This window comes from Miscanthus floridulus, chromosome 6, assembly GCF_019320115.1.
Source record: "Miscanthus floridulus cultivar M001 chromosome 6, ASM1932011v1, whole genome shotgun sequence".
In the NCBI taxonomy this organism is placed as follows: Eukaryota; Viridiplantae; Streptophyta; class Magnoliopsida; order Poales; family Poaceae; genus Miscanthus; species Miscanthus floridulus.
The window spans coordinates 22,927,023-22,999,111 of NC_089585.1; the positions used below are offsets into that span (position 1 = coordinate 22,927,023).

General features: G+C 48.3%; 1 protein-coding gene, 1 long non-coding RNA gene and 1 pseudogene across 3 annotated transcripts; 1 reads left to right on the forward strand and 2 right to left on the reverse strand.

Annotated features, from left to right (window-relative positions):
• The first annotated feature begins 25,052 nt into the window (after positions 1-25,052).
• Positions 25,053-39,595, forward strand: LOC136457839 (beta-1,2-xylosyltransferase XYXT1-like; annotated as a pseudogene).
• LOC136457840 (uncharacterized) lies at positions 35,818-37,063 on the reverse strand. The gene is made up of 3 exons (XR_010759825.1): positions 36,565-37,063; positions 36,264-36,485; positions 35,818-36,181 (listed from the first exon to the last, which is right to left on the reverse strand). It is a non-coding gene; the product is annotated as an uncharacterized lncRNA (long non-coding RNA).
• Positions 39,596-42,798: 3,203 nt separating the features above from the next.
• On the reverse strand, positions 42,799-53,356 carry LOC136461862 (mannose-6-phosphate isomerase 1). Of its 2 annotated transcripts, XM_066461192.1 has the most exons (7): positions 52,903-53,356; positions 52,587-52,754; positions 50,692-50,904; positions 45,312-45,376; positions 45,048-45,120; positions 43,781-44,047; positions 42,799-43,410 (listed from the first exon to the last, which is right to left on the reverse strand). In XM_066461192.1, exons 1-7 carry the CDS (start codon positions 53,221-53,223, stop codon positions 43,090-43,092), a joined length of 1,428 nt encoding a protein of 475 aa, XP_066317289.1. In that variant the 5' UTR covers positions 53,224-53,356; the 3' UTR covers positions 42,799-43,089. The 2 variants fall into 2 exon arrangements, with proteins under 2 accessions (XP_066317289.1, XP_066317288.1); XM_066461191.1 differs by lacking the exons at positions 45,048-45,120; positions 45,312-45,376 and having other exon boundaries at positions 52,903-53,342.
• Positions 53,357-72,089: the final 18,733 nt, after the last annotated feature.

The window sequence follows — 72,089 nt, forward strand, 5'->3', positions numbered from 1 at the left end:
TCTAGTGGGTGCCGAGGACGTTCACTGGGCCTCAGTGGCTTGGTGCCTCCCTACGGTGGGATCCCATTTGGATACTTCCCTGCCGGTCTTGGACACGACTTAGGACGCCCCGAGCGACTGTTCGCTTGGGCCTGGGCCATTCGTAGGCTCGCCCCGAAGTTGTCCCTGACTCTGTTGCCCTGGGGCGGCTATCAAAACCTCTTGGAGGCCTAGCCTTCGAACCCCTAGACCATAACGGGCTCAGCGCCCTTTATCGTGTTTTGTAATGAAACCTCTAGCATGGGCTTGGACCGTTTGTCTTGGTCTTGGGTGCAAGAGGAGCCCCCGAGCCTCCGCCTGGAGCAAGAGGGTGGTCGGGGGTCCCTTGACTTTTTTATCTGACCCTCACATATCCTTTTCGTTCGGACGGAGGGTTTGTTTGCTGAGCCTATTTTGGTCTCGGCAAGGTTGCAGGAAGAGCCCCTAGCCTCTGCGTGAAGCGGGAGGGCCGTCGGGAGTTCCCCTGACTTTTTATACGCCCCTCGCGCGTGAGGGTTTGTTTGCCAAGGCCCCTTTTGGGCGCGAACCCGAGTTGTGGGGTCTCGGTGTATTTGCAGGAAGAGCCCCCTAGCCTCTGCATAGGGTGAGAGGGCCGTCAGGAGCTCTCTTGTCTTTTTGTACAACCCTCACGCTTCCTTTTCGCTCAGAAGGAGGGTTTGTTTTGCCGAGCCCCTTTGAGTGCGAGCTAGGGTCGCTGGGTCATGGTAAGGTTGCAGGAAGAGTCCCCTAGCCTCTGCATAGAACGAGAAGGCCGTTGGGGGTTCCCCTGACTTTTTGTGCGACCCTCACGCTTCCTTTTCGCTTAGAAGGAGGGGTGGAATGTGCCTCGCTACCCTCGGTGGGCACGAGCGGTGGCACTTCCGGTGAGCTGTTATCGGGTAGTCCGAGTGGAGGCCCGTACCCCATTCGCTAGGGGATGGCTAGCGGTCCAGAGACACACTCCAAGAGTACCAGAGGATTTCTCTAGTGGGTGCTGAGGCCGTTCGCTGGGCCTCGGTGGCTTGGTGCCTCCCTACAGTGGGATCCCATTCAGAGGCTTTCCTCCGGTCTCGGACACGACTTTGGGCGTCCCAAGCGTTTCGCTTGCTTGGGCCTCGGCCCCATATAGGCTCACCCACGGTCGTCCCTGACTCTATTATCCTAGGGCAGCAGTCGAAACCCTTTGGGGCCTAGCCTTCGAACCCCTAGATCGTAATAGGCTCAGAGCTTGGTTCCTTCATACGAAAGGAATAGGCCGCGGGGAATATCTTCCCTATTGGCTCGGCAACGGGTGGCGCGCCTTTTGAGGCGATTTCATGGGGAGGCGAAATGACGCCTACTGCTGTAGTGGCTGAGCGTGACATGGTGGATGGGATGCAACTGTCCTCGCATTTAATGCGGGAGGCATGGGCGCATGGGCCAGTGAAATCGGCTAATGGTTAATCGCGCCGGATCGGGGGGAAAACCTCCCCGATTTTGTCGCCCGTTCGTTTCACCTCCTCCCTGCATAAATACCCGAAGAGTCTCGCCCCTCCTTGTCTTACCTTGCATGCATTAGTACCGCCTCCGTCGAGCCATCGCTAGAGCAGCGGGTGCCGGGAAGAAGAGGAGAGAGGAGCGAGCCTAGGGAGAAAGCGAGAAAAAAGCGAGAGCGTGGGAGAGAGAGAAAAAACTCACCGTCGCACTCGATTCCTCCATCGCACCCATGGCCGGCGACATCGTCGTTGTCGAGGTGGACCCCTAGGATCCGTCGGATGTCACCGAGGAGATGCTTCAGTCGCTTGTCGACGGTGGACTCCTCCGCCCGGTGACAAACCCCAGTAGGCTAGAGTGGATTGCTCTGTACGGCGAGCCGGAGCCGAGGCCTCACGACGGCTACGTCATGAGTTTCGTCTCCTTTCACGAGCGCGGCCTCGGTGTCCCGGCGGACCGGTTCATGCGGGCGCTCCCGCACTACTATGGCATGGAGCTCCACAACTTCAATCCCAACTCCATCGCTCAGGTGGCTATCTTTGTTGCCATCTGTGAGGGGTATTTGGGGATTGCTCCCCATTAGGAGTTGTGGCTCCACCTATTCCGGGCAGGGCATACTACCAAGCCGACGGGCACGTCGGGTAAGAGGAAGGCGACGAGGGCCGGCGGCTGCACTCTCCAAGTGCGTCAGGACCGCCTACACCTCTACATCCCGGCCCAACTCGCGTCCTCCAATCGCCGGTGGTACACGAGTTGGTTCTACCTCCACAACGACGACGGAGGACTTCCCCCCTACACTGGGCGGATTGTGGGGAGTTTCCTAGAGAGATGGAAGTACGGTGTCCCGAAGGACGACCAGCCCAAGCTGCATCCGCTTCTGGAGGGGCTAGCGAGGCTGTGGGGCCACGGTCTCATCGTGGCTGTGGTCGTGGCCGCCTTCCACTGCCAAAGGGTGCTGCCGCTGATGGCTCGGCGCCGGCGGCTGTTCGAGATGAAGCCGGGTGAGCCCATTGAGGGCACCCGGATGTCCTCCTCTGCCCTTTCCGATGAGGAAATTCTTCATCGGGTGGGGGAGACGGTAGAGGCGAAGCTGTGGGGCGGCAACTTGACCCCTATCGCGATGCGGCCGTCGCGGGGGTTCCTTTCGCTGGTAAGTCGTGTGCCATTGTAGCCTCTGAGCCTCCTCAATCTCCCCTTACCCCTTGTATCCTTATGCGCGTCCATCGTTCCTACAGGGGATGAGGGACGTGCGCTCCTCTCCTCCTCTCGTTCCCAAGGACGCGAGGCGGCGGGCGATCAACCGCGCGCACACCGATGCGTAGAAAAAACAGAAAGACGCCAAGGCGGCGAAACGCATGAAGCAACTCCTCATGTGTGAGGAGCTGGATAAGCACCGCCGTCAACAAAGGAAGGAGGGTCTCCCGCTGGAGGAATCCCCGTCGACGTCGCTATCGATGGAGGCCTCAGACGGGGATGACGAGGGCGAGGCAGGGCGAGGTCCCCTGGACCACCTTCCTGACATAGTGGAGGTGGTGCTCGGGGCGCTGGCCAGCAGCTCGACACACCTGGGAGGAGGAGGAGAAGCGGACCTAGGGCCAGTGGTTGCCCGCTCCGGGGCCGAGGCCGACACGCCCGAGGCACGGGCGTTGGGCAAACGCGCTGTCAGCCCGGTGGGCTCGGTGGCCGTGGTGGAGCGAGTGGCGGTGGAGACGACGCCACCGCCCCCGTAGAGGACCGAAGGGGCGCCGGGGTCCATTGAGGACCGACCGGTGTCGATGGATACGGAGGCGACGCCTCTGCCGCCGCCTCCGCCGTTGCGGACGAGGTTCGCTGTGGCGAAACGGTTGCTGCCCCGTTCAAGGTTAGTGTATTTTTGGCGGGGTCATAGTGCATTCCGTTCGCCTCTTTGGTCTTGCGCTGACCCTGTAGGTTATTTTTCCTTAGTCGGAAGTGGCCTACGGACGAGCTCCCCTTGGCGCCCCTTAAGGCGCTTAAGGTGAGCCCCGGCTCCACCGCCCACTGGGTGGCGGAGGCACAAGCCGCTATCCAACGCGGCGTGGTGTCAGCGAGGGTCGACCCAAAGGGGCCGACCGCCCAAGGAGGGGTTGCCGAGGCAGCCCCTACACAGACGAGGGAGGGAGCACTTCCGCCTCGTGGGGGCGATGCTCATGAGTCGGATGGGGCCGGCGTGCCCTTGGTTGCCATGGCCCCCGAGGTCTCCGAGGCTGAGGCGACGGAGGCCACGGCACCCACGACCGCCGAGACCGCAGTGGCCGTGGTCGGTGCCTCTGCGTCTGCCAAGGCCATGATGGCGGAGGCCGAAGCCCCCGAGACCGCCGAGGCCATAATTGCAGAGGCCGAAGCCCCCGAGATCACCAAGGTCGTCGTGATGGCGACGAGGCCGTCTATCTAGGAGGCGGAGATGCAGGCGGCGGAGGCCTCGGTGGCACCCTTGGTATAGGGCCCGACGTTGTTGTGAGAGAGCACCCGGGAGGCGGAGGTCTATCCAATCTCCTTCGATGATACTTCCCGGGCGTGGGAGGTGGTCGACGTCGAGGAGACCGATGCCATGGAGCAGCCAGCGCCGCTCTTGGACAAAGGAAACTCGACCCTCGTGCGGGTGCGACCTGAGCCTCGTGGGTGGGATCACCCATGGGTACTGTGGCGGAGCTGGGATGACCCTGAGGGGGAGCCTCTGTTCACCCTCGAGGACGCAGCCGAGGGCAGGCGCTGGGGCACCTTCGAGCTATACCACTAGCTAGTGGAGCGGTCGCTACAGATGGCGTTGTCCGTGGTGGCCGATGAACTGCCCAGGGTCACCCAGGAGCTCGAAACCCGGTCCCTTGGGAAGTCGGTCTTTCTCCGATGGGAGAGGGGCATCTGGGACCAGCTTCAGCGGCAGAAGGGCCTTTTTGCCAACGCCAACGAGCTCCTATCGGCGCGGAGCGCGGAGGTAGAGGACCTCCGCCTTCGTTGTGCCGACACGAAGGTCGAGGCAGCCACGGCCAGACGTAGCTCGCCCCTCTGGCGGCGCGGGTGAAGGAGTTGGAGGAGGAGCTCACCTGCGCGGTCAGAGATCGGGATGCCTTCAGGGGCCGAGCCGTTGAAGCTATGGCCTCGGCTGCGGATCTCGCGGGGTAGCTGGGGGTGGAACAGAGGGCACACCAGCTGACAAAAGGTGCCTTGGATGAGGCCCTTGCTGCAGCTGAGGCCTCGCGAACCGAGGATGTGGTTTGGAGGTGGACGGTCGAGGGTGAGTTTTAGTCCCCTCATTTTGTTTTCTTTTTCTTATGTTCACTCCCTAATTCCCTTGCGTGATGCAGAGCTGGGGAGTGAAGCTTCCAGGGCGGCCGAGGCTTCTCGGGTTGAGGCCCAGCGATTGAAGGAGAAGGTCGAGGCCTCCCGAGCTGAGGCCCTGCACTGGAAGGAGAAAGCCGAGACCTATCAGGTCGAGACCCGACGCTAGGAGCAGAAGGCCAAGGGTGACTTCCATGGGCTTTCATCCCTAACTTAGGTTGTTTTTTCCCTCGCTCGGCCTCATTCCATTTTCCTCGGTGCAGAGTCGGAGGCGAAGATCACTCGGGCCGCCGAGGCTTCCAATGCGGTGCAGACGGTGCTTGAGACCGAGATCGGGGAGCACGAGGCGCTGAAACATGCTGCCCTTTCTGCCTGCGAGGCCTTAGAGGTTGAGGGGGTTCAGTCAGGTAGCTCCTTGGGGAGCCGTCTGATCGCGCTGAGCAACCAGGTGCGCGAGCGGCACCGAGGAGCGCTGCACACGGGTGTCAAGCGCGCGCTGACCGTCATCTCTTCTCACTACATCGACGTCGACCTCCCAACCATCAGCGATGGGTATATCCTGCCTGATGATGAGGAGGAGGCGGATGCGGTGGTCACGAAGCTGATGGAGGCGGCGGAAGGCCCTAGCACAGGTGCTGGCAACGCTCTTCGAAGAGGAGGTGGTTCCTCCCTTACCATCTGCCGGTGCTGAAGACCCTGAGCCTTGATCTGTGCCCCGGAGGCTATGTAAAAGTAGAGTAGGGGTTATTTTTTGCATCGTAACGCTTGTGGCCGTCAAGGCCTTTATTTCTGAAGTATTTGTGTTTCTTAGTTGTTTTTCTTATGTTTCCGAGCCTCTGCCCTCTGTTGCCCCTGATCGGATTTCGTTTGCAAAACACCCCCTTGGGGCCTAAGCCATCCCTTGAGCGAGAGGTAGTGAGGGAGTGCCGTAGCCCGGAGGCGTAGGCCGTCTCGCGACTCTACTGGCCTCTTGCTTAGGAAACAGACCTTGGTCCGAGGAGTTTTTATAACTGATTTGTCAGAGCCTGCTAGAGTCTTGGCGTAGGAATTTTTGCGAAAAAACAACTGAAGAATGGTGCGTGTGTTTCTTAGTTGTTTTTCTTATGTTTCTGAGCCTCTGCCCTCTGTTGCCCCTGATCGGATTTCGTTTGCAAAACACCCCCTTGGGGCCTAAGCCGTCCCTGGAGCGAGAGGTAGTGAGGGAGTGCCATAGCCCGGAGGCATAGGCCATCTCACGACTCTACCGGCCTCTTGCTTAGGAAACAGACCTTGGTCTGAGGAGTTTTTACAACTGATTCATCAGAGCCTGCTAGAGTCTTGGCGTAGGAATTTTTGCGAAAAACAACTGAAGAATGGTGCATGGGACCTAGGGGGGAGTCCCCCATCTAGCCCTCGAGGGAGGCTCGGTTCTGCCGAGGCAGAGCCGAGTCTCCCTTGTCGTGTTACTGTACTACCGAGACCTACGATGGGCTCGGGGGGTTTCTCAAAAAATTAGACCAACTAAAGAACGCTTTTTAATTGTATTTCGAGAAACGACATATACAATGCTTGGAAATTTAGGGATAAAAGCGACGTAGCTATTCTATGTTCCAAGCGTTGGTGAAGACTTTGCCCTTCTCGTTGGCCAGCTTGTAGGTCCCGGGCTTCAGTACTTGGGTGATGATGTACGGTCCTTCCCATGGCGGGGTCAGCTTGTGGTGACCCTTGTTGCTCTGTGCTAGCCTCAATACCAGGTCACCTATCTTCAAGTCTCGACCTCGGACGCGTCAGGCCTGATAGCACCGTAGGCTCTGCTGGTATTTGGCCGAGTGTAGTAGCGCGACGTCTCGGGCTTCCTCCAGTTGATCAAGGGCGTCCTCTCGGGTGGTGCGGTTACTTTGTTCGTTATATGCTTGTAGCCTCGGGGAACCATATTCCAAGTCAGTGGGGAGGATGGCCTCGGCCCCATAGACCAAGAAGAAAGGCGTGAACCCCGTGGCTCGGCTTGGAGTGTTCCTTAGGCTCCAAATCACCGATGGGAGTTCGGTGAGCCATTTCTTGCCAAACTTTTTCAACCGGTTGTGAATCCTTGGCTTGAGGCCTTGTAGGATCATGCCGTTGGCACGCTCTACTTGGCTATTGGTCCTTGGGTGTCCTACAGTCGACCAGGCCACACGGATGTGGTGGTTGTCACAAAACGTTAGGAACTTTTTGCCGGTGAACTATGTCCCATTGTCGGTGATGATGGTGTTGGGGACCCCAAACCTGTGGATAATGTCAGTGAAGAACAGCACCGCCTGCTCGGATTTGATTCGATTGATCGAGCAAGCCTCGATCCATTTGGAGAACTTGTCGATTGATACCAGTAGATGGGTGTAGCCCCCGGGGGCCTTTTGCAGAGGCTCGACCATGTCGAGTCCCCACACGGCGAACGGCCATGTGATGGGGATGGTTTGCAGGGCCAGGGCCGAGAGATGTGTCTGCCGAGCATAGTACTAGCATCCTTCGCAGGAGCGTACTAGCTTGGTAGCGTCAGCGACCACCGTCGGCCAGTAGAACCCTTGGCGGAAAGCGTTCCCCACGAGCGTCCGAGGCGCTACATGGTGCCCGCAGACGCCTGCGTGCAAGTCCCAAAGCAGGGCTTGGCCCGCCTCGGTAGTGATGCATCATTAGAGGACACCTGAGGGACTTTGCCTGTACAATTCATCATTGTAGAGGGCGTAGGTCTTGGCTCGGCGCGCAAGCCGTCGTGCTTCGATTCTGTCGTTAGGAAGCTCCCCCCGATCAAGCCACTCGAGGAACAGGATTCACCAATCCATGTCCTGATCAGTCTGCGGAGGCTCGATGTTGACTTCCATGACCTCAGGCTCGGTCGAGGGGGTCTCTGCAGCAGGGGGGCGTCGAGCTTTGCCGTGGGTCCCACAGGTAGGCCCACCTCTGTCATCGAGGTGTAGTCAATGGAAGGCTTATGGAGGTCTCTGGTGAAGGCGTTTGGGGGAACCGGGGCCCATGCCGAGGCCATCTTTGCCAGCTTGTCGGCGGCCTCGTTGTACTTCCGTGCGACGTGATTTAGTTCGAGACCATCGAACTTGTCTTCTAGGCGTCGTACCAACTTGCAGTAAGCCTCCATTTTGGGGTCGAGGCAATTTGATTCCTTCATCACTTGATCTATGACGAGCCGCGAGTCACCTCAGACGTCGAGGCATCATGCCCCAAGTTCGATGGCGACTTGTAGGCCGTTGATGAGGGCCTCGTATTCGGCCACATTATTGGAGGCGGCGAAGTGGAGTCGCACCATGTAGCGCATGTGTACTCCGAGGGGCGAGATAAAGAGCAGACCTGCGCCTGCCCCGGTCTTCATCAGGGATCCATCGAAGTACAGGGTCTAGCACTCCGTCTGAATTTGAGCAGGTGGCAGTTGGGTGTCTGTCCACTCAGCCACGAAATCGGCCAAGACCTAAGACTTGATCGCTTTTCGAGGTGCAAAAGCCAAAGTTTCCCCCATAAGCTCGACAGCCCACTTGGCTACCCTGCCCGAGGCTTCCTGATTATGAACTATCTCTCCCAGGGGAAAAGATGATACCACAGTCACTAGGTGAGACTCGAAGTAGTGACGCAGTTTGCGCCGAGCTAGGACCACAGCGTAGATCAGCTTCTAGATGTGGGGGTAACGTGCTTTGGTCTCGGAGAGCACCTCGCTAATGAAATAAATAGGTCATTGGGTGGGCAGAGCATGTCCCTCTTCCTGCCTCTCTACCACTATGGCAGCGCTGACCACTTGGGTCATTGCGGCAATGTAGAGTAAGAGGGCCTCATCCCTGGCTGGGGGTACCAGGACAGGAGGATTTGTGAGCAGCGTCTTGAGTCTGTCGAGGGCTTCTTCGGCCTCGGGGGTCCAAGAAAAATGCTCAGGTTTTCTCAAGAGTCGGTACAGAGGTAGGCCTTTTTCGTCGAGGCGTGAGATGAAGCGCCTTAGGGCCGTAAGGCATCCCATGACCCTCTATACTCCCTTGAGGTCTCTGATTGGTCCCATGCTGGTTATGGCCGAGACCTTCTCTGGGTTGGCTTCAATGCCGCGTTTCGAGACTATGAATCCCAAAAGCATGCCTCGGGGGACCCTGAACGCACACTTCTCAGGATTGAGCTTGATGCCCTTCTCTCTAAGGCATTTGAAGGTTATCCTCAAGTCGTCGACGAGACCCTTGGCCTTTCTGGTCTTGACCATGATGTCGTCTACGTAGGCCTTGACGGTCCGCCCAATGCTGTCACCAAAGACCTAGGTCATGCACCGCTGGTACGTGGCACCTGCATTTCTAAGGCCGAAGGGCATTGTCACGTAGCAGTACATGCCGAATGGTGTGATGAAAGAAGTCACGAGCTGGTCAGACTCTTTCATCTTGATTTGATGGTAACTAGAATACGCATCAAGGAAAGACAGGGTCTCGCACCTTGCAGTGGAATCAACGATTTGATCGATTCGGGGTAATGGGAAGGGGACCTTTGGATAGGCTTTGTTCAAACCGGTGTAGTCTACACACATCCTCCATTTCCCATTTTTCTTCTTGACTAACACGGGGTTAGCCAACCACTCTGGGTGGGACACTTCCTTGATGAACCCGGCCGCCAAGAGTTTCTGTACCTCCTCTTCGATGGCCCTGCGCTTTTCCTTGTCGAAGCGGCGCAAGCGTTGCCTTGCTGGTCTAGACCCGGCCCGGATGTCCAGGGCATGCTCGGCGACCTCCCTCGGTATGCCCGACATGTCCGAGGGACTCCATGTGAATATGTCGGCATTCGCATGGAGGAAGTCGATGAGCACGGCTTCCTATTTGATGTCGAGGGTGGCACTGATCCTCAGCGCTCGGTCATCGGGGCAGGCGGGGTCGACTGGGACAAGTTTGATGGTTTTCGCGGGCTTGAACGCCCCCGCATGATGCTTGGAGTCAGGCACCTCGCCACTGAGTTGGTCGAGGTGGGCGATGAGGGTCTCGGCCTCCGCAAGAGCCTCGGTGTACTCGATGCAATCAACGTCGCAGTCATATGCATGTTCGTACGTGGACTCAATCGTGATGACACCGCTAGGGCCTGGCATCTTGAGCTTGAGGTAGGTATAGTTGGGTACTGCTATGAACTTGGCATAGCACGGCCGCCCTAGGATGGCGTGGTAGGCTCCCCCGAACCCGACTACCTCGAAGGTAAGGACTTCCTTGTGGTAGTTGGAGGGAGTGCCGAAACAGACAAGAAGGTCGATGCGCCCGATGGGTCATGTGCGCTTCCCTAGCACGATGCCATGGAAGGGGGCGATGTCGCCTTGGAGCCTCGAGCGGTCGATCTCTAAGAGCTCTAGGGTATTGACGTAGAGGATGTTGAGGCCGCTGCCTCCGTCCATCAACACCTTGGAGAGTCAGGTGTTGCCGATGATCGGGTTGACAACTAGTGGGTACTGCCCGAGATTCAGAACATGGTCAGGGTGGTCATCTCGATCGAAGGTGATCACCTCTTGAGACCAGTCAAGGTACTGGGGGTGGCCACCTTGACCGAGAAGACTTCTCGGCGTTCCCTCTTGCGCTGCCGTGCCGTAAGGCACGCTAAGGGTCCACCAAAGATCATGAAGGCATTGCGTACCTTGGGGAACCCGTCGTCCTTGTCTTCATCCCGGTCGCCGGCACCCTTCTGCTTGGCGTCATCGTCGGGGAGCCCGAGCCTAGCGTAGTAACGTCGCAGCATGGAGCAATCCTCGAGGGCGTGCTTGACCGGGCCTTGGTGATAAGGGCATGGTTTCTTAAGCATGTTGTCGAAAGGCCTAGGGCCTTTGGGGCCTCAGGGATTCTTGCGTTCTACGGCCCCGACCAGATCAGCCTCCAGGACCTTCTGCTTCCCTAGGCGCCCCTTTTTCTTTCTCTTAGGGAGGTGGGAGGCCGAGGCCTCGGGGGCCTTGTCCCTCTGCTTTCCCTTGGAGTCGCTGTCAGGGAAGATGGCACCGACAGCCTCCTCGCCCAAGGTGAAGTTGGTGGTGATGTCGAGGAACACAGCAGCGGTGCGCGGCATGTTTCGACCTAACTCCCGAACCAGGTCTCAGCAGGTGGTGCCGGAGAGGAAAGCCTGGATGATCTCTGAGTCGCCGATGCTGGGTAGCTCGGTGCACTGTTTGGAGAAGCATCGGATGAAGTCTCGAAGAGACTCATCCAGCTTCTGACGACAGCTTTTAAGGTCCCAGGAATTCCTAGGGCGCAAGTATGTGCCTTGGAAGTTCCCGACGAAGATCCTAACCAAGTCGCGCCAGTCGTGGATTTGTGAGGGAGGAAGGTGCTCGAGCCAGGCTCGCGCTGAGTCTGACAAGAGCAAGGGGAGGTTGCGGATGATGAGCAGGTCATCATCCGCGCCGCCTAGCTGGCAGGCCAGGTGGTAATCAGCAAGCTAGAGTTCAGGGCTGGTCTCGCCGCTATATTTCACGAGATTGGCTGGTTGCCGAAACCAGGCCGGGAAAAGGGCAGCATGGATGGCCCTGCTGAAGACCCGAGGGCCTAGCGGTTTAGGAGAAGGACTATGGTCCTCCTTGCTGTTGTAGCGACCGCCTCGGTGTGGGTGGTAGCCCCGAGTAGGCCCCTCGTTGTCATGCCGTCGTCGCCTGCGGACCACCTCCTGGTCTCCCTGCACCTCGCATCGATTGTCGAGGCGGTCTAGAAGCATGGGGACCCTATGGGCTATCGGCGCTCGAGCAGGTTCGGGACGAGCCGAGGCTTCCCTGTCCTACCGAGGCGGTGCCCCGGGTAGGTTCGAGACACCCCCGTGCCATTAGGAGGCGGAACTCTCGGCCTACTGAACCGCGGCGGTCTCTAGGAGATCTTGGAGCTCGCCGCGGACCCACCGCCCCTCCATGGTAGAAGGCTCGAGCATTGCGTGGACCAGCATTGCCGCAGCCGCGATGTTCTGGCTAGCGCAATTGAAGACTGGGGGTTGCTCACTCCCTTCGTCGTCATGGATGCGGTGGTGCACATCGCGGGCCCTCCGTCGGGCTCCCCCGCCTTCGCTGCGACCTTGCTGTTCCTGTTCGAGAGTATCTCGAAGCTGTTGCAGAAGAAGTTGGTCTTGTTCGACCTTGGCCTGGAGCTCACAGAGTTGTTCCAGATCTGGGCGTTGAGGTCGCGCAATGGCGGGGACCTCGTTTTGTGCGGCCAGTAGGACAATGCATGGAGGTGTGTCAGCGCCTGTCCCTGGGCGAAGCGGGGAATGACTACCTACCCCATCGTCCTCCTCGCCCGCTCTCGGCATCCCGAGCCCAACGTGAAAACACTCGCGAGTGGGGTCGTAGGTACCCTCGTCGTCGGAGTCAGAGTAGCCGAAGCAGTAGTCGCTCGCAGTCAAGAAGCGGCGCATGGTTTTAGGGTCACGGAGTCTGGAGAAATCCGCCCCAGCCCATGCCTCATCCTCCTTCGAGGAATCGACGTAGGCGTGGGTCGACTCGGTGATGCCGAAGTCGAGGGCGAAGACCTGGCGACGTTCCAAGGGATCCTCGTGAGCGGCAGTGTAAGCGTGGGTGTGAGAGGCGGCGACATTTCTCAACCCAAAGGGGTATGGGGACGGTGCCGTCGCCCGACTTTGCTCTGCCGGGATCGGCTCCTCAGGGAGTGGTGGAGCAGATCTTGATGATTGGGCATCACCGCGTGCCACCAGCGATTTTCCTTTGTCCAAGCTTAGGCTAGACAGGTCCCCAGCCAGGGACCCTGTGCCAATAGCTGGTCGTAGGATATCGGCGGGGAGCGGCGTGCCGCCCTGGATTCGCGTAGCGTCAGGGTGGTCTTGCTCGTGTCGTGCCTAGCGAGCGTGGCGAGAGCGGCCGCCCGAGCGCCGCCTACGCCTAGGCTGCCGGTGCATGGCTTTATCGTCGGTTGGTAGGGCTCGAGGAGTGAGGAGTACCATGTCGAACTCATGCCCCAGAGACATGAACTCTAGGCTCCCAAACCAAACCATCGTGCCGAGACGCAATGGTCGTACGGGATCTACCATCCAGAACTTGTTGGGATGACGAAACTGACATGAAGAGGCCCCTACCTGGCACGCCAACTATCGGTGTTTCAGACCGGGGGGTCCTCAACCAACTAGTGAATTTGAGCTACGTGCTCCTGGTTCCAGATGGTGATGTAAAGAGACACAAGGTTTATACTAGTTCGGGCAATCGATGCCCTACGTCCAGTCTAAGAGATCGATCTTGTATTCCTTGCACTGAGGTGCTTGTAGTAGGGGGTTACAAGCTAGGTGAGAGAGGGAGCTGGTCCCAGGTCTCAGCAGGGTGTCGTGTGGGCTACTTGGGGCGTTGCTCTTAGGCGGCTGGGATGTGCGCGTGTGTGTGTGTTACAAGGTGTTCCCCTCTGTCCCCCCTCTAAGTGGCCCAAGTCCTCCCCTTTTATAGCTGAAGGGAGGACAAGGATAGTACATGTGCTAACTACATGGCGTCGTACCAACAGGGGCGGCATGTCCAAGCCCTGTGCCTATTCCTGTGGCGGCGTGGTCGTCGGAGTGGTCTGTCCTTGGAGCACTAGGGCGGCGTGGTAGTTCCATCCGATCCTATGCATTGTGGGAGCCCCAGGATTACCTCAGTGTGGGTGCGGCGGAGGACATGCAAATCACTATGGACGAACTGTGCGTGAGGCTGAGGCTTGATCGGCGCCGAGGCCGCACCACAATGGGGGGGTCTCGGTAGGCACGAACCCCGAGATAGCTAAGACCTTGGTGTATAGTGCCGAGGCCTCGAGCGGGCGGCTGATCCGGTGCGTCGGCTTGGAGGCGGTGATGACCCGAGCCAAGTTGTCTGTGCGATGTTGTTTTCAAGGCAGGGATCGCGGGACACAGTGTAGTGTGGGCGCTGATCATGGGCACAGCATCAGAACACAGTGGCCGGTAATCCCCGCCGTGCCCTGTCCCAGCCGATATGGCGTTGATGCGACCTCAGGTCCCATTGGCCATTCTGTGGTGTCGAGCCCTCGTCTGGCAGAGATTGTGGGAGTGGTTGAAGCATTAATGAGACACGACGTGCTGTCGGGAAGGTCGGCCGAGGCGGGGGGTGACGGGCCGCGGACGAACCGGCCATGAGCGACATGGAGAATGAGGCCTCGCGTGAGACGGAGATCGGACTCCTTGCCGAGGCCTTCCGTGAGAGGCCTCGCACGACACGGAGAATGCACCCCCTACCGAGGCCTTCCATGGGGAGCCTCACGCGAGGCGAAGATTGCGTTCCCTGCCGAGGCCTCCTGTGGAGAGCCTCGCGCGAGGCGGAGATCGTGTCAGTACACCGAGACCTCCTACGCGAGGCTCGAGGTGAAGTGGAGGGCCTGGTGGGCTCGGACGTGGCGGGTGAGGGGCCCACGGCTTACCTTCTTGCTTTGTTTCTTGATGGGACTTAAGTGACCTCTTTGATGTTTGCTCGGGGTACCCCGTTCTAAGGTACCCGACACTACGTGTTGCCTGTCATTGCACCTCAGGGTATGCGAACCTTGGGGGTTGCTCCTACCTACTCCAGGTTTGGTGTTGGGAACGATGGCCCGTTGAGAGGCCTCATGTTACTGGTTTCCCTATAAATACTTCGGTTCACTGTATTCTTTGAGGCAGTTACATATGATGAACTTATTAATGGCTAATTCATTATCGTGTTCAATGCAGCATTGGAACGGGTAGGATACACTCCCTACAACTCTGTATATCTGGACGCAAGTAGAGTTAGTTAGAGAAGATGCGAGGCACAAGTACAGGGAGTACACGGATTGTCTCGACGTCTTGACACAGCACCAGGTTACGCTCTCTTTACTATCATACATGTGTCATGTTCGATGTACACTATATCACAACCTAACTCAATTATGAAATGTTCAGGTGCATTGGTGTCCTTGGAATGCTCCAGAGCTCTAGGACTATCTGAGTCCTGTCACTAGAGATGACTCAGACAAGTATCGCTGCAACGTCTCTCTTATTTTCTTCCACATGGTCGAGATTCACTTGCCCATTAGGGTTTGCATGCAGTTTGGAAGAATGACAGGCTACCCACCACTGCTTTACTCCACCAACCAAGAATTGCACAGGTGCATTATCTATTAATAACAAAGCTACAATTCAGATGTGTGTACGGTACAACTAATAATCATTTTGTTGCAGGTATGACCGCAGAAAGAGGTATAAGACCAAGGATTGGAGCGTGACACATAACGCGTACATCTAGTTGTGGTAGACTAGGGACCGACAGCCGGTCGATGCGGGACCCCCACATGACCAGCACACCTTCAACGATTACCTGTGGTGGCTTCACAGGTCTACGAGGACACATATCAAGCCCCCGTACACTGAGGAGGTGATTGACGAGGACTCAGAGGAAGATGTGATCGAAGATGTGTACGATGTTACCACTAGAGAGGACATACAGCTATAGAGAGCCTCGCTACAAAGATACGTGGTAAGATACTTGAATGGTACAATTTGTTATCTATTTGGTATTAAGTATGTATACTAAAACTATTCAACCGCGTTTCTGTACCCAGACGACATAATTGTCGAGGTTGTCCAACGAAGCAGCGTTTCGGCTTCACGAGTCTAGAGGACAGGGGCCAGGCGTTCTCGAGGGTTTTGTGGAGGTAAACATAAATGTGTCCGTTCCGAAAATGTTTCTTTAGTGTATATGCATTTGGGAAATGCACTAATTTTAATGTCTATTTATGCAGAAGGTGAAGCGGAGCTATAGGAAGCTAGCTCAAAAGTTGAGCTGCATGGACACTCCTTGGGTGGAACCCCATTACCCGGCGTAGTTGGGTGGCATGTATTCTGGCTCTTTGAGGACACCAGCCAGCTCTTCTCAGCCGGTGACAGGTGCCGCTTGCGCTGTGCATACATGTAACAGAACCGACCAATTATACGAAATTAAGTAAGAAAATCATCCGCCAGAGCAGACGATTTAGCAAACTTAAGCCCATATAACCCGGTAGTCTGTGAAATCATGAAGGATTTCCAACCAACTTCCATTCCAGCCAAGATCGTAATAAGTTTAGCGGTCATCATCACATATTACATAAAAGTTTGCATCTCAGATACATCAGAGTTTAAACATAGTTATTACAAAACGAGTTCAAATAAAAGTAGCGGAAGCCATTTGTTCAAACCACACACACTCACACGGAGTTCAAATACAGTGCCAGCTAATGATCATCTCCAACAAAAGCATCAGACGAGACGTAAGGAATGACCATGCCCATGGTCCTAAGCATCACCCATCGCAGGATAAAGGTAGTTGATACAGTAGCCATAATACATCTGCCCATCTGCAACAAGTGGGAATAAAACCCTGAGTACAAGAAGGTACTCAGCTAGACTTACCCGACATAACCGAAAATAAGTGACACCAAGGATTATGAAGGGCTTTATAGTAGGGTAGCTGACTCATTTACAAAGAAAGCATTTTTAGCATTTCAAAAACCTTTCTAAAGACATTATTGCCAAGTTAATTAATTATAACCTGTCGACTAGATTTGCACCTATACTAGAGCAAACATGTGATTAAGCCAATAATGATAACCAATGATCATTAACCACTTCCATATTGTCATATGCATTATAACTGTCCAAGTGTTCCATTAACATTACTACGATGAAGTAACTCAAGTCAAGTGCTCACTATCTAGGAGCGATGGCGATTCGAATCGATTCCAAACCAGCTGGCGATTTATTCCTTACACAAACCTCACTCACCCGCTAAAGTGAGATATTGATCACCGAGTCAACCATCCAGGAATCTCGAGTTTGCCAAGAACCACATGTACCCGGGGGCCGACCGACTGCACTTTGGTATTATCATCTTGCCCCCGTGTCCTACCACACCTGCTCCGGCACAGTGCGCTGCGGGCAATCTACTCGGCCCGAATAATCTCCTAGCTTCGTGGTCAGAAGGTACTTTATCCGGCCAGCTAAATGTAAGGCATGCGTTCAACATGACTCGAGGTCCAACAACGGTCGGTCCTTAATCGACACAAATGGAAAGCACTACAGTCCAAAACTCTGTAAGTCTCCGTCCGATCTCAACTTCATTTAACACTTAGTTATACCATGACTTCATAGTCATCCAAGCAGATCCAGGTAACCACCTATAGCTCGCAGGTGATATGAAATCACCCGACTTCTACCGGTCTAAGCCAGCTAAGCATTGACTCGACTGCGGATACCAGGGTAACAAGGATATAGTATAACAAAGGTAGATAAGGTATAATGCAGCAACGGTTGCAAACAACTCCTGAACGTAATGCATCAATTAAAGTAAAGCATTTAATTAATAATTGCAAACCGGGAGAAAATGCTCCGGGGCTTGCCTCTCTCGAAGGAGCTCAGGCGGTGATCGGGGCACTCTAAAAGTTCCTCAACGTCGTCCTCGTCGGCTTCGGGCACTTCCTGCGGCTGCACTTCGAGCTGCTCCTCGGGCTCCTCGGGTATGACGACTGGGTTCTCGGTTTGTGATCCTGTATGATGCAATGTGCGTAAGTGCTTATGCAATCGGTGCATCGGATGAGATGAATACAATGGATATGCTTGAATGCAAGGTAATTAACATCATCCAAGAACATATACTACAAGCACATGTCATCTACTGCATTCTCTTCTACTACTAATATGCTAAGTCAACACATCTTATTAAATGCTTCAAAGATACACCAAAGCTTTACTAATTCCTTAATCACGCATAAAGCGACACTTGATTAAACCCTAATTAATAATAGGTTTGAATAGTAACATCTATTTTTATTGCTTAGAAAAATCTTAGAAAATTACCATAGCACAGTACTACCCTAAGTAGTCTAACATCAGATTTTCATGGTATTTGAATGAGTGGATTAGCCTACACAAAAATAACAAGCTATGGCATAATTATGAACATGAAAATACCTTGTACTGTGAAAAGTGTCAAACAACAGAGTTAGTATTTTTCCTATGTTCTACACAGCAATTAATCACTGTACAAAAATTATCACATGCATGTTTTATACAAATTTTGCTCTCTAGCAAAAATAACAAAAATCAGCCATTAAAGGTACTTGAACTACACCTCAAAATTTTTCTACAGCACATGCATGACACATATTTTTTCTAGGAAGTACATTACATAAGAAGATTAACAAACTTGAAAATCATATTTTTTATGAAGCTTATAGGTTTTTCTACACATTTTTCAAGTTATCAGCAATATCAATGATTAAATAAAGTTCTACAGAAAAGTATCTCAAAAATGACATGCAATAATTTTCCCAAGTAGATCTGGTGATAAGGAACCTAGCAAAATTTATTTCAACAGATTTAGAGCAAATTTGAGTATCCAAACATTTTCCAAATCATTTCTCTTTTCAAATAATAAAGAAAACTAAAAACGAAAACCTCCTATTGCTACCGGGCCGGCCCGTGGCAACCAGCAGCCCACGGCCACACTCGGCCTGCTCAGACCGAGCGAAGGGGAGTGCGGTGGCCTGGCAGGGGCTTCGGCCCACGGCCACTTGGCCCAGCTCGGCCGAAGCGAAGGGGACACGCCCCGCCGGCGCACCGGGCGACACGGCGGCGCGGCATGCTCGCGTGCGGGCACCTCCCGGCCACCGCAAGGCATGGGGGCGCGCACAAGATGCGCAAGGGCAAGGCGGGCACGGTGCGCACGGAAGGAGGGAGATAGGAAGGTAGAGCCGGCTGTCCGCGCGGGCACGAGCTCCGGCGAGCTCAGCCACGGCGGTGCGGAGACGAAAAACCGACCACAACCGCCTCTCACCTCGATGACTGCAGCCGAACGCTGGCGCAAAAGATAGAGCTTGATGAGGCGGAGCTGTGGACTAGAAGTAGGCGGTGGAGGTGCGGTGGAGCTCGCGCGAGGCGACGGCGGAGGGGGTGCTCTGCCGCGGCGAGAGGAGGGGCGAGCACGAGAGAGCGGGAGAGCGAGCGGGAGTGAGTGGAGAGGAGCGCAGCACGGTCGGCAGAAGAAGGCACGCGCGTGGAGCGGAGTCAGGCCGGCTGCGACGCGCGGCGGGCGTCGCCGGCGCATGGCCGCCACGCGGCGGGCGTGCTCTGGCGTGATTGGAACGGCGCGCGGGAACGGGCGCGGCGCGGCGCGGAGGCAGGCCAGACGCGCGCGGGGCTGGGCTGGGCCGAGGCGAGGTGGGCTGGCGCGGCGCGAGAGGTTCGCTACTGTAGGCCGGGCCGGCTTCGGCCATGGGCCGAGAAACGAGGCGGCGACCCATGAAAAGAGAAAAGCCTTTTTCAAATTATGTTTTCAAGAGATTTTCAAATACCAGTTTTCAAATATCATTTTGAGCAAGAAGATGACATCTTTTGAAAATGTCCCAAAAATGAAAGTTGATTAGAATTTAATTCTCTACAACTTTGATTTTATGAGCAAAGTCCAATTCTTGATAGATTTTGAATCATAAAATTAAAGTCAATTTTAACTCAAAACCCTAATTTTGGAGAATTATTTTTAAAGCAAAATTTGGCAATAATTTGAATACAAACTTTGCTCCAAAAATTATACAAAATAATTCTAGATGATTTACAATCATAACCAAACAAGTTCTACTAACCTAGCAAGCATGATTAGGGCAAAAACAACCCTAAACAAGTGTATGCAACATTTATGTTTCACAAGCATGTTTCGTATGTTTCGAAGCAGGGTTTCAATTATTATTTACATGATTAGGTATGTATGATTAGGATGCTTGATGATGCATAATATGCATGATTTGCAGTGCCTAAATGCTGGCATAACACCGGGGTGTTACAGTACACCACCACATTATAGCGCTGGGAAGGACCCTGCAAACGAGGACGACGAGGACGACGATGACCCCTCGGGCTTCTGCATACAGCACCACCAGTCAGACCCTTGGCAGCAGGACGAGATCGGTATATCTCAGCTATGTGGTGCCCCGCTTGGTACCCAAGGAGCCTCACAGGTAGTAAGAAATGTAGTTTCTTTAAATACGTAGGCTCCATGAACTAACGATCATAAAGATTATAAGTAATCGTGCATATCATATACTTGCATGGTACGAGCCGTACGCACCGGCAACGTGACCACACCGACGTTGGCTACACTCCCAATGTGTTGTCTACAAATCCGAAGGGACAGAGACATCCGAGGGATCCTTACACTCGTAGGACTTAGTTGGTTATGTCGAACTTATGTCAAACGAATATTGTCGTCCGAAACTTGCACGCTTAGTTGGTTATGCCGAACCAATGAAAATATTATGTGACAACTTGTCAACTTGCGCATGGACTCCATTTATTTGCTTCATATTCGTTTCAATGCGTCGCGGCACTTGTAGTTGTTCAGCTCCCATTCAATTGCAATTGAAGCTGGTCGCCTTCTTTCTGCGTCCAGATCCTGCCGCGTCGTGGGCCTTGGCGAGTCAGTGTCGCGCCATGCATGGTGGCGCGGCAGAACTTGCCACATCATCGATTGTCTAGGTCCTACCGCGTCGTGGGCCTTGGCGCGTCAGTGTCGCGCCATGCATGGTGGCGCGGCAGAATCTGCCACGTCATCGGTCAGCGCCTCAGTCGTCGCCACATCATCCCCTTGTTGCGTCACCATGCATGACACGGCACAGGTGTTTCGCCGCACCAGGGAAATAGACGTGGACAAAAGTGTTAGTTTTGAAAAAAAAAACAGTGTCATATTTAAAATTAATTTAAAAAAGTGTTAAAAATAAAAAAAATCACTGCAACGGGATTACGCAACGGTGACACAACCGGGCAGTGGCCAGTGGTGGTGCAGTAGTGCAGTGCAGGACGAGATGTGGTCACTGGGGCTAAGATTTGACGACACGAGCTGTGACAAAGAGACCTTTTGGTTCTCACTCATGTGGGTCCAGGACGGCAAGCCACGCCGATGGAAGAAGCGCTATTGCTGATAGCCCCGTGCCAAAATGCGCACTGTTGGACGCCATGATATGGAAAGGTAGCGTTTTCGTTAACCAGACAGAAGATTGGGCCGTCACAGCGAAGATAGGGAAAGAATGGAAGAATAACAAACAAAGACAGACCTCTCCGATGTACAATCCTAATGCTGCCAAGGATGTCGTCGCTTCTTGGAAACAAAAGCCCACTGGGCCGCCGCGCGCACCACCTCAGAACACTAAGTGGCCTTTCCGTCGAAAGTAGTGCGCTAGCGAGCAAGGGAAATAGCATCGGAAAAAGTCCACGATCGTGACAATCCGTTTTTTCTTCCTAAACTCTAAAACCGGGAAAAACAACTCCCTCAACCTTTAAAACCGTTCATCTTACCTCTCTAGCCCTGTTATAAGCAGTTTTGAAGGCGGTTTTATCTTTTTCTTTTTTATTTATTTCGACTGAATCTTTGGAAAATCAAAGTAAATCACAGAAAAAATCATAAAATAGAAAATCTAATTTTTTTGGACTCCACATGAGTAGATCTACATAGTGAACATATAATATGGTATGCTTTAGTACAAAGTTTTTGCTGTGGCTTTAGATTTATGTTTTTCTGTAATTAAATTGAATAATTCATAGCTGCAGTTTCTATGGTCCAATTATGGTGAGCTAATTATTGTAAGCTTAAACTATAGTAAAATTTTCATACTCATTGGATCATGTATAACTTAATTATAGATTTTATTTAGGTTTATGATTGTTAAATATAAATAAATCCATAACTAAGCTATACATGATCCAATGAGTATGAAATTTTTACTACAGTTCAATCATACAATAATTAGCCCACTATAAAAATTTCATCACAATTGGACCATAGAAACTATAGCTATGAATTATTCCAATTAATTTTAGAAAAGTATAGATCTAAAGCCACAACAAAAACTTTGTAGTAAAGCATACCATATTATATATTCACTGTGTAGATCTACTCATGTGGAGTCCAACAAAATTAGATTTTTTATTTTATAATTTTTCTATGATTTACTATAATTTTTCAAAGATTCAGCCAAAATAAAAAAAAAAGACAAAACTGCCTTCAAAATTGCTTATAACAGGGCCAGGGAGGTAAGATGAACGGTTTTAAAGGTTGAGGGGGGTGTTTTGCTCAGTTTTAGAGTTCAGGGAGGAAAAACGGACTTTCGCAAAAGTGAGGCAGGTAACGTGGACTTTTTCCAATAGCATTAGGACAATGCAAATTGACATGCTAACAACCATGACTGAGCAGTACCGGATAAATAAAGAGAAAATAAATAGAAATTGGCAAGCACTAGGTAGAATCGTGGGTAAAACAAACATCCAAGGCCATCCGCAAGATTCTGTAAGAGTAGACATATATATCAGCCGTGTAAGGGTTAATTTGGAAACTCAATCCCCATATGATCCCTTACTTTTTTTATGGTGAGAAATTCATGGGGAAATAATTTGAATAATTATTTAGTTCTTTCTTGCGATAAATTATTTAGTTCTTTATCAAGAGTTTTTCATCCCGGGGTATGCCTCCCCCTTGCTTCCAAATTAGCCCTAAAAGGAGAGTGAAAGGAGATGCATCGTGTTGACAGCTAAAATTGTCCTCATCTTGCGCGCTCAACTCTATATCGGAAGTTTTGGCTATCGGAGGTTACAATGTACATCGGACGTTCCGACCCACACTTTGTCATAATGTACATCAGAAGTTCCGACCCACATTTTATTTAAGGGTATGTTGCACAAAAAGAATTATACGGTAAAACCATTTAGCAATTCGGTAATAATTATAAAATTTACGATATAATTCGATATACATGTATTAAATAACATGACTAATGATAAGCCTTAAATTTGAAGATTTAAGTTAAAAACATCGATAAATTATAATATAAAAAAGTTTAAATGCTATAATGTCAGTCCAAAATATTATTAGATACAAAAAAGAGGAAGAGACCTACGATACCAATTATCTAAATTTGAGGCCAAAAAAAAATTATCTAAATTTTTTAGGCAGCGCTTTCTAATGATATTAATGTCTCGATTATATCATCTTCGTCTACCTCAAAGAAAATCTCGCTCAGTAAATATATTTTTAGATCAAACAGGAGGGGTGAAAGCTCCTACTGAAATTTTATTGAAAATAAAACATTTGATACAAAAATGTTGAAGAAACAAAAAGGGAAAGAAAGAAACTGAGGCAAATTACACAGGGGCTTCTAGCCAAAGAAATTACATAAAAGCGTCTAGCCATTGATCAATAAAAGGGTGATATTTTTCCTTTGTCCTTAGAATAACTAAGGCAAATTCCTACTTGAAGACCAGCTTGCATCGATGCAAGGAAGGAGCCACAGCATTGAAGATAGCATCATTTCGGATAGACCAAATGGCCCAGCACATTGTGATAATCACCTCCATGCAATAAACTTTCCAGGTCTGAAGTGTTGGGAACTAGCAAGTTCAAGCTAAACCAGCAACTCACAGCGAAGGGACAATGGAAGAAGACGTGGCAAAGATCTTCAAAACCCAAAGAGCAGAAAACGCAAGAGTAATCCTCAAGATACATATTCTTGCGCTTTAAAAGAGCTCTAGTACTCAATCTGTCCTTAAGAAGAAGCCAAAAAAAACTCTCTCTTATTTTGGCATGATGACTTCCACAACCATTGATAACCCTGGTGAACTTGACGGTGGCTAATCAAATGTTTATAGGTTCTGTTGGAGGAAAAGTTAGGAGAGCCCTAGATGTAAGACCAACTGTCCTCGGCTGGATGTAAGTTCAGATTTTGGAGCACCAGAGAGAGTTGCTGAAATTGAGCATGGGCCTCTTGTGATAAAGGGAGATGAAACAAATCCTGAAACTCTTGAGCTTGAACAGCTTTTTTTTTAACTAGCTTGAACAGCTGACTGAATAGTAATGTTTGGTAACCTTACAAAAAGAATAAAGCTCTGGATAGTGATGTTGCGCTGAGTAAATATTACTAGACAGTGTCATCCAAAATACTATCGCTCATCTTATTTCTTCATCCACTTTAAAAAAATTGTCGCTTCATGGATGTTAGCCATTAAAGTAGACTGGATTTTTCAAAGAAAGAAGAAGAGAAAAGAGCAAGATTGAATCTCACGCTGATCGATCAGGAGTTGAGCTCTGCGCGTTAGTCCGTCCAGTACTCCAGTGTCCGATTGATCGACTCACGAGTCCCGTTGTTTGGCTGGCAAGGCGTCATCGCGTGGAGCCCTCGCCGGCCTCCCGACTCCCGAGGAGTCCCGTCGTCGTGCGGCGGTTGTGGTTGTAGGCCTGCAGGCTGTCCCTCCAACGCCCCTCTGATCTCGTTAGACTTCCGAATCCCTAATTCCCTACGATTCCCGTCGTGTACTCGTGTGGCCAGGCCAAGACTTCATCGCGTGGGCCGTGGGCCTGGAAAATTCGAAAGTGGAAAGTGGAAATGCTGCAAAGCAGCCGCACGCTACAAGTCCGTTCACTAGCGGCAGCGTCCGTTCTCCGTTCAATCTTTTTCATGTTTTTTTTTTGTTTTTTTACAAATATATACATGTATATATAGGTCGTCTTTCTTGGCCCTTCGCACTAAAAGTTTAACGTGAGATAACTCTAAAAATTAATTTATTTTATTTAAGACAGAGCAAGTATTACATTACTGTTTTTTTATGCTCGAAACTAACTTTTTTCTATCATCTTAATTAGGCTCTTAAATCGACATCCAACTGCGTACAAACTGAGTTGTTATTGTTCATTTAGCTGGCTAGCTTTGGTTGTGATTGCATAATAAGTAAGTTTCAACTTTCAAAGTACTCCCTCTGTCAAAAAAAAATACAATTTTAGCACAGTGTCGTATCTTAGTATCTTGAGTTTGACCAATTATATTAGATAAAAGAGTATCAATATTTATAATGATATCAAATAAATATCGTTAGATTAATTACGAAATATATTATCATAATAAATTGATTTGGAGTAAAAAATGTGAATATCATTTATTAGAAACTTGGTTAAACGTAAATCATTTTAACCTATAATTGTATTTTTTTTAGGAGAGAGGGAGTACTCTCAACTCTTTCATTCAAATAAAAAATAATAATATTGTTTTTTAAAGAGAGTGGGCACTTGCTCAACTGGGCAGAAGGTTCCATCGAGTGCCACGGCCATTACTCACACGCCACGTCGTTATGTGCACCATTCTTAAACTATTCCTAGAGCTCGATCTCATAAACTATTCCTTTGGAAGTAAAAACAATAATCTACGCTTGCAGCGGTGTTTGCTATACTAGCATTCGTCTTGCCATAGGCATTGAAGCTACTATAGAGCGAGGTGCCTGACTGCCTGGTGCCTGGTGCCTGGCGCTGGCGGCTGTGCGCCTGTGCCGTGGTCGACGCGAGGAGCAATGGAGGGCGGCGGGAAGTTAGCATACAGCTACGGCGGCGTGGAGCCCCGCAAGTTCGGACTCGGCCTCGTCGCCGGCCTCCTCCTCGTATCCTGCGCCTACTTCTCCACCGTCAAATTCGACGCCGTCCACATCGTCATGAGCAAGCAACAGATTAAACCACAAGCATGTAAGGATCCATGCAGACCGAGTTCTCTCACTATCTGCTAAACTCATCCAAGAGCTGACGACCGGCTTGCTCTTCATTTCCAACGATTTAGATTCGGGCCTGCAAGGTCAAGGTGCATGGTCGTCGAAGGAGGGGAGCAAGGCAGAGGTGCTCGAGAAAGATGGCGACGGCGGCAACGGCATTTCCTCTTTCGGGCAAGGTGAATCAGGCAAGCATCCATTTGGAGGTTTGATCATTCCACATTCCATGGGGACCGAGCTGACCTCGTGTTTTTGGTACTTTCGCTGGTTTGCAACTCTGCACGCAAGGTCCTGTAAGCTCGCTCGAGGAAAAGCAGAAAGATGAGACGTTTGCGAGGAATAATGGTGATGCCGCAGGCGTTGCTGTTGTCTCTGCGGCCCCACCGAATCTAGCAGAGGAGGGTGGCAAGGATGAGGTCCCTGAGAAGGATGATGACCCAAGTGCCGTTGCTGCTCTTCCTCCCTTGTCATCAGATTCCTCAGACAGCACGCAAGAATCATCAGGTCAGGAAGCAGCCAGCTTCAAGCCTTGAACTAACCCAAATCAAGCTTCCCAGGATAAGTCTGTGATTTTGTTCCTACTTTCCTGTCCAGGTGTTCTTGAAGATCAGGAATTGCAGGTGCAGAATGCTATTGCAGCAGCTGCTAATCCACCCAAGGAAAGCAATAGTATCAGCAGCAACGACAACGGCAGCTCCTCTGAGACTCCGTCTGATCCAGCTGAAATCCCTGTTCCTGCTCCCTCTCCAGAAATTGAGCCCCCTTCTTCTGCTAACGAGATTTCTGCTACTTCTTCGGAGGTTAAGGCCCCTCCATTTCAGATGACTCCACCTATTCCTGAGGTCAAGCAAACAGGTAAATGATTCTTTAATTTCGTGGTAAAAGATTCCATTTTTCCTCTGACAGATCATTTATTAACATTTTGTATTTTTTATTAACCATTTTGCATTTGGAGTCATCTTGCATTCTAGTTAGACTGGCCAAATTTTAGCCTCCCTAAAAGAATTGACACCATTTGGTTCCTACCAAGTTTTGGCTTATATTTTGGTGGTCTGGCTTTGGTTGGCCGGACAAACAAGGGAAGGGTGAAGTGGAAACTTGGTGAGAGTGACTGCACATAGTCCAACAGTTTCAGTTTCCAATCATTTTGCACTAGAAACAAAGGCGTGGCTTTGTCATGCCAACACCAGATTTGGGCCAATGTAGAATTCGGTGTGAGTCATAGTTACCTAGAGTTCTCTCCAAATGATGTATTCACCTAAATTTGTGCCATGGTCAGTAGAAATGGTCTTAGATGATGTTTCCACCTAAATCTTTGTCCCAGATTAAAAAACATAGTCATTGATTAACATGAGGAGTTGCATGGAGCTACAAATTCTCTTGAAAATGGTCGTGGCATCTAACACGGTTGCTATATATGGTCTCATTTTAGTTCACAGATAAGATATAACATAGTAGGCTCCATGCCTACCCGAACTTGCGCAAAAAGCCTGATTCTTCTATTGGTACTGCATAAATTCCTCCACACTCTGTTGCTGCAACCTAACCCAATGCAGAGAAAAAGGACAATGATTTAGATACTGATCCAACAAAACTAAGAACAAGGGAAAGAGGCTAGTAAATAAAAATAATGAGGATTCAGACACCAGTTGCTGACATTGTGTATAGAATTTTTAGTCCATAATTTCTAGCAATTGTTAGGAATCAAACATTATTGGAAGATAGAAAGATTTATAAATGAACCTGTATTGTAGATGAAAGCATCTAGGCCTCTAGTTGGATTTCGATGATTAATGTCAATACAAGATTACTATGACTAACGTGTGTTTTGCAGAGGCACTTAAGTTAGGTCATGGTAATGGAGATCGATTGGGCAATCGAGGTGGTCATGCCCCTACAATGGAAATCATTTCGGTTTTCAAAGGATGGACGACAAGGTTAAGGATGACTAGTTCTAAGTGTCGATTGGAGTTGGAGAGACACTTAGAGTAGTTTAGGACTTTGTTTTTCCTTTGGCCGTACTATTAAGGGGGGTATGGACGGGTAGCTTGACCTAGGTGAGTCTAGTAAGTTAGGTGTGGTGCACACTTGTTGAAACTAGCACTAGGTAGCTCCTACATTTGCCTAAGATCCAATGGAGCAAACTTCATTCACATATGATCGAGAGTTGGAAGTGAATGGAGGGTCAAATGCTGACCGGACGCTGGCTCCGGTGCGACCGGACGCTGGCCGCAGGGGCCGGTCAGTTCATTTGATCAAGAGATTGCGTTTGGTGCGACCGGACGCTGGAGTGATCAAGTGAACGGACGCTGAGAGGCAGCGTCCGGTCGACTCCAGTAAGGTTACAGAGAAGGAAATCTGCGACCGGACCCTGAGGATCCAGCGTCCGGTCGAGTACAATAAGCATCCAGTGAGGGTTTAATGCGACCGGACGCGTCCGGTCAGTGGTGATCGGACCCTGCCAGCGTCCGGTCAACACTTAAACACTGGAATGTGGGTTGAACTGACCGGAGCGTCCGGTCACCCCGCAGAAGCTCATAACGGTTCGTTTTTCAGGTTGCCTTATAAATAGAAGCTCCACTCGTGTGTGGAGTTACTTTTGCTCATTCCAACAGCTGAGAAACACGTTTGTGAGTGCCAAGAAGAGCAAGGTCCTAGTGAGCTGATTGAGATTTGAGAATCCAAGAGAGTAGCCTCATTAGTGAATCAAGAGTAGCAAAGTGTGCATCCACCGTTCTCATTAGGCTTCGAGTGGTCAAGTGAGAGTTCGTGCTTGTTACTCTTGGTGATCGCCATCACCTAGACGGCTTGGTGGTGATTGGGAGCTTGGTGATCACCCGGCGGAGCTTGTGGGTGACCCAACTCAAGTTGTGAGCGGTTTTGGGTGATTCGTCGCGACGAAGTGTCGAAGAATCAACCCGTAGAGAGCACTTGATCCACCGTTCTACACCAAATTTGGGCCAGTGTAGAATCCGGTGTGAGTCATAGTTACCTAGAGTTCTCTCCAAATGATGTATTCACCTAAATCTGTGCCATGGTCAGTAGAAATGGTCTTAGATGATGTTTCCACCTAAATCTTTGTCCCAGATTAAAAAACATAGTCATTGATTAACATGAGGAGTTGCATGGAGCTACAAATTCTCTTGAAAATGGTCATGGCATCTGACACGGTTGCTATATATGGTCTCATTTTAGTTCACAGATAAGATATAACATAGTAGGCTCCATGCCTACCCGAACTTGCGCAAAAGGCCTGATTCTTCTATTGGTACTGCATAAATTCCTCCACACTCTGTTGCTGCAACCTAACCCAATGCAGAGAAAAAAGGACAATGATTTAGATACTGATCCAACAAAACTAAGAACAAGGGAAAGAGGCTAGTAAATAAAAATAATGAGGATTCAGACACCGGTTGCTGACATTGTGTATAGAATTTTTAGTCCATAATTTCTAGCAATTGTTAGGCATCAAACATTATTGGAAGATAGAAAGATTTATAAAATGAACCTGTATTGTAGACAAAGAAGACCGTAAGCATTTACTAATTGCAGTCACGTCCTAACTAAATCTTTCTTTTTGAAACACTTGTGTGCAATCTAGAGAGTTTGTTAAAATGGAATTATATTAAAAAAAACTCGACCTGCGGGGGGGCGCGGGGGGGGGGTGTTGACGGCCCCCGGGTTATGCCCTTTAAGAAGAAGATCTTCTCACACAGATCGAGAAAACCCCCGAACCCCCGCCCCCATCCTAATGCAGGAGGTACCGTAACCCTGTGAGAACCGGGCCGGGGCCTAACACTGCGCTTTGGCACCTGGGGACGGGCGAGGGGATTTTTTTAACCTCAGCCTGAAATCTGCTCCCACGGGGAGTTGAACCTAGGACCTGAGGAGTGCCGCCGGGGTACTCTGACCAACTGGACTAGAGGCCCTTTGGCAAAATGGAATTATATTAAGACTGAAGTTATTAGGAGGCATATATATGTTTAATTTAGTGCATATACGAATATAACTACTACTATAGTGATGGCCCCTTGTGTTTATTGATGTATAATTGAAATTGTTGTTTTCCCTTTTGTTACACCCAATGACTCAAATCTATCTACCAGGTTACACTTGTGTTTAGAGGAAAAATTGTGAGTTCTCCATTTGGTGAACAAAATGAGTATACAACCGGTGAGATGATGGTAAATCAACAAATCGAAGGGGAAAAGGTATAAGGTCACCTCACCAGCTGATTGTTGGAAGAACATGGACCGTTGAAATTGCTTTACACATTAGATAATAGTAGATTACAGTGACTGTTTGATATTGGATACACTTGTTGGAGCTTAAGGATCTGAGGGCGTAGGAGTGTGAGGGGAGGCCTGGGCTTGAAACCCCGGCGATGAACTGGCGGCGCCGTGCTCGGCGCCTAGCTGAGAACTCGGCGACAACAGGAAGACATGAACAGTAACGCCCCGGGGCCCAAGGATCCTAGGCTAAAAATCTATTACTTCAGAATGTTTGACATTTATACCAACTCAATAACAAATCTCTCCTGAATCTAAGGGCTAACAAACTCGACTTAACAAACTCCAACCAAAATAGCAATCCTGATAACTGACTCCTACTGAATCGGCTGAAGCCAAACTGGCTCCCACGCCTGGACCCTGGTGACCGCAGTCTGGTGCATGCCTCTGCATGACTTGCTCAACCACTCTTCTTGTTATGGTGCTGGTACACTTTTCCCACCATAACATCACTCCCCCCTCGACGAATAGCTCGTCCTCGAGCTAGAAGGCGGGGAACTCAGCGCGGAATTCTTCAAGCGGCTCCCTGGTGGCGTCGGCTTTAGGCAAGTCTTCCCACTAGATCAAGACATGCCAAGTGCCCCGACGAAGCTGGGCACGTAGAGCACTGGCTGGCTGCTGGAGCCGATGACTGTGGCGCAGTGGAGGAAGGGCCAGGGCGTTGTTGGAGGAGTCCCCAGAAACGGCTTGAGGACGCCAACATGAAAGACGTTGTGGATGCGTGCTCCTTCTGGCAACAACAGACGGTACGCGACATCACCAATGCGCTCTGTCACCTGGAATGGGCCGGCGAACCGCGGGTTCAGCTTACCCTGCGGTCCTGGCAACAGCGACTGCACCGGTCGATGGAGGATGCGTAGCCACACCCAATCACCCACTACAAACGCCAGGGGCGATGGTGGCCGTCGTAGTAGCGCTTGGCATATTCCTGGGCCTGGAGAAGGCGTTCGCGCACCTCAGCTAGGAAGGTGTCGCGATCCTGGAGAAGCGCGTCGACGGTGTGGTAGGACGTGTTGTAGCAGTACTCTGCCCAGGGCAGCCACTCCAACCAAGCACGGGGGCGGTCGCCGGTGATGCAACGTAAATACATGGCAATGATCTTGTTCACTGCTTCCGACTGGCCGTTAGTTTGTGGGTAGAACGTCGTACTGAGGGGGAGTTTGACCCTCGTCAACTTGAACAGATCCCGCCACACATTGCCAGTGAACACGGGATCCCTGTCGCTGACAATGGAGTTGGGGAACCCGTGCAGGCGAACGATGGCCTCGAAGAATGCCTTGGCGACCGATGCTGCTGTATACGGATGACTGAGCGCTATAAAGTGCGCGTGCTTGGAGAAGCGATCCACCACAGTCAAGATGACGCTCTTTCCATTAACACGCGGCAGGCCTTCGATGAAGTCGAGCGAGATGTCGGACCACACCTGCGATGGCACCTCTAGGGCTGCAGCAGCCCTGCCGACCGAAGGGAGTCGACCTTGTTCTTCTGGCAGATGGCGTAGGCATGCACAAAGTCGCGCACCTGTGCACGATCGCCCTTGATGTAGAACTAGGCGCGCAGACAGTGCAGGATCTTCTAAACACCCTCATGCCCAACCGAGTGGGCAAGATCCAGCACGGTGGGCAGCAGCTCCGACTGTGCTAGCACAAAGACGCAGGAGCCGTGAAGAATGAGGCCGTCCACGACGCGCCAAGGGGCACCGCGTTCAGCGGCGATCGAGTCCTGCAGCGCGCGCAGCGCTGTGTCCTCATCGAGCTTGCGGCGGAGGTTGTCGAAGAGGTCGAAGGATGGTCCTGATAGGGCGTGGAGAAGATCAGTAGCCTCGTCACGCCGGGACAGCGCGTCTGCAACCACGTTCATTCGCCCCGACCAAAACTCGACGGCGAAGTCATAGCCAAATAGCTTGGAGACCCACTGGTGTTGAGGCAGGGTGCAGAGGCGCTGGTCGAGGAGGAACTTGAGCGCATAGTGATCGGTGCGCACGACGAAGCGACGCCCCCATAGATAGGGCCTCCAGTGACGAACAGCCTGCACCAAACCAATTAGTTCCCGCTCGTACGCAGCTAGCTTCATGTGCCTTGGCGAGAATGGCCTACTGAAGAACGCAATGGCGCCCGTGCCCTGGTGCAGCATAGCGCCAAAACCCGACCTAGAGGCATCGCAGTCCATCGTGAAGGGTAGCTCGAAGTCCGGAAGTTGGAGAACCGGAGCCACAGCCAGCGCTTGTTTCAGCGCCTTGAACGCCACCTCGGCCTCCTTTGACCATAGAAAAGCATCCTTGCGTAGGAGCTGCGTGAGGGGCGCAGCGATGGCGCCGAAGTTGTTGATGAAGCGGCGGTAGTAGCCCACCAAGCCGAGGAAGCCACGGAGACCCCACGCTGAGCGCGGCTGTGGCCACGACATCACTGCTTCCACCTTGGACTGGTCCATGGCCACTCCATCCATGGAAATGATGTGGCCTAGGTACGTGACGGAGGACGTGGCGAACGAACACTTACCGCGTTTGATGCGCATCTGTTGTATGCGCAACGCTGTGAGGACGGCCTTGACATGCTAGAGGTGTGACGTCCACGAAGGGTTGTAGAATAATATGTCATCGAAGAAAACCAACATGAACTTACGTAGGTACGGCCGAGGGACCGTGTTCATGAGGCTCTGGAATGTCGCTGGCGCGTTGGTCAGGGCGAACGACATGACCAAAAACTCGAAGTGCCCCTATGCGTGCAGAAGGCCGTCTTCTCATTGTCATCAGTGTGCATCCGAACTTGATGGTAGCCCGAACGGAGATCCAACTTGGTGAAAAATTTGGCGCCTTTGAGTTCATCCAGGAGCTCCTCTACCACTAGAATAGGGAATTTGTCCTTGACTATGCGGTCGTTGAGGGCGCGATAATCCACACAAAAGCGCTAGGAGGAGTCCGGTTTCTTGACCAGCAGCACCGGCGCTGAGAACGCCAACATACTTGGTGGGATGACGCCCTAGGACAGCATAGCAGCACACTAGGACTCGAGCTCCTCTTTCTGTAGCTGTGGATACCGGTAGGGGCGGACTGCTACCGGCGCCGTGTTGGGCTGCAGATGTATTCTGTGATCACATGAACGGACCGGTGGCAAGCCCTGGGGCTTGACGAAGAGGTCCTTGAAGGACTATAGTGAGCGCTCCATCAGAGCCGGCCTATCCTGGCGAAGTGCATGGAGGCGCTGAGTTGATTGTACGTCATGCCGTGTCGAGCCGATGCCACGCCAGAACACGCGGCGACCTCTGCGTGAGAACGCCATGCACAAGTCATCGAAGTCCCAGAGGATGGGCCCCAACGTCCTTAGAAAAGTGACACTGAGGACCATGTCGTAGTCGTCAATCGGGATGGAGTAGCAGTCGATGGAGAACTGTTCGTTGGCGATGCGAATGGCAACGTCCTTCGCGAGGCCACGGCAGGCCACGTGGTCACCGTTGGCGATGATGACCCCGACGCCTGTGCAGGGGTGGAACTGAAGGCCAACGCGTCAGGCGACGTCGCCGCGCACAAAATTGTGCGTGGACCCTAAATCCAAGAGCGCAACAAACTGCTCATTGCCAATCTATATGTAGAGCTGCATGGTGTCTTCTATACGGATGCCAGTAAAGGCGTTGAGCGAGATCATGGGGGTGTCGGGGTTGAACGGCGGTGGGTCTGCTGCTGCAGGTGCTTCTGGCGCATCATCGGCGTCGTCTGGTTCCTCGACGATGTAGTCAGACGCCTCCAGATAAAAGAGCCGGGCGCACTTATGGCCGCGAACGTACTGCTCATCACAGTTATAGCAGAGCCCCTGCTTGCGGCGTTCGGCCATCTCCTCAGGTGATAGCCACTTAAAGGGGCGTGTTGTGGCTGTCTGCGCGGATGAAGCTGATGCTGAAGTCCCCTGGGAACCCACCGGTGTGGTCAATGCTGGTGCAGCACCCGCGTTGCGTTGAGGCGGTCGAGCCGGCAGCGCTGGCAAGGCGAGTGGGGCAGGAGCATTCCGCCGCTCGGACGCGCGTGCCAGCCGCATGGCACGCTGGAGATCTTGTGGGTCATGGAGCTCGACGTCGACGCGGATGTGGTCCGAAAGGCTGTCGGTGAACAGCTGCGCCTGCTGGTACGGCGAGAGGCGGCCAGTGTGCGCCATACGTGCCTGGAACACATCTAGGTACGCATCGACTAAGGACGTGAAGGGTAGGCGTGCCAGGTCCACCAGGTGATTGGTACTGAGCGGGGGTCCGAAGCGCTGATGACAAAGGCGCTTGAACTCTTCCTACTCGGGCCTGCCGGCATCACGTTCCAAGATGGTGTACCACATCTGAGCCGTGCCGACGAGGTGGTAGGACGCGAGCCAGACCCAATCAGCGTGGCAAGTCTGCTGGCCATGGAAAAACTGCTCACACTTGAGCAGCCAGCCGAGCGGGTCCGCCTTGCCGTCATAGGTTGGGAAGGACAGCTTATGGTAGCGTGGAACAGCAGGGCCCTCCGGTTCTAGCGGTAGATGAGGCAGTGGCGGCGGTGTATGCATCGCATCCGAAGGTGGCGGCGCAGCGACCCCTGCCCCTTGCATGATGGATGTCAGGGAAGGCACGGGCGATGGCGAGTGCGGGAAGGAAATCTGGGTGATGGGAACACCTGTGGATGGCGGTGGCGATGGCAGGGATAGGGCCCCGGTGATGGTGACTCCGGTGGTCGGCACTGGTGGTGCAGCCTAGAAAGGCAGCACAGATAGTGGCAACTCCGAGATGGCCGGGGCCGACGCAGGCAGCTCTGAAATGCCGCCGTAACCCGATAGCCCGTACTAGAAGAATGGCTGCACCAAAGATGAGGGCCGGCACTCCACAGCAGCGAGATGCAAGGAGATGTCCCCCATTTGGCGTTGCATCGCATAGATGGCCGTCGTCAAGGCGTTGAAGGCCTCGATGGGAGATGCTGGGTCATGGACTACGAACTGAGCAGCGACGCGGTGGTGGCAACGATGGGCGCAGAGGTGGTGAGCACAAGGAACGTGGAGGTGGTGGTGGCGGCGATGGCAGCGGCGGTGGTTGGAACGACGGTGGCGGCTGATGAACCAAGACCAGACATGGCTGATACCAGGTTGTTGGAGCTTAAGGATCTGAGGGCGTAGGAGTGCGAGAGGGGAGGCCTGGGCTTGAAACCCCAGCGACGAACTGGCGGCGCCTGGCTGAGAACTCGGCGACAACATGAAGACGTGAACAATAACGCCCGGGGGCCCAAGGGGAGACAAACTCAATCCCAGGCTAAAAATTTATTACTTCAGAATGTTTGACACTTATACCAACTCAATAACAAATCTCTCCTGAATCTAAGGGCTAACAAACTCGATTTAACAAACTCCAACCAAAATAGCAATCATGATAACTGACTCCTACTGAATCGGCTGAAGCTAAACTGGCTCCCACGCCTGGACCCCGGTGACCGCACTCTGGTGCATGCCTTCGCATGACTTGCTCAGCCACTCTTCTTGTTACGCGCTGGTACACTTTTCCCACCATAACAACACTGCAGAAAATACATAGGTCAGTTTATTTAGGTGTTTCTTAGTTCAGTTTAAGTTGCTGTGAATGCCTTCCAATGTGGGTCCATATGAAGAATCGTAAAGGTACTAAAAGATGAATTAGAAATTAATTACATAAAAATGCCTAAGAGGACAAAAAACGAGTAGAATCAGGCCACTAATAAAATAGAAAATCCAACATAAGACATCACAAAAAGGTAAAAAATGGACGGAACAGATGTTGATTCGCGGAGCTATTCTAACTCAGAGCCTAGATGGGTCTTGTAGATAAACATGAACATGACATGGATATAGAAGGTATACAAGAATATAAAAGCTAAGGATTAGACTAATTTGCCTCCATGAAAATTTGAATTGTATAGGCATTTCAAATCTTAATATTATTGGAAAAAAATAAGAACATATGTGTATGTGGCTGATGTTGAAATAAATTGAAGAAAGAGGGAGAGGAGAATATACCTAGGCCTTGTTTAGATGCCATCCAAATTCTAAGTTTTTTCACTTTCTCTTCATCACATCAATTTTTAGCCGCTTGCATGGAGTATTAAATATAGGTAAAAAAATAACTAATTACACAGTTTAGTTGGAAATCACGAGATGAATCTTTTGAGCCTAGTTGGTCCACGATTGGACAATATTTGTCAAATAAGACGAAAGTGGTACTATTCATCGGGTTGAAATTTTTTCGCAATCTAAACGAGGCCCTAGTGGGCGTAACAGAAGAGAGCTGGATTTAGCAGGGGCACCCACCGGATACCCGGAATTGGAGCTGTACTCTAGAATTGTCACCTTGTACAAAAGAGAGAAGGGATCATCATCACTCGTACTGTGGCCTTGTATACTGGAGAAAGAAGAGAGCAGCAGCATATGTGCTGGATCTGTTGAGGACGGAAGATAGCAGTGAGTGCCTTACCATGGCGGGCCAGACTAGCATGTGGTCTTAGGACGGGGCTGCTGCTGCTGCCCCTGCCGCCGCCTCCCCTGGTACGGGGAAGATGACTCGTGAAGCATCACGAACACACGAACATACGCCGAGCCCAGGTATTGGATGAACAGCCGATCAAACTCTATCACAGTGAGTATCTAATAAGAGGATTGGTTAGAAGCAGTACAGCAAAAAAGATCTCAAACAGAGCCCACATAACGATTGATTCATGGCATATACATGGAGATAAGGATGCGCTGTTCTCCTAATGGGCATTCCATCGAACACCTCATGTGTGCTATCGATGTCGACATCTCGAGGCCAAGGCCGGCGTCCTCCACCTTCACAGCGGCGGTGGCGGCAATGGGCAGCGAGACGTAGTCGATGCTACCGACGTCCACGGCGCCTCTCCTTCCCCTTTCTCCTTCCAATCCAACAAAAAATATGTTGGAGTTCTCCGGCCTGGAAGAGTTGCGTTGTTAAGTAGCCAAGTGAAATCACAGCAGTATATGTGACTGATTTAGAATCTGCTTTGGCTCACCGTGTAGAGAGGTGGAGCTCTATTCATCTGCCTCACGCGAGGGCCACATGGCGTGGAGCATTTCAGGAGTGACCTGCTGTTGCTGCCTCAGCCACTCTGATTATGTTCTGAAACAATCCCATGTGTGCGCCTCGGCGACGAGGGCACGCGAGCGGAGTAGGCCTTGCTGGAGGCCGTGGAAGTAGAAGGCGTGAGGCGTACCACGTTGCTCGCCGTGGCGCCAACAGTCGACGGAGTTCGCTGGCCGCTGCCTTGGATGTGCAGATGCGTCGCCGTCCGCGGCCGCGCTACCCCGCCTCGGTCGCGTCACCCAGCCTAGGTAGCGCTCGCGCCACAGTGTGCCGCCTTGGCGGCTCACACTGATGCGCCGCCGTGCGCGGCCCGCCCTCCACCTTGGCCGCGCTCGCATCACGCTGCCGCCGTTCATTGCTGCGCCGCTCCACCTCGGCCGCGCAGATGCGCGGCGCCGCCCGCATAGTCACGCCGCCTCGCGACCCCGCTGCTGGTCTGCTACGACTATGCCTTCGTCGTCCGTGGCCGGTGCCGCGCCCGAGTCGCCTCGCTCGTGCCGGGGTGGCTGGGGAGTGGGGACGCCGTCCCCGCGCGCCCGCGGCCCCTGCCCGGTCCGTGGTGGCAAGTGGAGGCCGGCGGAGCCGGCGAAACGGACATGCGGTTTCGTGACGATTCTGGAACTCCCGTGCTAGCGGCTTAATGGGTAAAACCCGAACCGATCCTCAATCGAACGGCCCATATCGTGAGTTCGCTGGATCCAACGGCTTGCGGATTGTCGGATGACGTGGCTAGCGGGTATGCCCGAACCTTGGCTCTGGATGGGCTGGTTCGTATCGTTGCTGGTTCGTGAAGAAGTATTGGTGGCTGGTTTATGTGAGAGAAAAATACTGTTTCGGTCGGAAATTTACGATCGTTTACGACACGCCACAGCTAAACGAACGGGCTGTAAAGATATGGAGATTATAACTTTCCTTGTGTTTTTTGCCAACAAAACTAGGTCCATGCACGGGCCTGTTGGTTGGCGGATGAGAAACCTTGAATGGTGCAGGCATGCATCTCAGGCGTCCATTTTTGAATGCTTGGGGCAGGATAGGTTGCCTGGCAGGCTCCACACCAAACAAGCTCGTTAAATATATTTTTATGAAAAAATATTGACATATGTACCCATACCTCACACTCAGAATTTTGGTAGATTTGAGCTTGGTAGCAATCCAAACACCCTTTTTCCCCCTTGATTCGAACACCATTTTTGCCACATTTTGGCCCCGCCTAAATTTATCATTTCCAAATTTTACTTTAGGATTGCTCATCGGTCATGACAAAAACCAAATAGACTCGAAGACTTTAAGGGCCAATTTGGTTGATGTCTGCCAAATATAAAAGCAGCCGACAGACATCTTCACCGTAGGGCGACCAAATCGAACGTTTTGCCTTCTTCCGATAACATTTTAGTCCATGAACTAAATAATCCCTAAGACTCGATGCAAGAACAAATTGACTCCCACCTATCCAAGTTCTAAGTCATAAATTATGTACTCTTAGGTGCTAATAATGTACATTTCACATGCAATTTGTAATGTTCTTGACACACATAAACAGTATTACCCCTATAAGTTGAGGCCGCAATTATGAAGGGATTTATAAGCAAGCCACCCACACAAGAACCCTTTTGTGTTTTAGGACTTGTTTGGATGTACTAGTCGGATTTACATTAATCTACATGCGTTGGAGTGAGAAAAATTCATATAAGACGGTAACTGAGCAAAGTATTTAATCTAATGGTTGCAAGATTGGGAGGCGCCGGTGCGGGAGTGGAAGCCGCTGTGCGACCTGACGTCGAACTATCGCATCGACTGGTGCGAGCTGGAGGGCGACGTCCGCGTGGTCGGCTCCAACGCCAGCGTCACCCTGGTGGCGCCCCCTGGTGCCGACAACCACAACTTTCACGAGGAGTCATGGAGCATCAAGCCGTACCCGCGCAAGGCGGACCCAAACGCCATGCACAGCGTCCGCGCGCTGACGGTGCGGTCGGTGGCCGCCATGGCCACCGCCACCGACGCGCCGCCGCCAGCCTACACGGACTGGCAAGACGTGCTGGCGCTGGTGTTCTCGGTCCGCGGGTACACGGGCAACTACTTCCACGCGTACACGGACGTGATCCTGCCTCTGTTCCTGACGGCGCGGCGGTACGCCGGCGAGGTGGTGCTGCTGGTGACCGACTTCCAGGCGTGGTGGGTGGGCAAGTACCTGCCGGTGTTCAGGAGCCTCTCCAACTACGCGCCGGTGGACCTGGACCGCGACCCGCGCGTGCGCTGCTTCTGGCACGTCCAGGTCGGGCTCACCAGCCACGACGACTTCGGCATCGACCCGCGCCGCGCGCCCAACGGCTACTCCATGCTGGACTTCACCCGGTTTATGCGCGCCACCTACGGGCTCCCGCGCGACGTCGCCCTCTCCCCCGTGGCGTCGTCCTCGCGGGATCAGCGGCGGCGGCGGCCGCGGCTCCTGGTGATCGCGCGCGCGCACGCGGCGGTTCCTGAACACGGAGGAGATCGTGCGGGGCGCGCGGAAGGTGGGGTTCGAGGTGGTGGTGTCGGAGGGGGCGCACGAGGTAGCGCCGTTCGCGGAGCTGGTGAACACGTGCGACGCGGTGGTGGGCGTGCACGGCGCCGGGCTGACCAACATGGTGTTCCTGCCCCGTGGCGGGGTGGTGGTGCAGGTGCTGCCGCTGGGCCCGCTGGAGTTCGTGGCCAGCTACTTCCGGGGCCCCGCCAGGGACATGGGGCTGAGCTACCTCGAGTACCGCGTCTCGTCGGAGGAGAGCACGCTGGTCGACCAGTACCCGCGCGACCACCCCGTGCTCACGGCCCCGATGAGCGTCAAGGCCAAGGACTGGGTGTCCTTCATGGGGGTCTACCTCTTCAAGCAGGACATCCGCCTCGACATGAAGCGCTTCCGCCCCGTCCTCAAAAAGGCACTCGCGCGACTTAGGGCAAAGCCCAAGAATAACAACAACTAATCAATCTACGTTTCGCTGAAATTTAGCTTATGCTAATGCTTATGCTGATTTGTTGTGAGAGAAAAACACCGCTGAAAATTATTGTTGAAGTAGTTCAAGCAAACAGGACCATTATTGTTGAAGTAGTTCAAGCCCCAGCAATGTAATTTTGGTACGGTACCTCCTGCTGTAAATCTTTGAACGGAGAGCTTTCACTTCTACTCCTACTATATATAGTTTTATATTACTATTACTACAAAAAAAAAATCTTCTCCGTGATTGAGCCGATTGAGGTAGCCGCACATTTTTACCTTCTCTGGCACGTTACCATATGATTAATTGATTATGTACATGATACTACGTACCCAAGTAATTAAAAAGCGCAGATAGGTCAAATTCGTACATGCTATACGTATAGTATTCGATCGTGCCATGTTGCTCCGCGGCAAACTTCTAATGGCCCTTGAAAGGAGAGAAAGATGTACAGATAGATTAAGAGCACGTTTGGATCCATTAGCACTAAAAATGAGTAGTAGCTAACTATTAATTTCGTTAGCAGGTTTTGAGTTATTAATAGGTCATAATAGTTCATATGCACCTTCAACTTACTATCCAACCAGCTGAATTTTAGTGCTAAACAGATCCTAAGGTTGCTCATCTGCATTTCGGCTGCGAAGGAACATGGGATAGCGCTGGTTCTAGAGATTCGTTTGAATGATGCGATCTAGTGACTCAGAAGTATCTCTTGCGCCCAATCTCGCGCTCTGTGTAGTAGGGTATTCGAGGAGTCGTCGCACAAGCAGCTCGCAACTATCGTAGATTACTCCTGCAAGGAGAATCTCAAGAAGCCATAGCCCATAGGCATTATACAGGTGGATTCTCTCGATCCATCCGTTTTTATAATATGTTATGTGCACTCCATTTGATCCAAAATATATATACTCTTTACATTCCTAAATAAATTAATTCCTAGAGTTGTCTTAAATCAAACTTTTTAAATTTGACCAAATTTAATAAAAAACGTTCCAATTTATGACACCAAATTAGTATCATTTATATAATACCATAAACTATAACTTTTTAATGTGCTCGTTTGGTGTCACATATATTTGTATTTTTCTGTAAATTTGATCAGATATAAATAAATTTTGACTTTAAACAACTCTAGAATAGATTTATTTAGAGACTAGGTAGTAGGTCATTGTAATTTTGCTCTATGTAATCTAATAAGTAAGTTCATAGAAAAAATACACCATCTATAAGCATCAAAATAGTTTTGTTAATTCATAAAAAATGTTTTGTTAAAATCCATCTGTTATGATCTCGCGTGGCTAAATGGAACTTGGGATTGTAAATAGCAACATCAGGGGAAGAACAGGGAAGAACACGGCTGATTCTTTCTTTCTTTTTTTGAAACAAAAACACGGCTGATTCTCGAGCCAACAAGCAGCCTGTTCGGGAGGCTGTAAACGATCGTGGATTATTTACTGCTAGCTGGTTTGGTGTGAGAGAAAAACACTGTTCCTGACTGAAAATTTACGATCGTTTACGAGCGAGCGAACATGCTGAAGAGCCGGCAACGAAAGCCGTTTTCAGTTACAAGAATGACGAGGTGCTTATGTTCATATTCCACCGCTGCGCAACTACACAGTCCACAGGCCACCCTCAGAAGCCCACTACCTTCACCCACTCTAAAGCCCAAAGCCGGCCCACTATATCATAACACCATCACAAAATGTGTTTTGATAGTCCATTTATTTCATATATATATTTATATAAAGTTGGTTATAATTAGAAAAGTTTAACTTAAACAAAACTAAAACAATGTATATCTTAAAACAGGTTGAGTCACAGCCAAAATGTAGATATGTAAACATAGGCTTGCTTGGTTTGAGCCGGAAGTTATCTGGTGGCGACTGGTTAATGCAAATGCATGACACTCGTTATTTAGGGCTGACCAAAATTTTAGCAGATGTGTGTTTAGATCATTAATTTTGATTTGGCCAAGACAAAAAGGTGTCAAACTATTCTAGTCAATGACAAAACGAAGCCTACGTATGCTTAAAATTTTACAGTGTCAAATTGAAGTACAATCAACATGAAGCCCTACATATGCTAAGCAGATTGAACTCATTCCTCCCCAGAGTGACAGAAACATCAGCGATGGAGTGAAGACGCCTAGCCGCCATCTTGCAAGATGCCCATGTTAACCATCCAAACACAGAGAAAATACGTAGTGAAAACTACATGTTCAATAAAAACATGAAATTAAAACCAACTCAAAAAAACATATTTATATTACTTGATTTTTTTAAACTTAGCATATCCACTGCATCAATATATGTATTTACATGCAAAAGTTGGTATGCAAACTCTTTTTTGAAAAATACATACAAAAATGATAAATTTCAGATGCATGTCCACTAGAATACAAAATTGCATGAATTGTCTTCTATTGACATATACCTGAAATTTGTCATTTTCATATAAACTTTTCTAGATGTGTCATTTGCGTCCTAACTTTTACATGTGAGTAGGTATATGAACTATAGATGTGCCACGTTTAAAAAAATTGAGTGATCCAAATATGTGTTTTTGTGTTGTTTTTTTCTATCAAAAATTAATGTAGTTTCCACCTTAGTATTTTTCGACAAATACAGTGCCAAATTGCAAAAAAAAAGAAGAGTGATTGAAACATGTTTTTGAGTTAGTTTCTATGTTTCCGTCAAAGACGGATATAGTTTCTATCACGTATTTACCCCACAAATACAGCCAAGTGCTAGTTTGGTAAAGCTTCACTTCCTAATTCTTGAGCTTCACTCTGGGTGATTCTAGTGTGGGAGCAAGGTGGGAAGCAGTTAGAGTGAGTCTTTTAGCTCTCAGCTTATAGTGTAAATGAAAAAGTGATCCTTGTTAACTTCCTGTTAAGATATAGTTACATATTGATAGAGCTCTACAAAATCCGATTGAAGGAGCTGAGAGCACAGCTCTATCAAACAGACCTAACCTTTGTTCCGTCACTGCAGTTTCTTGTTGGAAACAAAGCCCACTGGGCCTCATACTGAGTTCGAAGTCCTAAGCAGCGCCTTCTCGGCCTACGCGAATTGAAGTGCGTCTAGAATGGACATACATGGCTAATCCATGCCGCCTCTGCTTGTAAACATTTGCTTCCAGTGATCCACATGTTTCAGGGGAGGAAAATTGGACAGTTCCCACAATATAACTATGAACAAGGCAACCAAACGGTTGATACTAATCATCATTTTTATTTCTTTCTAGCGCACCCAACGTGGATTGCACTGCAAGGCATCTTTACAGTAAATTATCAAGATATGAACGGAACCAATTTATTCTTTATCAGCCTGTAGCCCTATACATTAGTATGAGACCTTTTGCTAACTAATCATTTCATTTCTCGTATATTTCTTAGCTGGTAAAACTTCCCTACAATTACAGTGTGGTCCACTTACGACAACCCCAAAAATCCTCCTTCCGACCAAAGATCGATGCGCCAGTTAGCTGAAGAATCTGCTGTTTACCCCAGCCCTGTACAGATGCACAGACTCGGGGCCACACGCAGAGATCTTAACCTCAGTGTATGCGGGGACGAAGATAACATCACCTTCCTTTGCCTTTTCTCCATTTGACATAGAATCCAACTGAATCTTGCCTTCCCCGGTCATTACGAGAAAGATGGATGGACCTGGTACCCGGGATATGACAACCAGTTCACCTGGAGGTACCAAGCAGCAATCGACCTCAAACTCGTTAAATGGAGGGGTGTAGCGCCTTACGTGTGGCTGCACAGGAACTCCGCGCAAAATTTCTGGGAAGGCCTGAATACAAAAAAAGACCCACAGTAGATCAATTAAAGAATAAATCACAAAATCATGACAGTGGCACAGAACAACTAACTGATCTCTTGCAAGATTAGTTTGTTTGATTAGAAAAAACTAGATATCAAGGATTTTTCACTAACTCCTAACACCAAAGAGAATATGAGCTTGGTACCAACTTTTAAGGTTCATCATAAGAAAAATGATCCATGGATAACACTTTAACAGCGCACTGAATTCTGAAGCATTTGCTCACTGGGAGATAGTAAACAAGAGAGAGGTACTTGCCAAGTAAAGTACTTATGGAACAAGTAAATATAAATGGAGAAATATACTGTATATGAGAAACAATAGTAACAATGACACTCACCTGTTTGTATGTTAGCATTGAGCAGAGAGTTTGCACATCTCTGTATTTAGGTGTCAAACCAGCACGTACAACGTTGTCTGAAGTGGCCATAATTTCAATGCATTCCCCAGAGAGGTATGCATGCGGTTCATTGGCACCAATATAAAGGGCTTCACCAGGACTGAGCTTGACATAGTTAAAGAAAAGTGCTGCTAGAACTCCAACATCGTCTTGATATTGTCTCTCCAGGGACAAAACCAGCTGTTCTTTGTCTGTTAAGGTCCTAATCTGAATAGAGCAAGACATTGTCATTCAAAGACACAATCGATGGCTTCTGAATAATTGTTCATCAGTTTTTTGCAAAAATGGCAAGGTGTGGATGGTACATTAGATGATATACTGATATCACACATTCTTTTTTTTGGAGAGAAAGGAGCCCATTTGTCTAGTTGCTTATCAGTTATCGCCATTCAGGTATGTTTTTCAACCAGAAGAAATTGCACTGGACACGTACATTTTAATTATTGCAAATACCAACCTATACTTCTAAAATATGGCAGCTTACTGCCTATAGATTCAATTTAGTGCATATTTATTGACATTTGAGATCTGCTTGTAAAATTTTGCTGGATGCCTGGATAACTTTACTTAGTGTGCCAAACAAAAAAAAAGTGATGAAATGTCAACTTCAAAAGATTAGCTGGCCATAGGACAAAATAGGAAATGCATAGGTGCTGCCAGTGCAAATTTGTCTGTACTGCAACAGAGAAACAAAAAGGATAATGCATGCATATAAAAATGGCAACATGGGGTGCTTGTAGCATGGAAACTTTCTAGCTTTCAATCATTTACTACTATCTGTTAGTAGCATTGCAGTTTCCAATGTCCCAAATGAAAAGATTTAACATTGGAGGCTTTGTGATCAACGACAACAACTTGTTAATTTATGCTAAACATGTGTCTTTTGATTTTAGATACAATGCCACGGCACCATGTTAACCACTTTTTTTAGGAAGCATCGTGCTAGTTAATATCTGTTATTAAATATAAATGTGTCTTGACCAACATAATAATTAGCGTTGCGAGCAACAGATCACCTTGTAAGCTACGTGCAAGCTTAGCATTATCTCATCTTTACATTTAACAAATGATACCCAAGTTTAGCACTTAGAATTGTGTCGATTGCAAGCTGAGGTGGAAGCTTTAGTGTAACTGTGCACTCATTTGAGACAACAGCTCTTCCATGCCTCTTGGGAGCGTTGCAACAAGCAACATTTCCTTCGCTTACCAAAATGAGAAGTCCTAATTTTCCAAAGAACTTTGCCAATTCATCTCCAGGTGAGCTACCATCTCTCTTACAACTATAACAATAATAAAAAATGGTTCTAGTCAATATTCTTCTGCTGATAGGTGCACTGGGTATACTGAAGGGTGCATATCTTCTTTTTTAACGCAATGAAGAGTGCATATCTAGCCTATCTCAAACCTTGTGCATACCAATCCCAACATACAACCCTCTGAGTTGTCCAATTATAATATCTATAACGATTACTGTCTCCTTAACCATCCATAAGTTGCAACAAGCCACAAATCAGACATCTCAAGGTATGACCTCACCTACAGGAGCATTTCAGAAATGGGAAAGCATTCGAGCAAGCAAACACTAGAAGTATTTAAGGGGCTAATATGTTTTTTTACTATGTTGCCATCTCTATAGCTCAATAGCTCTAGAGTGGTATAGAAACCAAGGAACCAGACCCAACATATCTAAACAACCTTTTCATCATTTAAAAAGTTTCAAGACACATGGTCAAGAAATTTTTTTGTCCGTGTCGAGTTAGGTGTCAAATGTGGCCTGCTACCATGACCTCTACTACAGCTCGAGGCCGAAATGTTTCCCAAGGGTGGGGGAACGTTATGGGGTGTCAGCTAAGGTGCCTAGGGCCCATAGGATTAATTTAGAGGGATTTGACCAATTAGAGATATGATTAGATACGGGTGAATTATAGATAGAATTAGATATGGTTTGTTAGGATTTGATTGGACCTTCCTTAGGTGATCATAAATCCTCTATATGTAAAGGGAGGTGATGTATTAGAGAAGCAAGAAACGCAGAAGAATTAATCACCAAGTCCCCAATACTCTAGTCCCCCTCCAAGCCAACTTTGCCCAGCTATTTTCCTGGCCTAAGGATCATAACCTAGCTCAAGAGTGGTATAGAAACCAAGAAACTAGACTCAACATATCCTAAACTTTTTTCATCGTTTCAAAAAAATAAGATCTTTTCAAGGCACGTGATAGGACTTGATGCCCTACCGGAGTTGCTGCGCAGGTTATAGGGGTGGAAGAGGGGAGGACGTGGTCTGTACTCTCGACGTCGGCGAGGGGCCGTGGCGGCGAGAGTGCGGCGGCTGCTGCTGCTGCAGCCCTAGAGCTCACGTGAGGGAGAGAGGGCAGGGACGACTGGCTCTCAAGGGAAGCCAGCAACTTAATTGTTGCTTTCCGCTTCCTTCCAATCATCCCAGATTACAAGTATTTATCCTTCCCTATAGACGCTATAATTAAGGAACTATATCTATCTCTAAGAAAATACCAAATAAGCGATAAATTGAGCCTCTAAGCCCCTTATTAGACCGGCCCCCTAGCCACTATTGGGCTTGCGCCTGACATAAGGGATGCCGGTCATAACATCTCTCCCCGCCTGCGCAAACAGCTCGTCCTCGAGCTGGAAGTCGGGGTAGACGTCGCGAAAATGCTGGAGAGGCTCCCATGTTGCGTCCTCCGCTGGCAGGCCGCGCCATTTGACAAGCACGTGCCACACGTCTCGCCGAAGTTGTGCACGAAGGGCGCGCTCCAGAGCTGGCAACAGCCGGCCATCCGATGTCGGCGGCAGAGTAGGAGCCGCTAGGGGATCACCTTTGTGGGGCTTCAGCAGCCCACATGGAAGACATCATACAGACGGGCGCCCTCCGAAAGCTGGAGGCGGTACGCCACTTGGCCGATGCGCTCCAGCACTTGGAACGGACCGGCGTAGCAAGGGCCGAGCTTCCCTTTGGCGCGGGGCTCGAGGGACTGGGCAGCGCGGTGGAGTAGGCGCAACCATACCCAATCCTCGACGGCAAACTCCCGGTCGTGGTGGGACACGTTGTAGTATTTCTTGGACAGCTGCTGTGCTTGGAGAAGCCTTTCCCGAATCTCCGCGAGCACCTCGTCGCGCTCCCGAAGAAGGCCATCCACCGTGTCCGTTCTGGCCAACCCGGCCGTATAGGACAAGATGGCCGGGGATGGCCGGCCGTAGACCACCTCAAAAGGTGGGGCGCGCAGTGCCGTGTGGAAGGAGGTATTGTAGCAGTACTCCGCCCAGGGCAGCCAGTCCATCCACGTTCGCAGCCGGTCACCTGTGACGCACCGAAGATACATTGCGATGACCTTATTGACCACCTCAGACTAACCGTCTGTCTGCGGGTGGAAGGCCGTGCTCATGCGGAGCGTGACGCCGGCCATCTTGAAGAGGTCACGCCACACATGACCGGTGAAAACCGGGTCCCTGTCGCTGACAATGGAAGAAGGGAACCCATGCAAACGAATAATGTCGTCGAAGAATGCACGTGCAACCAAAGCAGCAGAGTATGGATGGCCGAGGGCGATGAAGTGCGCGTACTTGGAGAATCTGTCGACCACCATGAGAATGACGGATTTACCGCCGACCTTGGGCAGGCCCTCGATAAAATCCATCGAGATGTCTACCCAAACCTGGGACGGGACGTCGAGGGGCTGCAATAATCCGGAGGGCTACAGGGACTCCGTCTTATTCCGCTAACACACGGTGCACTCCCGCACGAAATCTTTGACAAGAGCGCGGGCACCGGGGATGTAGAAGTCCGAGCGCAGGCGATGGAGCGTCTTCTGGACTCCCTCGTGGCCTACCGAGTGAGCCAGGAGGAGCACCTGATGGCGCAGGTCATCATAAGCTGGCACGAATATGCGAGCACCGTGGAGTAGGAGACCGTCGTCGACGCGCCAAGGTGCGGCCAGCGCGCCTTCCTGGAGGCGCTGAAGGAGAAGCTGAGCGTCCCCGTCTACTGCTTAAGCCGCGCGGATGTCGTCAAGGAGGGCGAATGTCGGCATGGACAGCAAGTGCACAGCCGCCCCTGAAGCAGCACCGTCCTCGACGTCGCGGCAGGACAGAGCATCCGCCACGGTGTTAAGTCGTTCGGGGCGATATTCCACGGCGAAGTCGAACCCAAACAGCTTACTGATCCATTGGTGCTGCGGCACGGTGGAGAGGCGTTGGTCCAGCAAGAACTTGAGACTGTAATGATCCATGCGGACCAAAAAGTGACGCCCCCACAGGTATGGCCGCCAGTGGCGGACGGCCTGGACGAGACCGATCAGCTCACGTTCATAAGCCACAAGCTTGAGATGACATGCAGCGAACGGCCGGCTGAAGAAGGCGAGCGGTTCATCGTCCTGGTGAAGAACCGCGCCGAACCCGGCGCCAGACGCATCATAGTCCACGGTGAACTGCTTTGCGAAGTCGGGCATCTGGAGTACAGGGCCTGTAGACAGAGCCCGCTTGAGCGCCTGGAACGACGTGTCCGCCTCATCGGACCAAGTGAACGCATCCTTGCGCAGGAGGCGAGTCAGCGGGGCTGCGATGACGCCGAAGTCGCGGATGTACTTCCGATAGTAGCCGACGAGGCCCAGGAAGCCGCGCAGGCCATGGGCGGACCGTGGAGTCGGCCACGACGCCACAGCGGCCACCTTGTCGGCGTCCATGGCGACACCGCCCGCTGAAATCACATGGCCGAGGTACGCCACCGAGGCCCCAAATGAGCATTTGGAGCGCTTGAGGAGGAGCCTGTGCGCCCGTGACGCGTCGAGGACGATGCTGATGTGCTGCAAGTGCTCTGCCCACGAAGAGCTAAAAATGAGGATGTCGTCGAAGAACACCAGCACGAACCTGCGGAGGAAGGGGCGAAGCACGTCGTTCATCAGGGCCTGGAAATCCATGGACTCCAAATAAAAGAGCCGTGGACACACATGGCCGCGCACATGCGGCTCGTCGCAGTTATAGCAGAGACCCTAGCGGCGACGCTCCAATTGCTCGGCTGGAGACAGACGGCTTAAAGGCCGAGCAGGGGCTGCCGACCCTGCTGTTGCTGGAATAGCAGCCGCGCCGGGAGCTACCGGAGGGGGCGCTAGGGGTCGAGGGGGCACTGGAAGACCTGGCTGCTGGGGTGGCCGGGCGCCACGTTGTCCTATGGTCGGCATAGTGGCGTTAGCCCGACGCTCGAACGCCTAGGCCAGATGCATGGCCGTCTGAAGGTCCTGGGGCTCCCGAAGCTCCACGTCGACTTTGATATGCTCCGGGAGGCCGCCCACAAACAGCTCAGCCTTCTGCGGGGCCGAGAGATTGCGGGCATGGCAGAGCACGGCGTTGAAGCGAGCCGAGTAGTCCTGCACCATGGAGGTGAACGAAAGGCGGGCGAGTTCGGACAGTCAGGTGTTACGAACCCCCGGCCCGAACTGCAGATTGCACAGCTCCTTGAAACGATCCCTGGTGGGCATGCCCTCATCCTGCTCCAAGGCGTAATACCATGTCTGTGCCGCACCAGTTAGATGATAGGACACGAGCCAGGTGCGATCTGAGGCGAGGGTACACTGCCCTCGGAAAAATTGCTCACAGTGATTGAGCCAATTCAGGGGGTCCTCGAAGCCGTCGTAGGTCGTAAACTCGAGCTTGTAGAAACGCGGAGGGTGAGAACCCTGAGGGGCCCCATGCGCGCCCTGGACGAAGGGCTCCGGCACACTGTCTGTGGACGGGGAGGCACTCACACCTAGGTGCCCAGGTCCGTAGAAGAGGGGGCCGTCGGAACCCCCATAGAAAAAACCATCGGCCTGGGGTCCCCCGTGGAAGACCACAGCGGCGGTAGTGGGCGGTGGCACTACTGATGTCGCAGCCGAAGAGGTCGCCATGGTGTACACCGGGCTGGTCGTCGAGGCTAAAGCCCACGATAGAATCGGCGAAGGGGAAGGCGGCATCCGGAGATGGATGGGAACGCCCGTCGTGCTAGAGTAGGGCATCCCATACAGCAGCACCGCTGGCAGGGTGGTCGCAGCCGGTTGCGGCGGCGACGGCAGCGGCGGTGGCGCGCCGGCCAGGTAGGACTGGATGACAGCCACCGAGCGAGTCAACTCCCCAATGGCGGCAGACACCTGATCCGGCGTCATCTGTGCCGCATGCTTCATCTGGGCCGCGAGCGCGGAGGCAGGTGGCAGCGGCGAGGTGGTGACCACCGCGGCAGCGGAGGTGATCGGCGGCGACAGCGGCAGATTGTTGGTGGGATTAGGGCCTGACATCTCTGATACCAGGTTGATAGGACTTGATGCCCTACCGGAGTTGCTGCGCAGGTTATAGGGGTGGAAGAGGGGAGGACGTGGTCTGTACTCTCGACGTCGGCGAGGGGCCGTGGCGGCGAGAGTGCGGCGGCTGCTGCTGCAGCCCTAGAGCTCGTGTGAGGGAGAGAGAGCAGGGACGGCTGGCTCTCAAGGGAAGCCAGCAACTTAATTGTTGCTTTCCGCTTCCTTCCAATCATCCCAAATTACAAGTATTTATCTTTCCTTATAGATGCTATAATTAAGGAACTATATCTATCTCTAAGAAAATACCAAATAAGCGATAAATTGGGCCTCTATGCCCCTTAACAGACCGGCCCCCTAGCCACTATTAGGCCTGCGCCTGGCATAGGGGATGCCGGTCATAACAGCACGTGTCTTAAGAAAAAGTAAGTCCAACATAAATAAACAACCAGAGAGAAAAATTTGATAGCAACATCCAGGATCTGATAAAATGTATGGAAGTTATTATAACTGATGTTACAACAAACTGTAGAAGCTCGTAGCAATTATAGGCAAAGAAAATCTCTCACCTTGCTGTCAGTATTCAGGCGATTGATCAGTTTTGCAACTGCTTCAGAAACCATGTCTTTACTTGCTGTCATTAGCTTAGCAAAAGCTGATTGCAAACTGGACTTTACTTCACTAACCCCATCATACTCCCTCATGTTCATCAGCTTGCCAGTATCTTCATGCCCAACTAGGCCTTCAATTTCAGGAACTGTCCTCAGGACATCCTTGAGCTCCTTCAGAATGGTATAAATGGTATGTTATTTATGATGTAACTGTTTGTGCTTTCCAGACTAGAAGGTCAAATAAAATAGGACATGTTTCCTCTTTAAGAAAGATAAATAAAAAATAAAAGGAGTGAGTATATAAAATGATCGCTCTATAACGAATAAGCTGTCCTACAGCTGGCTCTTTTCCTGGTATAATCAATCATTTATAGAATATATCTCATCCAGTATCCAGTATTCATTAAAAAAAACCATTCACAGTGGACTATGAAATGAAAGATATTCAACACCTGATGATAATGACGATAAGCATAAAAAAACAGAGCTCTGATAAAACCAAATATTATGTAATGACAAGATAAGGATTCCTAAATGACCCTGCCTGTATTCTCTACTGTTTAAATCTATACTCATGGCCACTGAAATAATAAAAGTACTGTGCCCCAGGGCTGGCTGCTTTTCAATAGAACAAGCATGTTTGCGCAAAGTGATGGCAGGTAGTGAATGAAAGAATATAGGTACAAAGAACCAAAGCTGAGGGACAGTAGTGATCAACAGTGGCCAAATACAACATTGAACTTAGAAGATGGTTTTATTAATCTTGGTTTTAGTTTATATCAAACACTACTATGGGTCATGCCTATATGTACTTTTATGATTCGCAGAAAAGCTGAATTTTTTTATTACTTACTACAACCAACTTTTAGACAAACAAAGGGGGGGGGGGGGGGGGGGGGGGGGGGGGGGGCAGCTATTACCTGTCAACATATTTTATCTCTAGATCATTCGGGTTTTTTTTTTTTTCTAACGTTGGATTGAAACCGAACAGTCCTTATTCACCCATTTCTCCTTATTCTACCATGCTTTCCTGCAACATATATTTAATTTCTCTACTTTGAACATTGTTTCTCTTAGACTGGAACATTACAGATGGGCCAAAAAAAATGTTGTCAAATAAATAGTATTTCTCAAATAAAAAAGTAGCCTTTTGTCCAATATTTTTTTTCCCTTTAGCTACGACATGTCCAAATATATATTATAAAAATGTGATTTGGAAAGAAGAAAAAATATGAGTGTTGTCCTGCAAATCATGTCATGACAGTTATGTGGGATAATCCTAGGAAGTTAGTTCCATGTCAATCTGCTTTCCCAACTTGAGAAAGCAGACACAATTGACATTATTGGTGCACATTATTTGTCTCATTTCTTTCTTAAGTAGGGAAACCCATTAAACAAAATTTCTTATGTCAGCTACTCAACAGAATTTTCTTATGCCCACTACTAGTAGCAGCTTAAGGTATCAAAAGTATTGTTACAACTGCACATCAAGAATACATATACCAAACCATAACGTCTCCCAACTAATTTATTCACGAGACCTCAAATGATAGATTTCCTTCATCTTAGGTCTCAGCCGCCCAAACATCAAACACAGAGAAAGAAATCATCTTGATTCTTGACTACAGTTATAGCAGATCAAAACCAAGCGAGTTGTAGGCTTTTAAAATAACAAGTTGGTGCCAAATTTGAAGAAGCAATCGCGTACTTTACTTTCGGTCTTCTCATGTACATTTGAACTTGCTAGCCGATGGTTCAACGACAAACGGTTGGCTGAGAAAACAAATAAAAAACTCGGCGACCGAGAGCAGAAAAAGAAAATAAAAAACTAATTCAAGTTGTAAACACGTTACCTCAATAGCGGCAAAGCCGCAAAGCGCCCGGAACTCCGTGATGGCGATGGCCATCTCCGGCTTGTGATTGTCGTCCTTGTAGGTGGACGGCCGCAGCGCGTGCAGCACCTCGGCGAGTTTCTTGTCCGGGTGCGCCTGGATCGAGAGCGCCTTGGCCACCGACAGGACCTGCAACCGCGAACGGGAAGCCAAGTCAACCAGCATTCGAGACAGCAAAAAGAACGCGATGCAAATATTGCTATTTAAATTCCATATATGAATCTAATCTGAATTCATCCAAGGCACGGAACCGTTCGTCCACGGCCAGTCGTAGTACCTTGAAGAGGAATGGGAGGTCGCCTCCCCAGTGCGCGGTGACGGCAGGGCCGAGCGCGTCGGGGTTCCGCGCGAGCCAGTCCCTGAGGAGCGCGCCGTCGCCGAGGAGCGTGGAGGGGCCGGACGGGTGAGTGCCCATCCACAGCTCGGCGTAGGGGCGGGCTGGGTCGGGGTTCTGGTCCGCGAGGCGCGCGACGAGGGAGGCGGCTCCGCGCTGGCCCCACTCGTAGTGCTGCACCGCGCAGCGCAGCCGCAGCAGCCTTTGCGGCGGCGCCGGGGTGGCCTCGGGCTCCGGCGGAGCAAGCGCTGGTGGGTCCTCCATTGGGCGGGGATTTCAGATGGGTTTGAGGACGGTTGGAGCGAGGGGGAGGAGCGTTTGGATTTTAAAGGGGAGGGAAGAGGAGGCCGCGGGCTGGCGGGCGGGTCGGCGGCGGCACAAGGGGGAAGACGACTCGCCCGATGCGGCGTGGCAACTGAATTGACCGCGTCAGTTGTCCTCCGGTTCGGAGTCATGCGTTGGCTACTACTACTAGGCTAGCTGTGCCTGTGATGGGCCGGTGGTGGGGACCAGTTTGTCTCCCTCTTCTTCTTCTTTGAATTTGAAACAATTGCCTTCTTCGTTTCTTATAAAAGGGGCCGTTTGACCGGGCTCTTGCGTGCTTCCGGCTCTGAAACTGCAGGAGCACTGTAGCACACAGAGAAGCCAGAGCCGGGAAGTTAAGGCTTCACTTTATTAGTGAAGTCATTTTTTTTTTTTGTTTTAGCTCTACGAACAGTTCCACCGGTGAAGCTGAAGCGGTTTTAGTAAATCGTTTGGTAAAATGGCTTCCCTGTGAGAGCATGTTTTTAGGATCTTGGAGGAGGAGCCGGGAGAAGCCACTTTTTTTTTTGCTCCATCCCACCCCAAATTACTGTGAGAGCATGTTTTTAGGGCTTCACAAGTGAAGCTATTTTACTTTACCCCGTTTGGTAGAAAACGGCTCCTGAAGCCGGTGGAGAAGCCCTACCAAACGGGACCTAAATATCAGATGGAGCCGGAGTTGTTAGGAGCCCGACCAAAGGGGCCCTAAATCGCTTTTCCTGCTTCCGCATCGATCCGGATGTCTAAACATTCGATAATCTGTGACTCAAAAAAAAACATTCTATAATCTGTTTTTAGTGTTAATATAGATCATATTTATATCATGTTAAATGAGTATTTGAATCCATTTTTATGATTATTTCTATTTGCGGAGGTTCAGGGCACGGGTTTATGGCGTGCGCCCGTGCGTAAATGCGCCGGGCCGGAGGATATCCAGGCCTCGTTCCCTTTGAAAAAAAAGTGAACCCGATGAATAGTATTATTTTCATCTTATTTGGTAAATATTGTCCAATCGTGGACTAACTAGGCTCAAAAGATTCATCTCGTGATTTCCAACTAAACTGTGTAATTAGTTATTTTTTTTTACCTACATTTAATACTCCATGCAAACGGCTAAAAATTGATGTGATGAAAAAAAGAATGAAAAAACTTAGAATTTAGATGGCATCTAAACACGGCCCTAGAGACCATTCGCAAGTCGGGATTTTTGACTGCGCGCGCGTAAAACCGCTGCGAAGTGCGAACTGCTAATACTTGACCGGCAAGAAGAATGAGACTGATGTTAATCTTGATCTCTACTCCGTACTCGATTACGGTTACACAATCCGATCACAGGTATAATAGTGGTAGTTTCTTTTGTTAGGTTTAGGATAACAACAACTCCCATCTGATTCATGTTCAAAAATAAAACAAGATATTCGGTATTATCTATATCCGTGAAGAACAAAATACCATCTAAAACATATATTTATGACTATTAACAATATAAATGATAATTATTTTAATATGACTTAGTTTAAAATATTTAAAATTATCTCTATGGATAATATGGCTAATCATAAAGGTTAAGTTCAATTTATGATAATTTAAAAACTTATGTTTCTGATAATTTAAAATATTATTAAAAACGTATATCTATGATTTATTTAAATATTATAATTAATGATGTGTAAAGGTTAAGTTTAATTAACTCTAATATGACTAATCATATAAATTTTAAGTAATTTAGTTTATATTTATGAATTTTTATATATTTAAATTTATTATTATTGTTCATATATTGTGATTTTTACATATTTATCTGCACTTCTATTATTATTTATATATTTGACTATTAATACATATGTTATTTTAAGAGTTGTCTTTATCTACCATTGCTATATAAGTATATAGTCACATTTTAAACATCAACGTGCATATTGATATTATTGTACTATAGAACTATTAATAAGTAAATCTAAATATTATCTTAAAAATCAAGTAGACATCCAAGTGTGGATCTGAATTTGAATTCGTTTTGTATTTAATCCAATAATATCAATATCGATATTCAAATTTAAATTAAAATATGATAAATAGTGATATTCAGATTCCATTCCACACGAATCTAATCCAAATTTATCCCTATTCCTAGTCAACCTTTTTCAAATAGACCCTTGCAAAAATAGGCATTTGGATATTTTCTTAACTAGCTCTGTTTTTTATCCACGATTCAGATGGAGACGAACAAAGCTTTTTTTTTCTAGATAGATGTAGGGACTGTTTGGTTCTATTGGCTACACAGTAGTCTCTTCATTTTATTCTCATTTAGTCTCTAAATTACCAAACAGGGGACTAAAGGCATATAGTTTTTTAGTTCCTTGAGGGGCGGGTATTTGGGACTACAAGCTCAAAAGAATAGTCCATACCTCTCAATTATTGTCCTCCCACCCATTTCCCAGCAGTTAGTGCATGGGGTAGAGGTATCTTGATCTTTGTTCAACTGCCTTAATGATCTTTAGTCACTTGAACCAAATAGAGTAAGTGACTAAAATTTAGTCCCTGTTTTAGTCTTTAGTCTCTAGTCCTTTGAACCAAACAAGCTCGTATCATAGCGCTGCATCTCTTAGAGCAAGGTTAATAAAAAATCGGCTGTTGGCTGTAAGGTTTCTTTGCAGTTTTATCTTAGCCCACCCATATAGTAGTTGGCTCTTCACTATTAATACATAGCCCACTTGTTTCTTTCACAAAATTTCTTGATTCTTATGCCTAAACCGGCTGTAAGCTTACAACCCGTTTCTCCCCTCTCTCCTCTCCTCTCTCATCCACCTCAGCATTTAGTCAGCTTACAACCTGCTATTATACTTGCTCTTAAATAAGTAATAGTGGATGTTGGTAACTTAAATGTAGATTTAATGCAACATTTAAATTTACGTTTAATACCTATGTAAATTTAGGTTATTTTAATTACATTTCACAATGGCATATGCGGATTTAGATGCAAATTTATGGTGCTTTTATGTTGTTTTCTTTTTTGATTGATGCATTTTATGTTGTTTTCATAGTGACAATTATTTGGGCAATTTTTTAGAAAACTGAATAGTCTAGTGACTACCGGATTGATAGCTATATAGCTAGATGTTTAAATTTTTATGAGAATTTTGTGATTTTTTTAGCAAACCTGGATAGTCTCTGTTGGAGGCTTCCTCCAATTAATAATGATACAAATTGAGAATAAGATACTACAATAATTATGGTCATTCCATTATTCCCGGGTCATCAAATGGATAAGGGTGGTTTTGCCAATTTTCTTCGGTTACCAAATACTCCCTCGGTAAAAAAAAAATGCAATTTTAGCTTTGAATTTGGGCAAAGCAAGAATTACGTTTTCTGAGGACGGGGGAGTAGTTTGGGATTAGGAGTGGTATGTGAAATTTGGCATGGATGGGCCCTCCATGCACAGTAGTACACTAGTACAGGAAAACGGTTGCCGCCACCGCCGGAGAATCAACGCCATCACGCACGCTGCACGCAGAAGGAGCGGAAAATAAACCGCCGTGCCTCCCATCCCACCGTACGACGCATCCGTCACACTGGAGATTTCCGTGATGAAACGGAAACGCGTCGTGGATTCGTGGCGCGCGCTTATCGGCTTCTGCCGACGGCGGATCCGAACGAGTCCCCACGGCACGGGCGCACACACACCGTCACGACGTGACGCTAGCCGACACACACAGCACAGCACCGAAACCACCGCCGGACCCCGGCACGTGGTGCGCGCTCCCCGGGCCGGCGTGGCGTCGCCGGCGCTTCCTCGCCTCCCGAGCGCACTGTGTCGCACACTCGCTGCAGCTACGCGCCCACGCCCCAGCCAAGAAGGACCGTACGGTCTCACTCCCGCGGGCAAGCGGGAGGCAGCTGGCCCCGCAAACACGCCGCAGGTACCCATGCCACACTGCGTTTCGATCGGCAGCCATCGTCTTGTAGATGCCATAAACAAGGACCCACTGACACGAAATCAATCGCTTTCGGTGCCTCCTTGCGGGTCGGCAACCGCCGCCGAGCATGGAAGCTGTCCAAGCAGTATTAGCATACAAGTACGGTGTACACCGTAATTTTTTTTCATACTCCCTCCGTTACGAAGGAATCCATTTCTAGCTAAAAAATTTGTCTACAGAAGAATCGATTTGAGGTGAACGGTCAATAAATCCATATTAACATCTCTCGTAGTCTGGGTCATATTTAACACAGCCTCTCTCCTCCCAAACTCCACATCCGTTGCCCCGAATCTTGCAATCCCGTTGCAATTGGATACCGCAAACGACGCTACTCAATTAGGATTCTCGGTAACTGGAGAGCTATTAAGGTCCTTCAGTTTAATGAATGGCAACATGGTCTTTTATCTTGTCTACTAATCTGTCCTTAAGCTGCTAGGAATTCATTCTTTCAGGGACAAATGTAGTAATTTCTCCTATAGTATAGATTTGAAATATACATCTTTAGATAAATACCTTTGAAACGTAGGAATTTCAAGTTTCACGGGAACCAATCTTTGGCAAAAAAAAAAACAACAAAGAAAATAGAAAAAAAACACATTAAGGCTTGGTGTTGAATCCCACGAGTTGAAGCACTTCCAGATATCGTAACGTCAACTGCGTACGTACTACTTCTCTTGTGATTCCAGATCAAAGACTTTCAACAGCTGGAGATCCGTGCCTGTAGCATGGAAACCGTTGACGTTGTAGATTACTCACGAAATCTCTACGCAACGCAACCTTTTTTTTTTTTAACATAATGGACGAACCTGTCTTCCGAGTTAGTTAAAGCGACAGGGGGCCCTTTAGGTTCTCTCTCAAGTCTCATCTGCACGCTACTTGTTTTGGACTTGGACGATCCAGAGTGTCATGTAGCACACGGACAGACTGGACTACGCTTGCTTTCTAGACCAACGACGACCAAGGTATTTATTTTATCGGGAAACAATGGAAAGAGAGGTTCAAATTCAGGTGAATGCGGTCTTGGCATGTGATCCAGATGCTTCAATTCCCCCACACAATTCGATGGCAGGAGGATGGTCGACAAGGTTGCGCTAGAGGAGAAACAAATTCAAAGTTCTAGGAGATTTGCCATTATTTCCTTCTTCTACACAACAGTTCCTATTTGATTGATTGATCAGGGCACCTCTAACGGCCAGTTCTATACTAGTATTAGATATCACGTGGAAAGAAAGAGTGTCAAAACCTTTGAGCCAACGCAAAAGAAGATCTAAACTTTTTGCACGTCACAATTTATATATGAGAGACATAATAACCCCTCTATCTCTCTCTTAATAGCAGAGAATATATAATAACTCCTATATCTCTCTCTCTCTTAATAGGAGGAATACATGAATAGAGAATAAACTTACATATATAGCAAAAGGAAGAGATATCATGTAAAAGTTGATACCTAACTTTTACTATTAGATAATGTGCCCTTAGCAGCACATGTTATTACCTCCGTTCTAAAATAAAGTACAAATTCTAGAATATAGTGTTTAGTCAATCTTTCTTAAATTTGACTAATTTATATAAAAATTACTAATATTTAACAATACTAAATATATATCATTAGAATGAAATATGTTTTATAGTAACTTGTTTGAAGTCATAAATACTGATACGATTTTCTATTAATTTTATTCAATAAGATAGTTTGACTTAGGTGGTGTTTATTATTGTTGTACGGAGCCGGTGAAACTAAAAATCGTGGCTCCATCACCTCCTCCTATTCTCAGTTCGTTTTTATATTCTGAAATCGAAATGGCTCTGTGCTACAGTATCAACAGTGCTACTACAATGTTTTTAAGGAGGAGCCGAGCACTTAGGAGCTATATACGAAACAAGGCCTTAGATTCATGCTAGAATTGCATGGTTGGAGCGAGCACAAGATTGAGGCACCGTTTAGATAGCAAGAACGGTTCTGATTCCCAGTACAATCGGAAGGAACGTCCCCAAACGACCTCATCCAAAATCATTTGAGCCTTAAACGTTTCGCATGGATTCACGTTTTTTTGCCTAGGCGAGAGAAACAGATGAACCCTAGTTTCGCTAGATTCTGTTTCTAGTCTCTCCCGTATACTAGCGACTGTATTTTGTCTGCTTATCCTTTTTAAGTGCAACAAGTTAAAATGGGTTGTATTCAAGCTATTTTGCCTACAAAAAGTTTTGAATTTTTTTGGAAGTATATTTATATTTGTATTATTTTTTATTAAAAACATTGTTTTTTTATTCAGAATCTAGTCTACCAGCTAAACGGTTTCATACAGTGATTCTAATTTATCACTGAAATATTTCTTGTGAGAATATGAATTTAAAATGTTGCTACGAGAATCTAGATTTGTACAAAGAGCACTGACTCATGATCATCGGGCCAACAATTCTGCATGCAGTTTGGACTGTTCTGTAATGTACAGCAGCATATATTCTGCTGTACCACGCACTCGCATCGTAGCCGAATCCGTATTGTACTACGGAGAGAGAAGTCCACGTTTAGGCTTCAGCTTTCGGAGCCCCACATGCCTGGACCACTTGACCTTTATCTGTTCTTCCAAGACTGGCACGGCAATTCTTGCCAACGGATGCGCATCACAAAACGGCAAGTAAATTCGAGCTTATCGCATGTGTACCACCTTTCGTTTTCACCCGCTCGATCTCCGTTGCAGTGTACAGCGAAAACCATACCATTCAGGAAATGCTCCTGTTCCTGTTCCTGTCCATGAGCGGCTGAGCCCTTGGCCCTTGCTGTAGCCTTTCAGAGCTCAGACCCAGCGACAGAATCCTCTCACTTTCAGAACTGAATCCGTCCCACAAATTTGTCTGCAAATTGCAAATATAGGAGCATATGCCTTTGCAGAATGGCATTTGCCTGCATGAGCTTGCTCCGAGAAAAAGAGAGCGAGGGACAGCAGCTCTGAAGATAGAAGATGCCCACGACAGTCACGCAACCAAACGCTTTCAGAATGCCATTGATCTGCGTGCAAGGTCATGACTCATCAAAGAGACTATGAGAGCCAATTACTCCTAGGCCAGTTTAGTTCCAAAATTTTTGGCAAAATGGACACTGTAGCATTTTCGTTGTTATTTGGCAAATAGTGTCCAATCATAGTCTAATTAGGCTTAAAAGATTCGTCTCGTGGATTTCGTCTAAACTGTGTAATTAGTTTTATTTTTTATTTATATTTAATACTTCATACATGCGTCTAAAGATTCGATGTGACAAGGAATGTGAAAAATTTTGCAAAATTTTTGGAAACTAAACTGGGCCCTAGTTTAGTACTACTACCAGTTGACTTGTTGACAGTGATTGTTGTACTGACCAGTTGCAAGAGATGCGGAAGAGGCTTGGATCATAAGACAATCCATCGCGTAAAGCCTCGAGCATGAGGGAGAGCAGCTGGCGCAAAATAGCGCGAGATCTCTGACGTAATCGCACGCAAAGGTGCTGTTGGCTACTCGCCACGCCAAGTAATGAAGTAACTGAACCTGCAAGCAGAAATTTCATGGCTTCAAAGTCAATGGAAAAGACGCGCTTAATTAACTGCACTTCCAAGCAGACATTCTGAAATATCTTCATTTTCTTTTTTTGAGAAGGTTCTGAAATATCTTCAGGGAGTTGCTATAGGAATGGGAATGGCCGAATGGGCACAACGCGTGAAAACTGTCGTAGAGTACAAATAAACTTTCGGCCCATAGCCCGAGGTCCAGTTTAGTTTGCAAAAAATTTTGCAAAATTTTTCACATTCCCCGTCACATCGAATCTTTGGACGCATGCATGAAGCATTAAATATAAATAAAAAATAAAACTAATTACACAGTTTAGACGAAATCCACGAGACGAATCTTTTAAGCCTAATTAGACTATGATTGGACACTATTTACCAAATAACAACAAAAAATGCTACGGTGTCCATTTTGCCAAAAATTTTGGAACTAAACTGGGCCCGAAAGTTCCTGGAACCATGGGACAGTGATGCACCCCATTAGCAATGGTCCATGGGTTAGTCAAACTTATGTCTCAGGTTCTGCACTCAGGGCTCGTGGCCCATTGCCTAACCCATTAGCTAATTTTTTTTAAGAATTACCCATTAGCTAATCCACTGTCTCTTTATTTCGCGTCAAGATAGCAGCAAACTTGGTGCTTCCTGTTGAGAGATGCGCCAAAAATCACTAGACCTGACCAAAAGCAAAGCTACTACCCTGAACAACATTCAGCAATAGACTTTCAGTAGTCACCCTCATAGGCATCTACTGAATCTTTGTTTAGCAATTCAGTGTGGTGTAGGCGTGTGCAGCTTGTTAAACTATTTTAAGACTTTTAGGTGTAAATCCAGTGGGTGATTAACTTAACTGAAATGAACTTGCTCATCGTTACCTTGAGTGAATCCTGTCCGAGTCCCCTCGCGTCAGTGTAGGAGTTGCAGTGGCACCGGCGAGGATCTTGGAGGTGAGGGGTAGTGACGATGACCGACGACGAGGCGAGGTGCCGGTGGTCCAATGGTGTCACTTCCCGCCGCTTCAGCACTCTCATGATCGGTAGGTCTAGGGTAGTCAGTGGGAATCGTGGCGGCTGTCTTGACCTCATGTCTGCGCTCTGGCCCCCACCTCCCTCTATATAGTGCTGCGCAACGGGGGCCCACCAACCTTCGTTTGGTTAGATGCCCCCGATCAGGACACTGGATCAAGGCCCGACTCGACCGTTGGGCCAAGTTGGATGAGATTAACACTAACAATCTCTCCCTTGATCTCACCTCATACTTAAACTCAACTTTCTTTATCTGTTTCCCATTCCATCATAGATCAGTGCATAGAGCGTGCTTCATCGTCACGGTTAGTTGCCATTAGATTTAACAGCTACAATGCACCTCTCTGTTTTCAAACAAATACTCAACTAGGCCCTTAGTATCCAGAAATCATAGGATTTTCCGTAAACCCATATCGACTGTGTGTTCTCTGAACGCACTGGGTGGTAATCCTTTGGTAAGTGGATCCACAAGTACTTCTTCGGTACTTATGTGATCAATGCTTTCAAAATAATTCTGGATTTTCTCCTTTACAACATATAACTTAGTGTCAATGTGTTTGGCAGCACATTTGACATGTTGTCTTAGGAGTTAACTCACTTTAAATGGTTATTACTGTTGTCCACCATTGTCAAATTCAGGTACTAATTCCCTTAACCTCTTTTGCCTGTTCCTTAAGCCTCATGTCAAGCTATACTATGGTATACATCACTGATAACACCACAACTATTTCTTTGGAGCATTTCCACAATAATACTCCAACTGTGAGTGTTAGCAACTGCTGTGAATTTTACTACATATCTCGTCAAAACTTAACTTTTGTACCCTCAACTATTTGAGAGTACTTATTCTTTTTTACTCAGCATGAGGCCTATGATACTTTACAAAATTGCAAGACATTCTCAACTCAATTCCAGTGATCTATATCTGAACTTGACTTCTGTCAAAATATCCCAGATACTTAAACTACGTCGGGGTATGTTCTTACTTGTACTTGTACACTCATCAAGCTTCCATCAGCTGAAGCATATGGAACCATATTTATTTGATCGATCTTATATCGGTTCCTAGAACACTTAAAGTTCCCAAATCTATTACCCTTGACTATAGGAGCAGGCGTAGGTTTACTCGCATGCATACTTTATTTCTTTAAAAACTTTTCTAAGTATGCCTTTGCGATAGTCCTAATACACAATTTTCTTCTATCTCGGTGAATTTTGATTCCTAGAACCAATGATGCTTCACCATGATCATTCACATTGAAACTTGAAGACAAAACTTTTTCTTCTCCAATGACAGATTAACATCACTATAAATGAGTAGAATGCCATCTATTCACAGGATGTGGAAAATGAATTTTCCATTCTTGATCCTCGCATAAACGCTATTGTCTTTCTCATTTTCTTTAAAACCCAAACTTTCTTATCGTTTCATCAACTTCAAATACTACTATCTAGAGACTTACTTTTAACCCATAAATGGATTTCTACAGGCGGCATCCCTTATGTTCTTTTCTTTCACGACAAAATCTTTTGGATTGTGCCATGTAAACGTTTTCATATAAATCCCCAATGAGAAATGCCGTCTTTACATCCATCTGATGTATTTCTAAATCGTAATATGCCATGAACACCATTATGATTCTAAAGAATCCTTCAGTGAGACTGGAGAGAAAACTCTCATCGTAATCTTTTCATTCTCTTTGCGTAAAGCATATTGCTACAAGTCGTGCTTTATATCTTTCTACATTCCTTTTGGAGTCACATTTTGTCTTGTAGACCCATTAACACCCTACTGTTTTGGCTCCATTAGGAATTACTTCTAAGTCCCAAATATCATTGGTATTCATCGAATTTATTTCAACTTTTATAGCTTCTTGCCATTTAAACGAGTAAACGTTTCTCATGGCTTATTTAAATGAGGTGGAATCACCATTCATTTAAATTTCTTTACTAACATAGACTTCATAGTCATCAGAAAACTGGTTTACTAATTCTTTGAGACCTAGGGCCTGAGCTACTGGCACTTTCATATGGGGCTGTTGTTGTTCTTCATTGCCAAGAGGCAATTGATTCTATAGGCTTCTGTATTACAAGATCCTTATTTATATTATTTATCTTCTTCGAAGAGCTAACAACAGATGTTATATTAGTCATACAATACCAATAGGTATTGAGAGACTTGTTGCTCCTGAGTTACTGGAGTGGGCACGAAGTCCCTCTTCTCTTCAAGTCTTAGGTCTCTACTTACCTCTACATACCATGTTCCCTCAGATCTTTCCATCTTTTCTAAAGATAGTGTATCTTCAAATATCTTATTTTGGGTTTAATATGTTAAAACCTCATATGGCGCTTTAAGCACCACCTTAACATCTTTGAGGCTGACTACGCTATCTTCCTATCGGAACTTTAAAAGGTCCAAGAATTTAGCTATTTCTCGTCCTTCGACGGTATGTAAACCAAAAGATAGCGTAGTCAGCCTTTTCTAACAAAAAAAACTATCCTGAACTGGCTTAACTCAGCCTTTTCTTTTACATATCCCAGCATTGCAACCCGTTGGCATGCAGCCGAATGATCTCGTCGGTTAAAGATAAAACATACAATATGCTTCTACATCAGTTCTACATCACTGTTGGGCAGAAATATAATTAATGCATAAAAACTCATAAATTAACCTGAAATACATACAACTACTCTTCAAAATTAAATTCTTTCGTTGGTTCAAATTTAATTAGAAGATAATCAACTTTATTGCAGCGGAAACATGTTAATAAATATATTCTATTAGTTCAGGAGCATTTCTTGGTCCTTATCTACTCTCTGAAAAATTGACCACGTTGGTATAAAATTTATCAGACATTTAAACTTCAACCTTAAATTTATTATAATATTGTCATCATCAACGTTGGTAAGAAAATGACAATACCATAATTTTACTTAAACAAAAATGGACTACTCTTCTAATTTAAATTTTCCCGTTGGTTCTAATTTAACTAGAGGATAAACTTAATTATAATTTACTAAAAATAACTGCTCTTCAAATTAAATTCTTCCGTTGGTTCGAATTTAATTAGAAGATAATCAGCATTAAACTTTACATCGGAAATATAAAAAAAATTCTTTATCTACTTTTCAGAAGCATTTTACAGTACACAACTACTCTCTGGAAAAATTATCATGTTGGTTCAAAGTTTGACAGAGATTTAAACTAGACAGAAAATTATCAAAATTTGCTTCTAAAAATAATAAAAACAAAAATTAGCCTAGCAGCAGAAATTTTCCTCGTGGCCCAGCTGGCAACAGCAGTGCACGCGGCCCAGCAACGCGCGCAGCCTGCGCCTGCGCAGCCCAGGCCTAGCTCGCGCGAGCGCTCCCTCTCGCACGGCATCAGCGCGCGGCCCAGCAGCTCGGCCCAGCTTGCGCGCCTAGTTGTATCAGCCACGCTCCCGCGCCCAGGCCTAGGTTGAGAGTGGCCTAGCCATCCCTGGCCGTCCATCAGCATCGAATGGCTGTCCGTCAATTTCGCGCGAGACAAAACCAACGGTTGCCGGCCTTGCTCCCCTAACCCTAGGGCAGTCTCTCTCACTCCTCTCTCTCTTGGCCGCAAAAGCGACATCGGTGGCGGCCTTGGTGGCCGACGACACTGGTGAGAAGTAGCGCCGCCGGAGCAAATCCGCCCCTTCCATTTTGTCTTTCTCTTCCCCTTTCTTTCTTCTATCTCAGCCACGACGCTCCAAGTGAGAACAAGGAACAACAGTAGCTGCCATCCATGGCTGGAGGAGAGGTACGGCGCTGCTTCAGGCCCCCTCACCGGCGCGCGCGTTCGCTGGTGGCCAAGCGCGCTGCCGTCGAGCGGTCTTGGAACGCGCCCGCACATGGAGCTTTGGAGCGCCAGCGAGCCCACAGCTCGGCCGGTCTTCCCGCACGCCAGCGAAACAGCGGTGTGGTTTTTCTTCACGCTCAGCGTCGACGACGGTCCGGCGATGATGGCAAGGTAAAATCTAGGGTTAGGGTTAGTGTCGATACAGGACCCACGGGATACCCCATAGGGAAGGAAGAAGATCTAGTCTAACTAGGATTCTTTTCATAAAATCTTAGTAGTAGTATTATTCTGTAATCGTACTAGGAACTCTCATTGTAAACCGACTAGGACTCTAGCCTCCTGACTATATAAAGGAGGACGGAGTTCTTGGAGAAGGAACAGAGATAACACAACACTTTACAATTAATCCAATGCAAAGGCTAATGCCGACTGGACGTAGGGCTATTACTCGATGACGATCGAGGGTCCGAACCAGGATAAATCGACTGTCTCTTGCATTTATCGTCGAGTTCTACATACGCTGAAGCCCGAACAAACTGCCCTGGGTACCCTCGTGGTAGGCTATCGATGGTGAAACATCGATAGCTGGCGCGCCAGGTAGGGGCTTTCGGTGAATTTGCATCCGAGAGCTCGACGGACCACGACAACATGATCTTCTCAATGGGATCAACCTTCATCTTTGGTTCATGGATCTACGAGGCAAGCGACGATGGCAAGCTCAAAAGCCATCTCCTCGAAGATTTGGATCACCTTGAAGACCTTTCTATTTCGGCAACTACGACAGATCAACTCACCGGAAGATTCGCGCGGCTCGTGATGTCCGATCCAACTTAGATTTCATGGCTTTGCGCATCCGATCTGGTGCTTAGAATGCTACTAAAAGGAGCTCAAGAAGGTCTCGTACTAACTATAACATCTCAAGACTACATCGTCCACTGGCCAGGTTCTGTTCCTGAGGACAGCGGTACCCAACTAGTCGGCACGATGACGACAGCAATCCTACCCTACCAAGAAGGAGACTCAATCTGTGACCTTGAAGCCTCTACTAAGGTTATCAACAACTCCGACAGTGTGGAAACCAACGTCGATAACAGAACATTTCATGCACGAGAAGTATTCATGGTTCGCCATCCTCGATCACCATTGCTCCCCCTAGAAGCACCCGACATCAGATCATCAGATGAATCTGAGTCCAACATATCACCCTTTATCTAGGGGCGCGATGGTGAGACTGAGAATCAAAAGCAAGCCAGAGAAAGAAGAAACAAATTAAAACAAGGACGCCAACGCCATGCTAGGCAGCGCAAGGAAGCTTGGATCAAATATGAGTTAGATCTGGCTGAGTACGACAGAAGAAAATCAGAACAAGAAGTCGAAGACACGCGGCGAATACACCCTACAATAGGATCCGAGAAGCACTAGAAGAACTCGGAGCGACATCACTTCCCAGTGAAAAATAGGAACAGCTCCGGGACTTTCTCCGGTCAGTAGTCGTAAGGACACACGATGGAAGGACCCGCTCAAGACTACCTGCCAGGTCAACATCTCATAGGAAGGAAGATCAAAATCAAAGGAAGTTTACTTTTGAGAGACTTGGACCAAATGAAAGTCACAATAGAGAAAGTAGAAGGGACCATAGTCAAAACTACCGAATCAAACAACCAAGGAAGATCAGAAGCGAAGCACCTATTCAGACATCCCCACAGAACGACTCTCATGAAAACGATAGTTGGCAGGAAGGAGGTGCTAAATCAGAATACAAAGAAGCCAGAACGCACGATAGATTTCCCTGTTTTGTAAATAGACTTGCTTCAATATGACTACCCCACAAGTTCAAGCCATCCAACCACTATAAATATGATGGCAAGACCAAACCAAAGCAGTGGCTCAGGATTTACTCATAATCAATTGAACTAGCCGGAGGAGATGATGATATCAAGACCTTGTTCTTTTCCATGGCCCTAGAAACCATGCCCCTCCAATGGTTCAACAAATTAAATCTAGGGTCAATCAGAAATTAGGAGGGCTTGCAAAGAGTTTTCTGTAAAAATTTTGTGGATATCATTATGCACCCCATCACCCACGTAGAATTAAAAGGACTCAAGCAGAAAGGGGGCAAAAGTCTCAGAGATTACTATCGATGATTTGGCGAACTACGTGCGCAAGTACATGACATCACCGAACGAGAAGTAATCGAAGCTTTCTCTCACGGAATCATGGCTAGGTGGCAATTTTAGGACTTCTGCAAAGAAAATCCAAGAAACAATGACGAATTCAGACGCACAGTAGAAAAGATGATTACTGCAGAGGAGAAGACACGAGAAAGGTTCCTAGATAGAAACAACCGAGACAACCCGGATAAACAAAATCATCAAAACATCAGACATCAGGAAACAAAATGTGGACCAGACAACACCATAGCGGTGACTGACAAATCAAGGAAGTTTTCCAAACCCAGAAGGTATGATGACATTGAAAACATGCATTGCATCTGGCACCCTAAAGGAAATCACACCATCAGAAATTGCTACACCTTTAATGATTGATACACAAGAAATGATAATAAGGTAAACACTAAAGAAGAGAATCAGAAAAAAGATGAAGACAACCACAAAGATAAGGAATTCCAAAAATCTAGGGGGACAGTAGCAGTGATCTTTGCTGGGGCCCCAAATTCCAGAAGCAAACATCAAGAAAAGCTGGCTCTACAAACCATCGTGGCAGTAGAACTGGCTACTCCAAGATATCTCAATTGGTCACAGTATCTGATTCAGTTTTCAAGAGAAGATCAATGGACTAGCGTAGGAAACGTAGGCCATTACCCACTGGTTCTAGATCCAACTATCGCCGGTATGACTGTCACAAAAGTACTAATTGATGGGGGAGCCGGACTCAACATCATTTTTTAGAAACGCTGAGGAAGATGGGACTACAACTCGCCGGGATAGTACCCCTTTTTATGGGATAGTACCCAGCAAGGCAGCCATGCCACTTGGACAAATCACTCTACCAGTTACTTTTGGAACTCCCTCAAACTATCGAACAGAGTTCATCAAGTTTGAAGTTGCAGACTTCGATTCATCATATCACGCAATCCTTGGACGCCCAGCACTAGCAAAATTCATAGCGATACCACATTACCCATACCTATTGCTTAAGATGCCAGGGCCTAATGGTGTCCTTTCCCTTCAAAGTGATTTGAAGCGAGCTTTTGACTACGATGTTCAGGCAATTCAAATTGCAGCCAAAGCGCAAGCCACCAATGGTAGAAAAGAAATAGCCACTATTGCCGTAGAAATGAGCCCAGAAGATCTAGAGATACCGGCTAAAAAGCCCAGCATCCTCGCACCACCAAAAGAAGTCGACATCAAGCAAATCGACCTGGGCACCGGTGATTCCTCTAAAACGGCAACCATCAGCGCCCACCTCTTGGCAAAATAGGAACTCGCGCTCACCAACTTTCTTCGGGACAACAAAGATATCATCCCTTGGAAGACGGCCGACATGCCAGGTGTCCCAAGAGAGTTGGCTGAGCATAGAATCGATATCAATGAAGGCTCCAAACCTGTGAAGCAACGGCTGCGACGATTCTCACCCAACAAGAAGACAGCAATCAAAAAAGAAATCACGAAGCTAATGGCAGTCGAATTCATCAGAGAAATCCTTCATCCAGATTGGTTAGCAAACCCAGTTCTAGTATAAAAAAAGAATACGGACGAGTGATGCATGTGCGTCAACTACATAGATCTCAACAAACACTACCCGAAAGATCCATTCGGGCTACCACGCATTGATCAAATAGTTGATTCAACAGCAGGATCTACCCTATTATCCTTTCTTGATTGCTATTCAGGATATCACCAGATCGCATTAAAGGAACAAGACCAGAGCAAGACATCTTTCATCACTCCATTCGGCGCTTACTGCTACAAGACCATGTCGTTTGGACTCAAGAATGCTAGTGCCACATACCAAAGAGCTATCCAAACATGCCTTGGTGATCAGATCGGCAAAAACATAGAGGCATACATGGATGACGTAGTAGTAAAAACAAAGAACCTAGACACACTAATTTAAGACTTAAAGCAAACCTTCAAAAACCTAAAAAGGTGGAGGTGGAAATTGAACCCAAGCAAGTGTGTATTCAGAGTTTTTTTAGGACAACTACTCGAATTCTTAGTCAGTCATCGTGGAATCGAAGCCAGCGCCAAGCAAATTCGAGCCATAATAGAGATGGGCTCTCCTCGAAGTGTCAAAGATGTACAGAAACTAACAGGCTGTATGGCGGCCCTCAATCATTTTATATCAAGATTCGACGAAAAGGGTTACCTTTCTTTAAACTACTAAAGAAGATAGACAAGTTAGAGTGAACAGAAGAAGCTAACGAAGCTTTCAAAAGACTTAAGGCATACCTCACCTCCTCGCCCGTTCTCACACCTCCAAAGAAATATGAAGACATGATGTTGTACATTGCGGCAACTTCTACTGTGATCAGCACAGCGATAGTCGTAGAAAGAGAAGAAGGGCGCATATATAAAGTACAATGCCCAGTATACTACATCAGCGAAGTATTGTCAGAATCAAAAATCCGGTACCTACATGTGCAAAAACTACTCTATGCCCTCCTGATCACTTCACGCAAGCTTCACCACTATTTTGAAAGCCACAAGATTACCGTGGTGACAAGTTTCCCACTCGGAGACATCATGCACAATAAAGATGCAATAGGGCGCATATCTAAGTGGACAGTTGAATTTGGTGCTCTTAATATTGATTTTACCCCACGAAAGGCAATTAAATCTCAAGCCCTTACCGATTTTGTTGCTGAGTGGACAAAAATTCAACAACCTATGTCAAATACCATCTTTGACCATTGGAAGATGTACTTTGACGGATCGCTCAAGCTAGGTGGAGCTGGTGTAGGTGTTCTCTTCATTTCTCTAGACAGAAAACAACTCAATTATGTCCTTCAAATATTATGGCAAGCTACAAACAATGAAGAAGAATATGAAGCCCTCATCCATGGGCTCCGAGTAGCAATTACCCTCAGAATCAAGCGATTACTCGTATACGGCGATTCGGTAGTAGTCATCAACCAAGTCAACAAAGATTGGGACTGCACCAAAGAAAACATGGGCGCTTACTGTGCTAAAATATGAAAACTCAAAAAACATTTTCATGGATTAGAAATTCTACATGTCCTGCGCAATTCTAATATTGCAGCAGACGTCCTCACCAAGCTCGAATCGGACAGGGCGAAGGTCCCACCCGGCGTATTCATAGAGGAGTTATCAGCTCCCTCTATCAGACAACCCGGTGAGATAACCCCTGAACTCCTAGCTAAAGGCACCCAGATTTTGGTAATCACTACCTCATGGACCTAGGTTTTTATCGATTATATCAAAGAGAATAAGTTGCCAGCAGATAAAGCGGAGGCTACCTGAGTTGTTCGTAGAAGCAAGAACTACGTCCTAGTAGGGGACAAACTATACAGAAGAGCCACATCATCAGGAGTACTCCTAAAATGTGTCTCGTTTGAAGAAGGCAAAGAGATCTTAGACGAAATACACTTAGGTTGCTGTGGAAATCATGTCGCTTCAAGAACACTAGTCAGCAAAGCATTTCGCACCAGATTCTACTGGCCAACCGCTTTGAAAGACGCAGAAGAACTCGCTAGAAAATGCAAAGGTTGTCAAATGTTTGCAAGACAAGCTCATATACCAGCTCACAATCTCATCTGCATCCCTCCCACTTGGCCTTTCTCCTGCTGGGGGCTAGATCAAGTAGGACCTCTCAAGAAAGCAAAGGGTGGTTTTGAGTACATCTTTGTAGCAATTGACAAGTTCACCAAGTGGATTGAATACAAACCACTCGCAAAATACAGCGCAGCCAAAGCCGTCGAGTTCATCCAAGACATTATGCACCGCTTTAGCATGCCCAATCGAATCATCATAGATTTGGGTTCTCCCTTTATAGCTAAAGAATTCCAAAGTTGGGCACAGGATTGTAGCTTCGGCATAGATTACGCATTAGTCGCACATCCAGAAGCCAATGGATAGGTAGAAAGGGCTAATGGACTCATACTAGCCGGATTAAAACCAAGATTGTATGAAGAACTAGTGGACTATGGATCCAAGTGGATTGAAGAATTACCCAAAGTAGTATGGGGGCTACGAACTTAAATAAGCAGAGCCACCGGATATTCACCTTTCTTCCTAGTTTACGGATCAGAAGCCATACTGCCTGCCGACTTGATCTAGATGTCACCAAGGATAGAACAATATGACGAAGGAGAAGCGGAACACACCCGAAGATTAGAACTCGACAGTATAGAAGAAGTCAGAGTAAACGCTACCCTTCAATTAGCCAGATACCTCTAAGGTTTAAGACGCCACTACAACAAGAATACACAACCTCGATCACTCCAAATCAGAGACCTAGTACTAAGAAGAATACAAAAAACTGA

Coding starts and splice junctions, on each gene's coding strand:
- LOC136461862 (XM_066461192.1), bottom strand. CDS start 53,223: ATGGAGGACCCACCAGCGCTTGCTCCGCCGGAGCCCGAGGCCACCCCG. Junction 50,905..52,586: donor GCGGCTTTGCCGCTATTGAG/GTAACGTGTTTA, acceptor ACCATTCTGAAG/GAGCTCAAGGATGTCCTGAG. Junction 43,411..43,780: donor CAATGCTAACATACAAACAG/GTGAGTGTCATT, acceptor TTTTGTATTCAG/GCCTTCCCAGAAATTTTGCG.